The 72,089-nt window shown below is 39.2% G+C and overlaps 1 protein-coding gene across 1 annotated transcript; it reads left to right on the top strand.

Moving 5' to 3' along the window:
- Nucleotides 1-18,929: 18,929 nt before the first annotated feature.
- YTHDF3 (YTH N6-methyladenosine RNA binding protein F3) lies at nucleotides 18,930-42,839 on the top strand. Its single transcript, XM_034074400.1, has 5 exons — nucleotides 18,930-19,333; nucleotides 21,358-21,382; nucleotides 26,445-26,530; nucleotides 27,956-29,548; nucleotides 40,181-42,839. Exons 1-5 carry the CDS (start codon nucleotides 19,310-19,312, stop codon nucleotides 40,202-40,204), a joined length of 1,752 nt encoding a protein of 583 aa, XP_033930291.1. The 5' UTR covers nucleotides 18,930-19,309; the 3' UTR covers nucleotides 40,205-42,839.
- Nucleotides 42,840-72,089: the final 29,250 nt, after the last annotated feature.

Raw genomic sequence — 72,089 nt, 5'->3', positions numbered from 1 at the left:
TAAAATTACAACATCAGATGCCTTATTCACATAGATTGTCTTAATGGTAAAACATCATCAGGAAAACAAAAGCCTTAGATTGATACAAAACGGTCAACATTGAAGCAATATTCTTACAAGCTTTTACATTGATCCAGGAAAAAATATAAAAATGGTATCTCCCACTTTCTACGGCCAGTTAAGACATATACATGTTAGAGAAGAAGACCAGTGAAATATTGAAAAGACACAATCAAGGCAAGTCTTCATTTGGCTTACATTACTTCTACACGTGGGGTGTGTAGCAAAAAGCCATATGCCATGGTTGATAAGGCATACTGATGCTGTCTAGATCTGTGAGCGAATTCTTGCTAATAATTATTTGCAAGGAGTATTGTAGAGGAAAGTGGGCAGAGTGACTGCAGGTATAGATGTGTGCCCTAGTCAAATGGAAAGCAGATTCCATTGGTGGAATCCATCAATATTTTTTTTACTGGGTAAAGTTGCTTTTTAAGAAGACAACTAATTAAATTGTTATTAAAAAAACCCCAAAACCGAGAACAAGAGCTTTTTTTATATGTTTTTCAGATAACCAATTTAAGCTAGGGATGTAAATAAATCTGTCCAGAGACAACCATCCATTTACTGCATTTCAAGATTACAAAATTTGCTTTTATTTTATACTGTAAAACCCAAAACCTGTGAGAACATACCATGTCAAAATATTTGGATTTGGATTTAAAATGTCAGGTGTATATTTAGATATTGCTCTTGCAGTGATTAGACAGTCAACATGGGATATTCAGGAAAAAAAGCAATCCAAATTGGTAGATTTCTGTGAAAGCTTTGAGTTTAAATAAGGACTATCTTCCACGAAGAAATGGTTCTGAGTAGTTTTACTGAAAAACCTAAATGAATGGCTCGATTTTCAAAAGTGCTTAAGCTGGCACAATACCAAAGGAGGATAAAGGACTTCTGAAAATTATGTTTATTGAGAAGCTTATCACTAGGAACTTACAAAGTTGGGCAAAGACTAAGCGGTGCAAATATTTTGACACATTTAAATTCTAAACATTATGGCATTATTTGCCCATCTCCCTGACAGTAAAACCAAAGCTAATAAATAACCACATTGCATCATCATTCCTTGCTACCTTCAGGGAAATCCTGTTTACTTAGACCTCTGCCTTCCAAGTGAAACAATATTTGAGTTCTTGAATGACATATAAACTTTAATCCATGTTGGCAATCACTGGATACTCACTGACTCAGCTGAGTTAATAAATTAATTAGGTATTTTTATTCTGGATTTTCTTGACTACTTTTTAAAGTGAATTCAATTAAAAAGAATTATGATGGTGTCAATATTGCCTATACTAATCCTATACTACTCACATTTGGAGTTTCTATAACAGCACCCTGGAAGGAAGGATACTAGAGCCGTTTCTATCTTCTGTCAATGTTTTCCTTTGATTTAGTGCATGAAGGTGAAGCAGGGGACAGAGCCATCCTTAGACAATTAAATAGTCCTTCCCTGCAACCTCCTTTCAGCTCTCCAGGCAAGTGAACTTGTTACTGTATCAGTGAAATTAAATGAAAGTCATGAGCACAGAAGGACTGAGAAGATAGTTTTCATGTGTGGTTAACCCCAAAAGATGTCCATGATTTCTTAAAAAAATTAAATAGTATAATGTATGCATTGATGGTATTAGTGCTATGGTTGATGTTACTTCATTACCCTATTCTCTTAGGGTCTCTGCAGACACAGATCAAGGTGGTCCCTGGCCTCAGGCAGCCTGCATCTACATATAAAAAAAGACACAAAAAGGCAAGAGTTAGATGATAAAAGAACAGTGACACCATACTGGTCAAAACAACAAGCCTAACTTATTGCCTGTCTGCAACCTGGGTCTTGTGAAGCCTGTAAATGTCCCACACAAGAGCTTCAGTGAGGGACTGGAAGGAGAAGACTCCTTTTGTGGAGCTTTTCCTGCCAGTGAGGGCAAAAGGGGGCCTGCACCTAACTCAGCTCACTGCTAAAGAAAAGCTGGTGTCATAGGTTAGATGGCAACAATAAAAAGGGCTTTGATTTCAGGATAAGCATTGAAGGTTTGATGTGACAAGAGAAATGGGAGTATAAGGATGCATGCAGAAAGCTAATCTTTTCAGGTATGCATAAAAAGTCATATTTATAGCAGCCTCATGGGTAGGTGTGAGCAAGGCAAGACTGAATTTGACAAGACCAGAGAAAGGGCTCAATGGGAGAACCATAAACAGGAATGAGAACTTCAGTTTTGTGAGTAGACAAAGAGAATTCTATCCTTGACACATTATGCAGAGGGAATTAGTAAAAAAAAGAGGTCTGAACTTGGGATGAAGATAGAGAGGGGCCTGATAGATGGCCAGGTATAGCCAAAATGACAGGCAGAGAGATGACACCTGCCACAGCACTAAAGAGGAGGCAAAGAAAGGTTGGGCTGTGAGGGGGGAGACCTTTGGCTAATCATCAATGAGAGGAAGCCAGTAAGACATACTAATATTTTAGTTGCCAGTGATAAACGTTTTGGAGGTTAGAAGTGGATGTGACAATGCTGAAAGAGTATGACCAATTGCATAGAAATAAATGGTATTTGATATGTATCTGAGAAGAAAATATAACCACAAAGCAGACCACATACTGTATCTCAGAATAGTTGTTAGTCAACTCTGTCTTGCTGCAAAGGGCTAAGGTATCTCATCTTTGATTTCTAAGAGTTATTTCTATCTCATATTAGCCTATTTTTAGACTAAGTGGGGAAAAGGTTTTGCTTCCAAACAAAAATAATGTGTTCTTAAAACAGATCCCTGGGATGGCCTGTTACTAACCTCCTCCTATTTGGAGAAACAGACATTCTCTCCAGCTTTTTGTTTTCTTGTTTGTTTGTTTTCTTACATATTCAATGTTTAATTCATAGCCAACTCTGTGATTATTCACCCTCTTTAATCATCTTCATTCTGTGAGAAGACCTATTGAGAAACTTCAGAAAGTAAACTTTTAGCACATCTTCACCTTTTTAAAAGCTATTTCACTAGCACAGTGAAAAGCACAGTGCTTTTCTTGCCTTTTGCAAAGGCTGTGTCAGCCTGGCTTTCAGTCAAGGTGTATTTCTGCAGTTCTGTCCTCAGACTAACTTTTCTCTAAACTTTCCTTTTTCTGTTTTACATATCGACCCAGAAAATGCTTCTAAAACACTGACATCGCTCAGTTGTGTGGGGTTACACGAAGAATGAATTTGCCCTGAATAAAACCAATAGCAATTTCAGAACATGTCAAGGAAAAAAATACTTAACCTAAGCATTTTTCTAATTAGCTTGCACTGGAAAATTTACAAATTAACTGAAGAAAACATCACTTGTCCTACCTTAGCATTAAATAGTTAAAAAGATGTATTTTCTTCTTTTGAGCCTGAAACTTAATTACTGCTTTTAGTTCTTTTTACAAGTAATTATGACTAACTAAACCACTTGTTTAAACAAGTGAAAATTTACATAACCTTAAGCTGGTGAAATAGAAATTAACTCTTTCCTTTTCCTATCTTGGGTCCTACCAAGGGAAGCAAGATCTATTTGGTGCTTTCTTAGCTCTTGAACCTGAATCTCTCTCTTCAAATTACATTATAGCTGGTAACACTGTGATGTTAAAGCACAGAGATCAGAGTATGTTCATTCTGCATCTGGATCTGCTCTGTCCTGAGCCTGTACAAGGAGCAGCTCTCTGCCTTACTCCGAGGACTCAGGATGCCAAGGGCTTCTTTCTTGGCTCTCTGCTGAGATGACCACCTACAGTTCTAGCCCTGCCTATGCTGCAGACTCACGTTGCCATGAACAAAGATTTCATCAGTCTCCTCTGATGAAAATGAAACAGAAATGGTAGAATAAGAATCAGGTTGTTAAAAACCTCTGCAAACTTAAAAAATAATGTGCCAATTAAACAATAAAAGCAAGTAACCTGATCAATCCAAATGTAACTGTGGTTTAGAATAATTTAATTTTTGGCAGGATACATACTGAAAAATGAAGATACTTGCATACAGAACTAAAACTGATGTTAAACTTTACCAGCAACAACAAACTGAAGAAAATATTATATATATAAATCTTGTGAATCTATTTCAGAACTACAATAAAAAAGAAAAAGCAAAGGAGAAAGCCTCTGAACTATTAATTTCATATTAAATAAAGGTTGCACTAGCATTTTCTAATCTGCATATTTCAGATTACTGGTAACAGTATTACTCCAAGATGCATTGCAGATAATTAAGCTTATTTTGTCCTGTCCTATAAATCCTCTTTGTACAAAATGCTGAGTTTCTGATTAATTTCTTCTCTATAGCTTTCCAGTGACACAAATCCTTCTTTCATTCTGTGAGATCAATATCCATAAGCTGTTTCTTCACAGACTACATTTTAAACATGAAAAATACCCAACCTGTTGTAGGCATACTAAAGGTGAAGGATTAGCTTCTCATGTACATCACCTTAGTGTATATACTTTATGCTGCTTCCCATCCTTGTGGTGAAAAGAGCCTTTGTGCTTTGGCCATGATCAAAACAGACTTTTCATTATGTCTAAATGAGAGATTACATTGATGGTAGTGAATTCATCAATAACTAGGTTTGAATTCTTTGGGTTCACATACACACCTTTTAGAGACTTTTATAACAGACTAATTATCTAGAGTCTCTTCCACTGGCAATTCACATATGCTTTTCTTATATATCCTGCCTCAACAGTAATTTTAAACATTTTTTTCTATGAATAACAGAAGCCTATCTCACTCTAAATTTGTCTTGTGTCTCTTAAACTGTTCCAGCTGTGGTTACTTTCAATTTCCTAATCCACAATAGCTGCTAGTGTAGCACCTCTGATACCTGCCCAGCCCTCAGTATTACCTTGTATTATTACCCAGGACTACCCTTATTCTCAGGCAAGACTTGCATGGGCTGTGTGTTAGCACTGCACCAGCACAGCCCAGGCAGCTGTCCTCAGCCACCTCCCTGCTGTGGTAAGCAAGCAAACAGGATAGGAACAACTTCGTTATGTTTTCTCCTTCCCTTCCATCTATCCCCTGCTCGCCGTATGTGGTCGAGGATTTCGTTCTCCTCAGGTCTGCAAAGAACAGAGAAATGCCTTTTAAGGGGCACTTTCCTTAAAGCCACATGCTGAGTAAAGCCAGGATGAGCAGAATTTCACCTTCAAGACAAGAACACAGAGAGGAAATTGGAGTGGCTCAAGGACTGAAAGGGTCACAGCTTCTCCTGGCACCAGAGGGGCTCTGGAGCTCCTAACCAGGGTGCTGGGCAGGTGTTTGGCAGGACACGCATCCTCTTTGACAGAGAAGCAATGTTAAGTACAAGTAGTTACGCCAGAAGCTTTTACCATCAGACTGAAAGGAAGGGCAATTACCAGGCAACTGACTGGTGCATAGCTGATCAAGAAGTCTTATAGTGGCTGTGCTTTTTAAAGCTCTGAAGAAGTTAGTTAACATTAGGAAGAGTGATAGCACAGCAAATGGCTAAAGAGTAACATGAGAAAACAAGCCTCCATGAGGAATTTGGCACAGTGTCCACAATTTATACCTGCGTAAGTGGCCACATGTGCCTTCCTGCCATGTGCAGTAACATCTCAAGTCTTTCTTCATTTCTTACTGGGAGTTCAACTTCTCTCAGGACTGCAGAATCATCCAGATAATGCCAACCTTCATATTTAATATATTTAAAGAATTATGTATCCAAAATACTGTGAGTCTGGACATGCGCTTTTTCTTCAAATACCAAAAATAATAATGGAAAATTATCTATTTTGCGAGTATCAAAGATCAGAAACACTGAAATTTATAATGGAGAGCAATATATCTCCATAATGGTGAACACCTACTTTTGCTTCTGAAACAGAACACTTGATTTTGGAAAAGGAGGAACCCAAGCATTTGGATAGCAATCTTATTCCTGTTGCCAAGAATATTCCTGCTGGAGTTTTGACTATGAATTATGGTTTAATATTTCCAGCCACGATAATTTCCAGTTGTCCCTAGATTTCAGAGATGGGCTTGGAAACCCGGAGCGACTCAGATCGGGGTAGCTTATTTCAAGCACCACCTAGTGGTTCTATTTAAAAGAGACACACACACAAATAAATAAATAATTACCAAATTTTAGCTTTTGGAAGGTAGGAATAGCAGCTGTCAGTGTCTCCTCTTTAGATGTTGCTATTTGATTGCTTGTTAATAGCAAGTCACAACAGGTATGAAAAATGCTTAATTAATTAGGATGAAAAAATACTAGTCTGCCAAGCTGTTCCATGTACAAAATTTGGCTCTTACTAACCCTCAGCACAGAACATTCTCTTCCCAACTGATAAAGTCCAAAACATTAGGAGAGATATGTCCTTTAATTATCAGAATTCCCCAAAGTAGAGAGAAGCTCACTTCTGCTTTTAAATGAAAACCAGTGAAAAACTGAGTTGTCATGTGTTTAATAATAGAATCATAGAACAGTTAGGGTTGGAAAGGACCTCAAGATCATCTAGTTCCAACCCCCCTACCACGAGCAAGGACACCTTATACTAAACCGTATCACCCAAGGCTTCATCCAACCTGGTCTTAAACACTCCCAGGGACAGAGCATTCACAACCTCCCTTGGGCAACCCATTCCAGTACCTCACCACCCTAACAGGAAAGAATTTCTTCTTATATCCAGTCTAAACCTCTGCTGTTTAAGTTTCAACCCGTTACCCCTTGTCCTATCACTACAGTCCCTAATGAATAGTCCCTCCTCAGCATCCCTGTAGGGGCCCTTCAGATACTGGAAGGCTGCTATGAGGTCTCCATGTAGCCTTCTCTTCCCCAGGCTGAACAGCCCCAACTTTCTCAGCCTGTCTTCATATGGGAGGTGCTCCAGTCCCCTGATCATCCTCGTGGCCCTCCTCTGGACTTGTTCCAACAGTTCCATGTCCTTTTTATGTTGAGGACACCAGAACTGCACACAATACTCCAAGTGCTGTCTCCCAAGAGCAGAGTAGAGGGGCAGGATTACCTCCTTCCACCTGCTGGTCACGTTCCTTTTGGTGCAAAACAGGATACAGTTGGCTTTCTGGGCTGCGAGCGCACACTGAACCCGGCTCATGTTAAGTTTCTCATCGACCAACACCCCCAAGTTCTCCTCTGCAGGGCTGCTCTGAATCTCTTCTCTGCCCAACCTGTAGCTGTTCCTGGGATTGCACTGACCCAGGTGTAGGACCTTGCACTTGGCATGGTTAAACTTCATGAGGTTGGCATCAGCCCACCTCACAAGTGTGCTTAAGTCCCTTTGAATGGCATTCCTTCCCTCCAGCATATCAACCGAACCACACAGCTTGGTGTCATCAGCAAACTTGCTGAGGGTGCACTCAATCCCACTGTCCATGTCACTGACAAAGATGTTGAACAAGACTGGTCCCAACACCAATCCCTGAGGGACACCACTCGTTACTGGTCTCCAGCTGGACACTGAGCCACTGACCACAACTCTTTGAGTGCGACCATCCAGCCAGTTCTTTATCCACCAAGTAGTCCACCTATCAAATTGATGTCTCTCCAATTTAGAGACAAGGATGTCGTGTGGGACAGTGTCGAATGCTTTGCACAAGTCCAGGTAGATGACATCAGCTGCTCTACCACTGTCCATCAGTTCTGTAGCCCCATCATAGAAGGCCATCAGACTTGTCAGGCAGGATTTCCCCTTAGTGAAGCCATGCTGGCTGTCACCAAGCACCTTGTTGTTTTTCATGTGCCTTAGCATGCCTTCCAGGAGAATCTGCTCCCAGATTTTACCAGACACAGAGGTGAGACTGACTGGTCTGTAATTCCCTGGGTCATCCATTTTCCCCTTCTTGAAAATGGGGGTTATATTTTCCTTTTTCCAGTCGTTGGGAGCTTCACCTGACTGCCATGATTTTTCAAATATGAAGGCCAGTGGCTTTGCAACTTCATTCGCCAGCTCCTTCAGGACCCGCAGATGGATTTCATCAGGTCCCACAGACTTGTGTACGTTCAGGTTCTTAGGATGGTCTCTAACCAGATCCTCTCCTACAGTGGGACCAAGGTCTTCATTCTCACAGTCCCTGCATCTGCCTTTCAAGCCTTGGATGGTCTGGTCAGAGCATTTGCATGTGAAGACTGAGGCAAAAAAGTCATTAAGAACCTCAGCCTTCTCCAAATCCAGGGTAGCCAGTTCTGATAGCTTCCGGAGAGGGCCTATGTTATCCCTAGTCTGTCTTTTATTCACAGCATACCTCTAGAATCCCTTCCTGTTATCTTTTACATCCCTAGCCAAGTTTAATTCTAACTGGGCCTTAGCTTTCCTAACCTGGTCCCTAGCTTCCCAGATGACATCTCTGTATTCTTCCTAGGCCCCCTGTCCTTGCTTCCACCTTTTATAAGCCTCTTTTTTCCTTTGAAGTTCCCTCAGCAATTCCTTATCCATCCATAGAGGTCTCCTGGCCCTCCTACTGCACTTCCTTCTAGTTGGGACACAACACTCCTGAGCTTATAGCAGGTGATCTTTGACCAACAGTCTTGGGCCCCCCTGCCCTCTAGGGCTATATCCCATGGGACCTGACTAATCAGGTTCCTGAAGAAGCCAAAGTCTGCTCTCTTGAAGTCCAGGGCAGTGAGCTTACTGCACGCTCTTTTCACTGTCCTGAGAACCTTGGATTTGACCATCTCATGATCACTGCATCCAAGACTTCCCTGAGCATCACATTTCCAATGAGCCCTTCTCTGTTGGTGAGCACGAGGTCAAGCATGGCATCTCTCCGGGTCAGCTCCCCTATTACTTGCAGAAGGAAGTTGTCTTCCGCAGAATCAAGAAACCTCCTGGATTGCTTGTGCCGGGGAGTACCATCCCTCCAACAAATATCAGGGTGGTTGAAGTCCCCCATGAGAACAAGGGCCTGCGAGCGTGAGGCTGCTCCTATCTGTCTATAGAGTGCTCCATGCACAGAGACCTCTTGATCAGGCGGTCTGTAACAGATCCCCACAGTAATGTCTCCAATCGCTGTTCTCCCTTAGACCCTAACCCACAAACTTTCTGTTGACTGATCATCTGTCCTCGGACAGAGTTCCATACTCTCCAGCCTATCATTGACATAAATAACAACTCCCCCTCCCTGTCTGCTAGGCCTGTCTTTTCTAAAGAGCCTGCAAACTTCCAGTCCAACACTCCAGTCACAGGGGCCATCCCACCATGTTTCTGTGATAATAAGAGAAAATAACCAATGAAAGGAGGTACTTCTAATCCTGTTCACTGGTTAGTAAAACATGGCTATGTAATTATGTGTTATTTTTAAAATGTAGTATATTACACTTAGAGACACTTTATAGGCCTACTATCTGGGTTATAGGTTCCATCATGTAGTTAGGTAAAACTTTTATCCTGGGGATATTGAGTGGCTGTGCTGACAGAGTAGATTTAGGGCCTATGTATTTCAAAGAAAACAAAACAATTTCCTTCTTTGGATTTGCATTGGATATTTTAAAGTGATGCAAGTACAAAATATCAGATGTTCTGGTTTATAGTCTCCTTCTCCCACATACTGTGGTTAGGGGAATAATCAAACAGAGAAATTAACTAAATTCTACCAGTCTTTGGTGATTATTATCATAAAAGGCTGGATTTTGTTCCTGAAAAGGTAAATTATAATGGTTTAGCAATGCAGAATTAATACATAAGACAAATCATTAAGCTGCCTTCTACATCTTTGCTATTTTTGAGGGTCAAATTCAGCCTTTTGTCAGTGGACATGATTTCCCTGACATTGTACACTAATACTAGGGTTGAATTTATCCTGTTGCATTGCTCAGACAGAATGGATATACATCTTCTCTTTTTGGTCAGTGAGAGACCATGGCACTTTCTCTGACAGTACACAGAAAAGCAAGAGGTCAGTCAGAATTATGCTTCCAAGGACTCAGAAACTCTGGTTTGTATCCAGATCAGGATTTATTAACAGCATCACAGCAGGTAGATAGTTTTAAGAAAATATGTGAAGTATGGGACTCTTCACCAAGGACTGTAGCAATAGGACAAGGGGTAATGGGTTCAAACTTAAACAGGGGAAGTTCAGGTTAGATGTAAGGAAATTCTTTCCTGTAAGGGTGGTGAGGCACTGGAACAGGTTGCCCAAAGAAGTCTTAAACGCTCCATCCCTAGCAGTGTTCTAAGGCCAGGTTGGACAGAACCTTGGATGAAATGGCAGGCTGTTGGACTTAGATGATCTTAAGGTCCTTTCCAACCATATTACCATTCTATGATTCTACTATGGTTCATCCAAACTATGTCTATGATTCATCCAAAGACAAAGTAAAGTTACTATAGCTAATCGTAAAAATGTTACCTAAAAAGGTAATTCTGAACATTAAAATATTTCTTAAACAAAGATGCCAATATAATCATGCATGATGTGATGATATAAAGTGATATATATAAAATTAGTATGTACCTTTGATAGCAGAGGAACATGATACAGATAAAAAATTGTAGATATTTTTAAGGCAAACGTCCTTCAAGAATACAGTTCTTCACTTACTGCATTACTGCACCCTTACTTGGTGGGGGTTTATTCGACTTCTTGGGAAAAAGAACTGTAGAGAAATAATCCAAAATATGAAAGTATGGCCTGAAAAACACTGCTTTTGACAGGAAACATTACCATACTGACTTAAATGTCTGTAACTTTTATGAAGCACAACAGAGATTTAGGTGGGTCTTGTAGTTATTAAACACTTCCATAAATTATTAATTCTGACAATATCCTATAATTATATAAATGGTTTAGGAATCCTAATAGAGGACTTACCTTGCATAGATGTATCTATAGATAGCAGGGTCAAGACATAGGTACGTGGTTTAGGGAGAGGGATTACTTTAACTTTCTCATGGTCTGTCAGAGCAATCTAACTTGGAACTAGCCCTGGAGATCTCCTTCCAGTTCTTCTGGTGAGCAGCTAACATCTACATCTTCATGCTATATGACTTTTGAATCTAACCACTAACAAAGTACATAGCAAAAGTATGTAAGAAAAAAAAGGCAGCATCACTAACACTAGAATTTTAGAAAGTTTAGTAAGATTATAAAAATGATAAAAACTTTAGAAATCGATTAATGGAATGGGATGTGGAATGGATGCTGGGAGCAGCGTCCAAACCCTCATTCCACCAAAGAAGAAACTTGCAGATCTTCTTGAATGAGAATGAAAAACACAGAATCTTTTGAAAAAGAGCTTCTCCCATTAAAAAGAAAATATAGTAAAAGTTTTAGAGGGAAAAACCAAAATAAGACACTCCTGTGACATGACATGAGGCATTAAAAATATTTATCTAATGAAATAATCAATAAGCATAAGAGTCAAAATGCTGCAGTCACAAGCAGAACATGAATTCAGAAAGATTTACAGGTATTTTCCACCAAGCTGAACAGAAAATATTAATAAGGTGGTAGAATCATGTATCCTTTCCATATCTATTTAATTCTTTTTTCCAGAATAAGTGTCAAAGCAAATTTATGGAATAGGTGATTTTCTCAGCAAATGCACATCATGTCTCTTTGATACACTGTGTAGAAGAGGCCCTCAGCGACATGGGTTAGTGTGGTGGCCTTGGCAGTGCTGGGGTAACAGTTGGACTTGATGATCTTAAGGGTCTTTTCTAACATTGTTGATTCTATGATTCTATATAGTAAACTTCATTTTAACTACAAAGATACTATTAAATCTGATGTCAAGTGGTAATTACATAGTTTGTCTTCAAAATAATTACAGAATCCACTTCATGATAATTTTTCTTAATCAGCAAAATTATAAACTTAAAGAATAGCATGTAGTGCATATTCTCAGGCAAGCAGGTTACTATGTGAGACTTAGCACCCTAAATGCTAGCTTTCTGTGTGTTTACCTACAGCTCATCAAAGCCATATCTTGAAACAGAAATGAAACACGTAAACAGGTCTGCTAGAGTACAAGTCTCATAAGCTACACCTAAGAATATCTGGACAAACAGTATGGTATCAGCACTGTCTGTACAAAAGTTCCATGTTTTGTCTGGTCTGGCATATGAAGTAGCTTGAAATGGACTGGGAACAGGCCAGTGTTTTCTACAGCGTACTGTAAGAAAAGAGGGCTGCTACCTGAAGGAATGTGTGTGCTCTAAAGCTGCATGCAGAAATTGCTGCTTTTTTTTAAATTAGAAACTTGTTTGTTTTCCTATATGTTATATAGTTGGCTGATGAACTGTAAAAAATATGCTCTTAAAAGTACTATGATGTGGGCATGAAGTACCCCAGCTATATGAACTACGGCCAGTGGGAGTCTTGTCTAGCACAGCATTTGGGTGTTACCCTACCCTCCAGGCTGCAGCCAAAATGACAGCAGAGCTGAGTTTCAAACAGCAGGTACGACAAGCAACACTGCTCCATTTGATTAGGAGGAAAGACAGCAGAGACATTCATTTTACACAAAATAAGAGTAAAATTCAGATTTAAAAAATAGGCTCATGGACAAAGATGGTTTCACACAGCTAGTGCAAGAAATAAAGGTGGGGTTTGCTTTTTTAAGACCGCCTTTCACAAGAACTAATGAGAGAAGACCTATCGCTAATCACTGTTGTGGACCCAGCCTTCTGTGTGATATGTGACTACATGCTCCTTTAAGCCAAATACTTAGCACACACTGTTATCAAATAGACTAATACTTCACGTTAGTACATATCTGGAGAAGAGTTTGTCAGTGTGGAAAGCTTCTGTCTTACCTCATGCTCCCAGATAATGGAGCCCACCAAAAATAACACACTGGATAATAAAGGAAATAAAATCAAAGTATCTGGGAGATGAAATCATGATTCACAATCTTTTTTAAAGACAGCATACACTAATTTAGCTGCTTAACTGTCACACTGTTAGCTAGGAGCTAGTACATCCTATTTAATTGTTCAACAATTATAGTTTTATTCTATGATTATTTACAGTTTTTCATGCAAGTCTGCAGTCCTTTCATATAATATTTTACTCCAAACTCTTTCATAAGTGTAGGCCGGTGTTTCTTCATTCCCAAGAAGTGCATCAACAACATTAACATATCATACAACTTTATCACTCTTCTACGGTCAGTGTATTTTTCCAGAATGCCTGTTGTATAGTTTTGATTTCCTTGCTCCACAGCTGTTCAAACCTTGGAAAACAATGCTTGCTGGAATCTGGAACCTGCCCTGGCCTTCAGCATAGGACTGAATTTCACACAGGGTAAGCGTGTAGGTGTTCTGTTACCACTGAGGCAATTTTTTATTTATCTGCAGTTGAGCTCTGGTTTTCACTTGTTTCTAGCCATGTTATGAGGACTTTGGTAATCCTTCATGCCAGATTAAATTGGGTGTCCCAGTCACTTGACTCCTGAGCCAGGGAGCACAGCACAATGCCAAGGTGTAGTGGGAGGTGTGCTCTGGAATCATAGAATGGACTCTGTTGGAAGGGACCTTAAAGACCATCCAGTTCCAACCCCCCTGCCATAGGCAGGGACACCTTCCACTAGATAAGTTGCTCAAAGCCTCATCCAACCTAGCCTTGAACACTTATAGGAATGGGGCAGCCACAACTTCTTTAGGCAACTTGTTCCAGTGCCTCACCACCCTTACACATTCCTCAGCAGTGACCTACACTTGAGTTTTGAATTTGTCTCATGAACCATTTACAGACTTCCTCAATCACAGATAATCACAAAAATGTTTGTTAATGGGGTTATCTGAAAGCCACCTAGTTCACCTTACTGCCTAGAGAAGGTCTATCACCAATCCCAGGTCATATATATGGGTTTTTCTGAGGCAGCAGAAACAGGAGAACACTAGTAGTGCGTATTTTCTACTACTTTAACAAGTATTGTTGTAATCTTTTTGAGCTGTTAGGCTACACTGAGAAACACAGGCATCATGCTATTTACAGTTAGTCTGTTGTCTAGTATTAGTTTTAATGGCTAAGGAAAGGATCTTCACAACATTTTCTGAGCACATAAGAATTTGTGTCTCAAAAATGCAACAATTTTCATAGACATTTTTATCCTAAAGCTTTCCTAATTTTAAAAATACATATGTTCTTCTGGTTTTGTCCAGAGAAGCTGAAAGGAAAAATGTGTCTCCAAAGAGTAAATGCAGCAATCCTTTTTTCCTTTAACTCTGCAGTTAAGTTGGCATAATCAGTATTCAAAACTAGTAAGAGAAAAACCCAAGAAGTTTTGTTGCATTTAACAGGCAAGACTTTGATAAGGACCTACTGATTTCATGGTTAAATGAAGAGAATTGTCCCCCTCTTCAGCTCTGTTGAGTCTAGAAGGGCCCCAAGACTTTTTCAGGGTCATGAGCACACATCCTGCTGGTATGCATTTCAAATGACCATGAGGAATTGGAGACCAGAAGAGAACATTACTGCTGGTTGGCATTCCCTGATCAGTTAAGTCCATTCAGAAAACTGCTGGCACAGTGGCTTAGAGACAGCTCCACCTGCACCAGCTCTGTAAGTCATCCATGTAGATGATGAAAATCTTCAACATGATAATCCAGTGGCAGAGGGTGGCAGAATCTATCATAGTTTGAAACACAAATGTCATTCTGTCGTTAACTATTATATGATGGAAAACTGGGGGGGGCGGGGGGAGAGAAAGGAGACACAAAAGCATTTTGAAAAATGAGCCGTACATATTTCCAAAGTCTCTAGAGCCGTATAAGGCCAGAACTTGAACTATAATATTACAGAACTAATTGCCACAAAGCATTCCAGCAAGTCCTCAGAGGCTTGCATTATTTCCCATCAAAAAGGTTCATTTGAGCCTAAGCTTGCAATGCAGACTGGAATCCTGCTGAACTTGCACTTCTTTTAAAGATAATTTTCACTCTACCACATTCCTACTGGTATAGATAAGGAGGAAAAATGTAACTCACTTCCCAGCACAGACACCAACATTATAAAAAACTGGAAGTACTTGTAGCACATTGGATTTTTGTCATACAAATGACTGCAATCACTATAAATTGAATTCAAAATTCCTATTGCTTTTCTTTACTCCCCTATTACATTGCATATTTAATGAATAGAGGCTATTACGTCACTAGGGGCCAGCACTTTCTCAAAGCAGCTGTATAAAAGGAGCAATGTCAAAACCCAAACATTCAAAACCAGTTGTCAGCTTCAAACAACTAAGGGCACTGGGGCAAAACCAATTTCCTAGGTCTCAGGATAAAATACTGAGAACTGGCAAGTTACCATGAACTAGATGGGTTAAAGCCTATTGGTTCATTGGCCAAAATTCTCTAATGGACGTTTGTCAGATTCTTATCAAGGGTTCCTGATGTCAATTTTAGGGCTCCAAGATCCAACTGGAATTTTCAATGCCATATTCAGTACATAACTTTGTGGGACTTACCCATGGCCAGTAGTCTCTGTGACCAAAGATAAGCTGAGATCTTAATTCTCTCCTTAGTGAGATTAAAACCCACATTTCTCACTGCAGTATTCTTATCACCACACCAATATGTATTCCAGGGTTGAAGTTATTTCATTCTGGTTAATCAAGCATAGAAGATGTAAGCAAAACAAAGGTAGAAATGAATGTCTACCTTACTCGTAAAGAAACTACTGTGGGCACTCTTTCTACCGAAGTGCCTGTGCTCTGTTTGACTCACTTTTACTATTCTTCTGCCTACTCAAACTTTATTTTTTGTATGTAAACTAGAACCATTTCATTAAGAAGTGAGAATCCCCTCATGCCACAGCTGCCTGTGGAGTAGGAAAATAGAAAAAAGGAAAAACTGTATGATATTAAAGACTGAATCTAAGGATCGCACCTCCTTTATAACTGTGGTCCTACAAAGGTGAGGATGCAGTCTTGCTTCCTTTGATAATGTTTTAAAGGAGTTGTATCCAACGTTAAGTTTGCAAATTTACTAAGACTCAACTAGTTTATCCTGGTCTCATAAGGGAAGATCAATTTTAACCATGGCACCTACAGTTTAAAACCATAAATTTTCATCCTGTTTGCATAAAAATATTTTAGGACTTTCTTCTTCATACTAGCCCTTACTCTTCTCCTTCCAGTCTAACCATGGACAATTTTTAACATCTTTTCCTTTAGAATCTTTTTTCTGGATCCTCTATTGTTTGTTCCCTCTAGACTCTAGCATGTTTCTTGATGGATGGTTATCAAAATTACAGACTACCCTACAACAGGTAAATGAGCAGCCTGCAAGCTGACCTACAACAGTTTTGGGTATCTCCCAGTATAATGTTTACTTTTTTATGACAGTAAGAAATTATTTTCTGCTATAACCTGACTCTCCATCTAGAACTGTTACTTACCTGGTTCTTTCCCAAGATCACTGTCGTGGTTTAAACCAATCCGCACAGCTCACGCACTCACTGCCCCCCCCCCCCCCCTTGCTCCCCCAACTCCCAGAGAGTTAGCAAGGCGAATCCAAAGAACGTAGCTCCCATGGGCTGAGATAAGAACAGTTTAATAGCTAAGGCATAACACAAATCAGTACTACTACTACCACTACAAACAATGATGATAAAGGAAATAACATACCTCCTCCATCTCCCCAGAGTCCCAGCCCTTCCAGGTAACTCTCTGTTACATCCTGGGTATGACATGCTATGGTATAAAATACCTCTTTGGCTAGCCTGGGTCAGGTGTCCTGTCTCTGCTTCCTCCTGGCCTCCCCTCCTCCCTGGTAGAGCATGAGCTCAGAAAGTCCTTGGACAAACCAAACATTTGAGCAGTAACTCAAAACATACATGCTATCAGCAATGTTCCCAGCCCGAAAGTCAAAACACAGCACTGCACCAGCTACCAAGAAGGAGAAAAAATGATTGCTACTGCTCAAACCAGGACAATCACTTTGTGCAATTGCCAACCCCATCCCAAACAAACTCCCCCCAAAAAACCCACCCCCTAAAAAACCAAAACAAACAAACAAACAAACAAAAACCACCACAAAAACCAACCAAAACTTTCAACTCCAAACCATCTTTTACTTTGTGAAGAAAAACAAGCACAGTAAGTTTTAAAAACGACTTCGACTTTATGTTTTGGGGGATGTACCTTCCATTACACTGACAGGTGTTTACACATGCAGTACTGGATTTACAGCATACTGTCCTCAAAACTCGTAGCAGCATATTCACTGTAATGCTGACTTTTCAGATTCAAGTTTATAAATGCTTAACTCTCCCTGTAGTATTGCTGAAGTGGCACTATCTTTTATTGATGGCTGCTACAGGAAGCCCCTATATAATTGCTTAACTTCTGTTTTGTAGAATCATACAATCAACTAGGTTGGAGAAGACCTTTAAGCTTATCATAGAATCATAGAATAGTTAGGGTTGGAAAGGACCTTAAGATCATCTAGTTCCAACCCCCCTGCCATGGGCAGGGTCACCTCACACTAAACCATATCCACCCAAGGATTCATCCAGCCTGGTCTTGAACACTGCCAGGGATAGAGCATTCACTACCTCCCTGGACAACCCATTCCAGTACCTCCTCACCCTAACAGTAAAGAATTTCTTCCTTAGATCTAGTCTAAACCTCTGCTGTTTAAGTTTCAACCTGCTACCCCTTGTCCTGTCACTACAGTCCCTAATGAATAGTCCCTCTCCAGCATCCCTGTAGGGGCCCTTCAGATACTGGAAGGCTGCTATGAGGTCTCCACGCAGCCTTCTCTTCTCCAGGCTGAACAGCCCTAACTTTCTCAGTTATCAAGTCCAACCTTTATCCCAGGACTGCCAAGTCCACCACTGAACCATATCACTAAGGGCCTCCAATATACGTTGTTTGAACACCTCAGGTGTGGTGATTCCACCACTTCCCTAGGAAGCTTGTCTTTTGCTGAAGAAAGTTTTCATAATATCCAATCTAAGCCTCCCCTGGCACAGCGTGAGGCTGCTACCTCTTGTTACCTGGGAGACCAGCCACATCTGCTAGGCTCCTTTCAGGTAGTTGCAGAGAGCAATAAGGTCTCCCCTGAGCCTTTTCCTCTCCAGACTAACCAATCCCATTTCCCACAGCTGTTTCTTGTAGGAGTTGTGCTCCAGACACTTCCTCAGCTTTGTTGCCCTCCTCTGGACCTTTTTCCCCAAGCAGCTTTTTCCCCAAGCCTATAGCATTACATGGAGTTGTTGTGGGCCAAGTGCAAGATCCAGCACTGAGCCTTGTTGTACCTCGTACCATTGGTCTTTGCCCATCAATATAGTCTATCCAAATCCCTCTGCAAAACCTTCCTACCCTCCAGCAGCTCAACACTTCCACCCAATTTGGTGTTGCCTGCAAGTTTATCGAGGATGCACTGATTAAGGCCTGTATCCTTTGTTAATGATGGAAATGAAAGCAGCTATACAAAAAATAAAATGTGAAGCATACGACAACCGCTTGCTCCCACCAAACCTGTAGCAAAGCACAGACTTCCCACGACAAAAAGCCGAGCAACAGAACTCAGTGGACGAGGCTGCACGATAAACGTTACAGCAGGTAATCCCAGCATCCAGGAGCTCTCCCGGCCAGACACCGCACCGCCGCGTACAACCGGAGCACAGGACGCGGCGGCGGATGCCAAGAAGACGTCCGGCAAAGGCAGAAGGACAGCCCGGGCTCAAAACAGACTGTAACGGCCGCTAACAGGAGCTGGGCTGGAACACCTCACAGCACCGCCAGCCTAACCACCCTTCTCCGAACTGCTCCCGCAGCTCAAGCGTAGCGTAGCAGCAGTAACTAACATAGATCACCACCTCACCGAGCCCTCCTCAGCAGTGGGAGGGGCAACAGCTCCTTCCGCACCCGCCCCACCCCGCGCACGCGCACTCCCACAGGCGGCGGGAGCCCGCGGGGCTCCGCTTCCCCCCCCACGTGACATGGAGGCGGAGACGGAAAGGGAAAGGTCAGTGTCGACGCCGGCGGAGGGGGAGCGGAAGGTCAGGGTGCCGCGGAGCGGAAGTGGGAGCCTGAGCTCGTCCGCCATTGTGGGGAAGCGGAGCCCAGAGCAGGGGGGGAAGTGGTGCTGCGTCCGGCCGGTCGGCTCCTTCCAGCGGGAACCCGATCGGCGGCGGCAGCGAGCCTAGGCGGCGGCGGCGACGACAATCAGGGGGAGGCGGCGGCGGCGGGGAGGCGGCGGCGGCTGCGGTGAGCGGAGCGGCGAGCGAGCGAGCAAGCGGCCCCGGCGTGCGGAATCACTCGAGGCCCAGGCGAAGCGGAGCGAGGGGATCGCGGTTCCCCGTGAAGAATGTCAGCCACCAGTGTCGACCAGGTACCTGCCGCGGACAGGGGGGGCGGTCGCCCGCTCCCTGCCCTTTTTCTCATCTGGTTAGCACCGGCGGGGGGGGCGGCAGCTAGGCGGCCACCTGCACCTTCCCTCGCCGTTGGGGCGGTGCGGTTCGCGGCCTCCTCCTTCCCCTTCTCCCGCCCTCCCTCTTTCCCTCGCCGCCGCCATAGGGAGCAGCGATCAATCGGAGCCGGCGGCGCCAGGGATGGCAGACCCCTTTCCCAGGCCCTATTTATAACCGCTGATCCGCGCCAGAGCCGCTCCGCCTCCCCGCCCGCAGGGCCCGCCGGCGCTCAGCCCCGCGTCTCCCGGCCCGCCGCCTGCTCGGCTCTCCCCGCCTGGCCGGCCCTTTGGTGTGTTCGACACCCTCCCGGCCCAGCCCCTCCGAGCTCCCGTTTCGTCTTCTCGGCTCCAGGAATGCCTGGGTGCCGGCTCCCCGCGGCTCTCAACTCCTTCTTCTCCATCATCGAGCACCCCTCATTTCTCAGGCTCCTCCTTACCGCATCCTTTCTCTTCCGTCACCCATCTCTTGTCCCTTAGGGCTCCTGGTTTTTCGTCCTTCCCTGCGGCCTCCGCTTTTCCTAGCTGTTCTCCCTGCGTGCGCTTTGCTGCACTTTTTTAGATGCTTCTTTATGGAGCTTAGAGTTTGTTATTTTGTATGTTTGCTAGAGCTCCACTGGCGTTTCTTTCCTGCTGGAATCTGTTCTGGCTTGGTCTTTGCTTCTTCATGGGCTTCTGCCACTCCCTGAAAGTTTTGGCCCTGCAGTCTGCTGCCCCCTTTTATTTTGTCTGCCTTTAATGCTTTATTTCTTAAGTCCCTATGCATGCTCCCAAGTTTCCTTTTAAGCACTTCTTTCTATCTGAATGATCTCTTAGTTTTTCAGTGCTCAGTCTTCCACGAAGGCTTCTTCGCAACTTTTCTATTTCCATGTCTCTTGTTGGTCTCTGCATGCCTTGGTGTCTGGATCAGAGTCATCCCAAATGATGAGGTGTTTGAGGGTTTTAAGTTTACAGAGATTTTTCTCTGGTTTTGGGAGATGGAGGTGACTAACCAGTGCAGCCTTAGATAGAGCAGTGTTAAGCACTGTTGTGATAACTCTGAGGCAGATGCACATGAAAGCAAGATGGAGGTGTTTGCCTTCTAAACTTTCAAACCTCTGAATACTGAATTTTTAAGGACTAAAAATCGTTAGAGAATAATGGAGCCTTGGAAACCCTTCCATGTTTAGTTGTATGTTGGAGCAATTATGAACTAGATTTTCATGGGCTGAGTTGTTTTTTTCTAAGCTATTTTATTTTGCTATGAAGTAATTAAGGATACTGCAACTGGTACTGTTACAGTGATTCTTACTGCATGACAGACTAAGAGTGTTTTGTAATGACTAATCCTGGAAAAAAAAAGTCCTCCTTAAGGTATTAGTTCCTTTTGTGAAAGCTTCATACAGAGTGCATAATTTTTTTCAGTGTAATTGCTTAGATGAGAAATGTACAACTTGAAGTTAAGCTTACACTATCACTCTGTATTCCTTTGTGTATCTAAACAACAAGGCACTGTACGTTACTGCCTGATAAGAGCTCATCAGTCAAAAGATGACATATAAGTTCTCATGAAGTTCTAGTACTGGTAGTTACCTTAAGCTACTAACTTTCATTGTTCTTTTACTCTGCTTTGTTTATTGTTTATATTTTGGGGAGCCTATGACACAATCAAAATCCATTTGTTCAGGTTTTCAATGCCATTTGTACTTTACAAGCTGTAAAAGACTAGGTTATTTCAATGTGTTGGTGAAATTACCTCTGTTTTTAAGTTTTGTTTATGGTAATATTTTACATTATTTTATATAACAGCAGTTTTTACAATAGCATGTTTTTAATAACCTTTTAAACTGATACGAAAGTTGAAAAGAGCAGGTTGGCAAATAAATGGAATTATCCTGAAGTAAACATTAGAAGATTCTAACTGTATTTGTTTTGCCTTTCCTCCCCACCCCCCACTTTTCTACATACAGAGACCTAAAGGACAGGGAAATAAAGGTGAGTCCTTGTATTTCATCACTAATATTGCTGCTTATGGAGGTTAATGTGTCTTCAGAAAACCGTGGGAAGAGAACATAGCCTTAGAATGTCTTTTATTTCAGAGCAAGATGACAGGAAATTCTGTGCCAAAATGTTGTTTCCCAGCATTTTTACTGCAGCATGGCAGTACATCAACTTAAAATGGTTTATTTTGCAAATGAAGATTAGTATCAGAAGTCAGATGATAACCTAGCAATTTCTTTTTAGTTGACTTTGTGATATGCTTGTGTAATCTCTTTAACAGTACACCTTGGGCCTTTTTGTGCAGAGAATAGAATCAGTCTACTAGAATCATCAGGAAGAATCTGTTGAACAGCTTCCTTAGCTTGTGAGACAACAGCCACGTGACTATTTAGTTACTCATATCTGTGAGCAGAACACATCACCTTCCCTATTCTCAGAATCTTTATGGGCTTTTTATTTTAGTGTCAGTGTAGAATATTCCCTTAGTGTTAGTAGGCCTTCTGCTTTTCTACTTTTTTTTCATATTTCTGCAACACCTTAATTTTTGAATGCCATATTCAGTGGGGTTTCTTCTCTCCCACAAAAATAAGGAATGAACTACTTTATATTCTTCTCTCTAAAATTCTTGGCAAGTCTGTTGTAAACAGCATCTCAGATTCTATCTTGCAGTTTCTTTCTGGTTGGCAATTTCTTTTCTTTGACATAAAGACTAGTACTCTGGGAATTCTTTCTGCCTAATCTGTACACTTGTGTCCATTTAATTTTTAGGTATAGAATAACATGTGCACAGTTACCTTCTTGTGTTAATATCCTTATTGTTTGTTTATGCAGATAAACTTTTTTGAGCTCATGTAGTTTTTGCCTCTCATTGTTCATTATCTGAACTAGTCTAATTGTTCTCTGTGAATCGTCATTCAGTGTTAACTGCAGCATACTTTTTCTATGTGCATATTACCTGCTGCTTGTTACAAATATCACTTATGATGATGTTTGGTGAGTGGCACATGATTCTTGAATCTTGCGGAATTTTGCTTGTTTCTTTTCATTTCTCTGCATTCAGAGTAAAATGAACTTGTGTTTACATCCTCAGACGTCCTCAGTTTCATCACTCTTGAGTACTTGTTGTCTCGTATTCTAATACTTCTATCTTTCCTGCCGTTCCTCTCCCCCCCCCCAAAAAAGGAGTTTTTAACTATTTCTTTGTATCTTTGAAATAGTTTTTATTTATATATTCCATATTGCCCTAAAATGAGAAGTGAGAATCATTTTAGCAAGTAGTTTGGGGCTTTGTGTTCTTTGAATTACCACATCTCTGTTTTAGTAAGGTTATTGAGATGCATCTTTTAGAGAATCATACAAGTAGTTTTTTAACTGTACTCCATTTATATGAATAGGAGTGGGAATATTAAGCATTTCTAATTGTGTTATGGTGCAGTTTAACAGTGAAAATGTAAAAGTCAACTTTAACTTATTTATGTTAGCATATTTTTGTGTGCTGTTTTTTGTAAATACCACAGAATGTTTGCATCAAAACACATCTCTTAGTTTGCTATGGATGAAAGGAATTCTTGTACTTCTGTACTTGGATTTTTTTGGAATGCATCCTTTAAAATATTGTATACTTACTATATATTTTCTTGGTAGGAATATGACCTAAATGAAAACTGTACTGAAGCAAAGCAAAATCACCTCCATTCTGTGAAATTATTTGGTTTAATGTCTATTTATTGACACTAAGTTACGATTCAGCATTAGATTAAAGGGCTAGGAAACTGGAGATGGTAGCACAGCAGAGCATGAGTAGTTGCTTTGGTTTAGAGACTTTTTTGAGAGGATAAGTTAAGTCAGTATCAACAATCCTTACTTACAACATATTAGCAGACAGTAATCTTTTCAGGTGCCATGTTAGGCCCCAGGTTAAGGGAGCCTCAAGGGGAGATGTGATACTGAGTTTATAGACTAACCAGAGGTTGGTTCTGTGCATAAGAATGACAACGTTAGAGGATGCTAAAACGGTTACTGTCTGTGTGTTTGGCAGAGCATATGAGAGAATGTGAGTGAGCAGTATAAAGGGTGTATGCATGGAAATAAGACAATTTTTCATATTGAAACAAAAAATCCTAGACCTGCAAATGATAGGAGGAGGTAGCTGATTTGTATTGTTTAGTAAAATGCTTAGTGTGCTTTATTTTAGTTAATTATAAATTGGTGTATTGTGCTGTTTCCCTTGACCAGAATTTGTGGGATTGAAATTCTAGTAGAACTGTACTATCTATCTGTTGTGTTGGACATCAATGTTAGTATTTCAGAGACTTGAGTGAGTAAATTATCCTGTCTTCAAAGTTTTCTTTTGATTGTCAGCTACTGTACAGTTGACAAAACATCAGAGCTGACATCAGTCAAATGATGTTTTTTTTTTCCTTTTGTTTGTTGTGCCAGTGTATCACACCTGTTGTAGGGAAGTGCTGACTTGTGTTTATGTATGTGTGTGTATATTCTTTGGTTTTGTAGAAGGTTGAAATGTAAGCATTAGGTTTAAAACAAGAATGAAATGTTCTTTCTTTTTGTATTTATTGTTCACATTAATCAGGATGTAATAACGTCTAATGAAAAATTTATTCTTATGCCTTTGGCCATCGTTTGTGCATTTTGCAAGTAGTTATTCAAAGGACGGTAGTGGTTAAAAGAATATAAGCTTTAAGTTCCTTTACTTGATGAGTTGTTTCTTCTCAATATCTGATTACATTGTAAGTTTTTACAGTATTTGAAAAAGTATATGGTATTTTTAGAATTGGATTGATACAGATATTTTTAGTAACTATAGATTAGTTTCAATTAGTATTCTTCATTACTGTCCTGTTCAGTTGGAACTTAATGTGAAATTTTGGCAATGGGCATGCACCTTAATCTGTTTGCTCTTGTTAAATGTGTGTGTGGGCTACATTCTTCATTATTAACACAATATGTAAAGTTAGAATGAAAAACCAGAGGAACATGCTTCCAGTGATGCTGTTTCACTGAAAAATGTGTATGTTTACTAGGAAGGATGTCAGTGTAGAACTGTTTTGTGTCACTGACTTAAGATTTCAGTACAGAATGAATAAGAAATAATATTCTTATAAATGCATTTTCTATGTTACTTGTAATGGCAGACCAAAAATAATTTTGTCTTAAGTGACCTTTAGATACCTCTGAAATAATAAGCACAGCAGATGCATGTTTTCTGAAGATTAGCTGTCAGTATGAGGAGATTAATTTTTATAGGATTCTGGTCTTGACATACAGCTGTTTATTCCTTTGTTTGTGGTTGCATGCTGTTAAGAAACTTGTATGCTGCCATCTATGTTTTTCATTATAACAGAATTCTGTGTGAGAATTGTGCTCTCCTACTATTTGATTAAGTCTAAGCAATGGACATAGCATCGACAAAAGATTTTGAGGACCATCCCTCTTGTGACTGGGCCAAATATAAAGAGAAATATAATCCTCCAGTTCATTGATATGTTATTATTGTATTTAAATTTAGGATGATTAATGACCTTAACTGAAACTCTTTAGGGGAAAGAAAAAACCTTAACACCAGCAATAAATTTTTAAATCTTCAAGAAGATATTTAAAACACAAATTGCTTTCTTCTTTTCTAAATACTTGCTTTGAAAAAAAATCTTATGTTGTTCTGTGTTAAATTATGCATTTTTAGCTATTTACTACTGTCTGAAGTAAAATTTTCTCAGAATTTTGGTTATTCCTGCTGATTTTGTCTATTCTTCTGTATTTTTTTTTAATTTCCAGTTAGTTTCATTCCTTGAAGGCACTTTGTTTCAGAGATGTTAAAGTCAAATGTGGGGAAAGAAAAATAATAAAATGAAGTGTCTTGGTCCAGGCACCGCTTAGTTAGCAACATGAACTTTGGATGGCAAAGCCTCCTTCTAATAAATGAGAAAAAACACCGCTCTTAAACACTAATTCCAACAAAGTTGAAAATTTTGTTAGATGGTTTTGTATACTTTTCAGAAGCTAAAGCAGGGAAACCACTGAGTCTGTTTCTGATTTGTCATCTCAGGTTGTCAGAAAATCAGCTGTTGTAACTTCTCCTGTCACAGTTTCTCAGTGCACCTTACTGATCACTATAAAACCTTGAGAAATAACAAAAAATGCATTCAGAAAAGCAGTTATTTATTTTTGAGAAGAGGTCTTAATCTTCAAACTGTAATTGCAAACTGCTGGTTTAAGTCCGTGTTCTGCTTTGCACCACGGGAAGCAGTGGAACGTAGTAGAAATTTGTGCAATTTGACTTTGTTTGAATAGTAGCCTAGGGGAGGGTAGAGAGACACTTCAAGTAATTGGGGCAGCTGGAAAATTTCAGGTAGGTGTAATGCCTTAGATGAAATTAAAGGTAATAGGAGGCCAAGTAGAGCCGGTAGGAAGAGATTCCAATGTATAGGGCATATATGCTAGGAAAGGATTTGTAATCACCACTGGGGACTTCAGCTCTTGTTTCTCTCTTGCTTTGTCCCCTCAGCGCTTCAGAGATGCCACTAACGCAGAACACTATAATAGCTACGTAGGAAATACAGAATAAATAGCTGAATAATGGTGTCCTTCATGGTTGTCTTGGTGGGTAACTGCCTCTCCTCCTGGCAGGAGAATGTTGTATGTTGCAACTTTCCCTGAACCTATTGAGTATGTCTGATCTGGTTGGTCGGTCTGCACATTTGCACTTGGTCTGGTACTTCTGGAAACGCTGGATTTACTGCCTGTGCAAATAAGGTGTGCCTATAGTTTTTTCTTTGTCTTTGGAGCTCAGGAAGGAGTAGTCAGGAATAGTCTTCTCTGGTTTCCATCTTTCCAGACCTCTCTTGAAATTTGATCAGGATCATAAGTAGAATGAGCTATTTTCTTTGACTTTAGAAAGCAGTGCTTAGGATAGTATGTCCAGTCTTAACAAAGCACAAGTAGAAGCATTTCAGTGTACAAGTGATTAAGAAGTATTATCTAGATTAAAAGTGCAACATAGATCTTCCAGAGAGCATACCTAATACAGATTTACTTTTAGTTTCAGTACAAAACGGTTCGATTCATCAAAAGGATGCAGTAAATGATGATGATTTTGAGCCATATCTAAGTAGTCAGACAAATCAGGTAAGTGAGCATTGTTTACTATATTGAAGTTAATTTTGGAGTTCAGCTGACTTCTAGACTTAATTTTTGGATGATATTTTTTAGTATTACTTGCTTGAATATTCATTGAAATTTATTTATTTGTTTTTTTATCCTTATCATACAGTATCTTAGACAGGTAGAATCTTCTTAATCATTCTGGAAGAGATTCAATTTAAAAGCATGCTCTGATGTGTTCTGCTTTTGTGCTTGTGCTCTGACTTCAGAAAAATAAAGTTACAAGAAGCTTGAGGAAAACAAAGAAACCCAAAGACCAAAACGCAAACCCTAAATCAAAACCCCATGCCTTAAACTTGCAATGAGATCATCATTTATTGGATACAGTACAAAACAACAATTTAATTGGCTCTGAGAAACTATTAACTGTTTGGACATGATTTCCTTTGAAGTTGGTAGAGGTAGCTCACAGTTGATGGCAAAATAGATTGAAGCTTAATATTACTACAGCTTAGTTACAGCTCTTCTGCCAGGAAGTTAATGAGCAGTGAATTGTCTCTGTAGTCAAGAGTTAATACTCGTTAAGTTTGTAAACTGTAGCAGTCTTGAAAGAGGGAGAAAGTACAAATTATTAAAAGGCTTTGAGAATATTGCTTGCATTCCCAGGTTTTTTTTGTTTTTTTTTTTTTTAGCTAATGCAACATGAAGGAAGCATCAGCTAGAAGATGATAATTTTACATTTGTTTCCCCAAAACAACATCAGAAATGATATGGGGGTAGTCCTTCAAGTGTCTTTGAACTTTATCTTCTCAAGAAGTAAATGCTGTGGTTTTCCATGAGTCTTGGGAGTATGATTTGAATTTAGCTAGAAAACTTTGTTCTGGTAGATAGTACTTAATGCCCATTCTCAATAGTGTAGAAATGTTATGACTTGATTGTTGTTCCTCCTGAAAGACAGGTATTCTTGTATCCTTTTCACTCTAATATTCTGTCAGGAAGCGAGAAACAGCTAAAAGTGAGAAATTTGACAAAGTAACTAAGAATACCAAAACTTTAGATCATAATTGTAGCTACTTTTCTGTGTTTATGGAATAACAGTTGCTAAGACTTTCTTTCTTTTCTTTTTTTTTTTTTTTTTCTTTTCGTAGCTTGTTATTTTCTTCATACTGTTGACATGGAGGCATTTTAAGCTTAGCTTAGTTACTAAAAATAAAGATAATCTATTACAAAAATGGAGCTCCTTAGTGCTTTGAAAAGGTCTCTTGAGGAAAAAATGACCATATCTAATGGATACCTTGTGCATCTTTTACATTAGGAGGCATGGTGGAAGTTACAAACGCATTCATGTAATCTTTAAAACTGTTTTGGACTGCAATACAGTTTATTGGGTCTTTTTCCCTGAACATAATTGTCTATATTGCTAATTTTTGGTCTTATTTTCTTTTTCAGAGTAACAGCTATCCACCAATGTCAGACCCATATATGCCTAGTTATTATGCTCCATCGATTGGATTTCCATACTCTTTAGGCGAAGCAGCATGGTCAACTGCAGGTGACCCTCCAATGCCATACTTGACAACTTATGGACAGATGAGTAATGGTGAACATCATTACATACCCGACGGTGTATTTAGTCAACCTGGGGCATTAGGAAATACCCCTCCATTTCTCGGGCAGCATGGATTTAATTTTTTTCCTGGGAATGCAGACTTCTCTACATGGGGGACAAGTGGATCTCAGGGACAATCAACGCAAAGCTCTGCTTACAGCAGCAGCTATGGCTATCCGCCTAGTTCTCTTGGGAGAGCCATAGCAGATGGACAGGCTGGATTTGGCAGTGATACTCTGAGCAAGGTGCCTGGGATTAGCAGCATTGAGCAAGGCATGACTGGACTGAAAATTGGTGGAGATATGACGGCTGCTGTGACAAAAACTGTAGGATCAGCTCTTAGCAGTACAGGTATGACAAGCATTGCAGCAAACAGCGTGCCCCCAGTTAGCAGTTCAGCACCTAAACCAACCTCATGGGCTGCCATTGCAAGGAAGCCTGCTAAACCTCAGCCGAAGCTGAAGCCTAAAGGTAATGTGGGCATTGGGGGCCCTGCTGTACCGCCACCACCTATAAAACACAACATGAATATTGGAACTTGGGATGACAAAGGGTCAGTAGTAAAAGCACCCCCAGCCCAACCAGTACTGCCTCCTCAGACTATAATCCAGCAGCCTCAGCCATTAATTCAACCACCACCACTGGTGCAAAGCCAACTGCCTCAACAGCAGCCTCAGCCACAGCAACCACAGCAGCAACAAGGACCTCAGCAGCAGGCCCAGCCTCACCAGTTGCAGCAGCAACAGCTGCAAAACCGCTGGGTAGCTCCTCGTAATAGGGGTGTTGGCTTCAGCCAGAATAATGGAGCTGGTAGTGAGAACTTTGGTTTAGGTGTTGTATCCGTCAGTTCCTCACCTTCTGGTGTGGAAGTGCACCCAGTGCTGGAGAAACTAAAGGCCATAAACAACTACAATCCCAAAGACTTCGATTGGAATCTGAAGAATGGACGTGTGTTTATAATCAAAAGTTATTCAGAGGACGATATTCATCGCTCCATTAAGTACTCTATCTGGTGTAGTACTGAGCATGGTAATAAGCGCTTGGATGCTGCTTACCGTTCCCTGAATGGAAAAGGCCCACTGTATTTACTCTTCAGTGTGAATGGCAGTGGACACTTTTGTGGGGTGGCTGAGATGAAGTCTGTTGTGGACTACAATGCATATGCTGGTGTCTGGTCTCAGGATAAGTGGAAGGGGAAGTTTGATGTCAAATGGATCTTTGTCAAGGACGTTCCCAATAACCAACTGCGGCATATTCGCTTGGAAAACAATGACAACAAACCAGTTACCAATTCGAGGGACACTCAAGAGGTACCCCTAGAAAAAGCCAAGCAAGTGCTTAAAATAATTGCTACTTTCAAGCATACCACCTCAATCTTTGATGACTTTGCACATTATGAGAAGCGTCAAGAGGAGGAGGAAGCCATGCGTAGGGTAAGAAATCAGTGTCATTATAGTTGCTCTTATGTTTTTTCTGGTTTTGGAAACCTTGTTTTTCATACAACTGGAACTTAAGTGACTGAGTGTTGAATCAGAAAGTGGTGCTTTCTACACAGGGTGTCTGTACTTGATATAACTGGCTTTTAATGAAAAAGCTGCAGTTCCTGTAACTTGTTTTGTTATCACAGGTATGTGTTTAACCACAATACTAACATAGGCCTTCGCAAGTGGACTTGTAACATGTTTCACCCTTCAAAGTAAACAAAACCTGAATTGAGTGTATTATCCATAACTCAGGTATTTTAGTTTAAATTGACATTTCTGATGGTTAATTTCCTAAAAAAAAAAAAAATGAAAGAGTAATACATAGTTAGTGCCTGCAAAGAAGAGTATACATACAATAAATCTATACAGAAACTTTTTTGTATTGGAGAAACTTCAGGTAACCAGACGAGCAAAAAAGGCATTTAATTTAGGCTGTTCTGTAGTACTTTGTCTTGTGTGTACTTTCCCTACTTGTGTTCATAATTGTCCACAATATTTACTTTTACTATATTTATTTTCCCTCCAGGCTTGCTAGTAACTAAATGATATGATTTGTGTTATGGTTAGAAACATTTCAGGAACTATTGTACCTGTTAGATGATGTGCAAGTATGCAGAAATGGGAGTTTGCATCAGTGCACTTGGGTGGTAGTGCTCCCTGTTCATCCTGTCACACCACCTACATAACCACCTCCCAGCCCCCAAAATCTAGAGTTTATACTAGTTAGGGGCCTTGTGGGATGTGAAGTCTTGAAGTTCATTTATTGAAGCTGCCACAGTTTTGGCTGTGCAGGAAGTTCACCTGCTTCACAGTTTCCTTCTGTTAGGTTTCTAGTACTGCAGTGGTTCCACTCTTCTTGTATGCTCCTAATCCTTCAACACAAGTTGCATCTTATAAACCAGTCGTGCATGCATAAAATCAATTTTGTAGTTTTATTGCACAGCTCTGCTATAAATTGTCACATTGAAAGTTTTTATTGTTCGGAGACAAGATGAATATCCCAGTTGGGTGTGTAATGCCTTTTGAACTTTTTTCTAGAAAGAAAACTCAATATGCCGTAAATCAGTATTGTTACTTCCATGCTATTTTGATGGTGGAAGAATGGCCAATATTCTAAACTATATATTCAATGTAAGGGGAAACTTTGAGGTTTTAGTACAGCATCATTGTGATTTTGGTAATGTTTCAGGACTAAGACTATCATCTTTCTCTGTGTCATTCATGTTTCAGTATTTTCTTAATTTTTGATGGTAGGAGGCACTCCACAAATGACTGGTTTGCTTCAAAAGTATGTACTTTTGTGAAAAAACTTTCCAAAGGAGTTATAATTCAGACATGCCCTAGTAACTGAGGAAGGTATGTTCCATTTGTGGTTTTGTTTCCTCAGTGGTAGAAGAAGAAGCCACAAAATGTAACAAAGAGGGGGAACACAGTGTTTCTGTATATCTTAACTAAAAATGCAGAGTACAAAATTCAGCATTTAGTAGGTCTCTAATTAGATGACTGATTATGCATATTTGTGTAATAAATAACATTGCTGTTTCTTTTAATACCCTCAGAGAACCATACAGTACCTGTATGACTCAAATACTGAACTCTGCATTTGTCTGTTAAGTTACCTTTGCCAATACTAATGAGAGAAAGCATACTGGTCAAGGATACTAGGCATTGATTCTTCTGCGGCATCATACAAACTGATTTTGTGACAAATGCAAAAAAATTACTTTAGAGCTGGATATCTGGTTGTAAGGTTTTGTCTTTTTAGATGGATTTGAGATTTACCTTAAGCAAAGGAATATTTAAAATTTAGGAAGTCAAAATTAAGCTACAGTTACTAAGAGTTCATATTTATCATTCTCTTATTATTATTGATGTTAAACCTCTAGGTTTCTTCTGTATCACACAGTATACATCTTTAAAATGTAAACATACAGTTGTTAACTCTTCTATGATTCAAGTATAGTTTGGAAATGCAACAATTACTATTGTAAGCCCTGGTTTACCCTTAATTGAGTAATCCATTATTACCTAGTGCCAGCTAGGCTTTTATGGAGCTGTATTTAAATTTGTGTACTTTCTACTGCCAGTAGAACAGTGTAAATTAAGTTCATGCCCATTTTCTGTGGCAGCTGGGGCAGGCAGTTTACAGTGTTTCGGTCATGAAAAATATGTTTACTGCTTTTAATAAAATATTAAATATATCAGGCAGTAGTAGTCATTTACATGTTCCTTGAAGGTTCAGTTAATGTTTTGTTGTTGCATAGGTGGTAGCAAACTTTCATACAACCAGTGATCTAAACATAGTAAACAGTATGTGATTTATGGATTTAATTTACTTTATGACTGTTCATCATTCTAGCTAACTTATTTTAAAATAATTGGTTGTAAAAGTTTAATCTTAACAACTCAGGGGGATCAATAATTAATTTCCAATATGACCCAGCAGTATGTTTTATTAAAATATGGCAGCATAGTTATAAAAGTGCAATGAATAATATGTGACTAACATGAAACTTCAGTCACTTTGCCATTTGATAAAGGTTACTTGTAAATGACTAGGAATAGTCTCTTTAAGTGTAAATATTAGAACTCTGGTGTCTGCCACTATTTGATGTGATCCTGGTGTCAGGAAGGTACCTACAGTTGGCATTGGAACCAAATTGTGCAGTAACTATTCACACTTTTCTTATGGCTTAGGTTTCAGTGTTCTGTTTTAAACATACAAGTGCTATGATCTTTCACCAAAGGAGCTAAGAAATCTGTGAAGTTCTTCATGAGTTCTCTCAGGAAGATATTGAAATGATCTGAAATTGCATTAGTCCTTAGTTTGTCCTGTTGCTTTGTGGTGTAACTGTGAGTATTTGGGGAAAAAATAAAGTTTGTATTAGTAGTTATGCACCTGATCTTCAGTAAATATATGGATCAAAAATAAATGTCTCTTATTAAAAATGCAGCTGTTGGAAGATTATAGCTTACTTACCTTCAGAAGGTGGCTTGTTAACCTGCAGTTACCTCTTGTCCAGGGTCAACTTTTGTTGCTTTTTGGTGCAGTTCTACTTTTGTAGCATATCATAGCAAAAAAGATCATGGCTCCGTGTAACTGTAAAACACTTTAGATGTTTTTCTTAGTGAGATAGTTCAGAAAAACAATATAATTTTCATCCATGGGGAAGACAGAGGAATTCAATATGTGTTTATCTAATTTGCATTTAGAATTTTTACTTTTCAGAAAGCCTTTGAGTGGCAGATAAATAGCATTTAAAATACTGGCTTTCTCCTGCTGTACTATATATCTTGTAATAGGAATGCAGATACAGCTGAAACTTTCCGACTGTCGAAATGAGTATTTCCTCCACCCCACTTCTGATACTCATGTAATTGGTTGTTAATCTGACTGCAGTGTTAAGCAGTGTAACTCCTTTCCATTCCAGGTCATTGCTGACCTTATGCTTGATTTGATATTTCTTAAAAATATATTGAAGGAAGGAAGGGAGAGAACATCCATCAAGTGTAGACACTTCTTCCTCTCCCAGCCATCAACTATTAGGTTATAATGTCAAAGTCAGATATAGGTACATCCACAGTCCTTGTACAAGCCAAGAAAAACGGGTAGTTGAGCAACATTTTTAATGTAGTTAAATGATAGTTGTACCAGATGACTTTATAAAGTTTGTGTATTTGCATCTAAGAGAGATTCAAAATGGTAAATGAAACAGGTTGCGTAATACCTGCTGAGAAACTTGTGCATTTCCTGTGTGCTTTTGATGATGTGTCAGGAACTATTATTTTTCAGTTTCCTTGAACTGATGCTTATCTACAGTTTCATCTTCATAAATGAAAGTGGTATTGCAGGTCTCATGTCTGTTTTAAGAAGAAAGTACAAAGAGAAGATATGTTTTTGTTCTGTTGATAATGATGAGTATGTACTCCTTGTCTTGGGAGTAAAGAATTATTTGGCTAGTGTAATTTTAGACATACTGTTCCAGAATTTTCATCCCACGGTGATGTGCTTATTTACCATGTCTTCATTTGCTTTTGTATCTTTAGTCTTTTGGAAACGCTTAAAAATTACCTGCAAATTCTCATGTTAAAGACACAGGGATTTCAAATGTGCCTGGTTTTGATACATTTGGTGGAGTCAGTATTTTCTGTTAAGAGGTAGGGTTTAGAATTTGTTACAGGATGTGGATAGTATGGAGAGGTATCCATGTTAAAATATGGTGTTAGAGTGACTATGTAAGAATTTGAGCAGTGATGTGCCCTGCCCTTCTGCAGTATGGGAACAGATAGTGCAAGGGGAAAAGTGCAGTATTGGACTGTTGAAAGAAGGAGATGCAATGTAATTAAACTTATAGTGACACTTGCACTGATCTTGTCACGTTTTTTCCTTATAGTTTAAAATTCCTACCTACGAAGTTGAGCCTAAGGAGTACTTTTGCAGGGTGGATTTAAATTCTCTGACCCTGGGACTTGAAAGACCAGTTTCTCCTGTAAAATAGGGACCCCTATTGGAAAAGCTAGGAATAACAACCAAATGGTTTAATGCTCAAGAGACCAGTTGGTTTTGGAATCTAACTCTTTAGTGTCCTTAAATATGAAGGTAGCTGCCAAAGATGGGACTACAAACTTGAGCTGAGCTAGAACTGTGACAGTTTACCTTTTCTAAATGCTGTGCCTTTATGTTGTTTTTAAAGCAGAGAAATAATTTTAATCTCTTCTTCTAGAGCAAAAGCAGAACCTTGAGTATATGTGAATAGTTGTTAGAATTCATGCAGCAGTGTTCTGCTTCCTGCTGTTTCTCCTCAGATTGCAGTGCTTTGTGAAGAGCAAACTGACTAGAACACTGGCGATTTTTCTGCAGTTTGCAGGGAAGAAATATGCCTGCATATCGCAAGGAAGTCACAACCTGTGTGACTCTCTACATAGTACTTCAGCCTTGCTTCATTGATTCATATCACAGATGGGCTGGTTAGCAAAAACTCAAGTGAAGTTGCTGAGGGTGCTTTGTTAGGAAAAATAGAACTGTAAAACCATGCAGATCTTGCATTGCTAGTAAAACTGTTTCTGTAGTTTCAGTTGAATTAGGATTTTTTATATCAAAGTTGATTGGCTTTAACCTTCAGATTCATCTAGTTGAAATGATACATTGCAAGAGTTCATATGAGATAAGTAGTTTGAGCTCAGTTCTTTGTGAGCACCTTTTCAGAGGTTTGGTAGTGTACTTAATATTGACAGGTAATTATAATTTTTGTTTTGTTTCTGTACGTAGTGATTGTAGTCAGTTATGAAAAAGTAAACACAACATTGCATGTTCATTGAACTTTCAAATAGAATATAATGAGAAACCAAGATATATAATAAGTTAGTGTTTATTTATGGCAGACTGGAATTTGCATTACATGTGTGCAAAGAGCATGAGTGGTGAGGCTCAAAGAAAAATTGTCTGAGAAATTCTACCACAGTGTATTTTGTAGGCCCTGCAGTGGATGTCATTTCCCTTCCAAGGCTATGGTAGAATCCTTAGCAGAGTAATTAAATAAGATCATCTTGTTGTTGCCCTTGGGCATCTGAGAAAAATTAATGAAGGTGTTAGTCATTCTTTTCCTTCTTTTGCTGGGACAGTGTTCATCACTGAGTGCAATTTCCATAGATGTAGCTAGAAGCTACCTGTTGTCAGACTTCAGAAGCTGATGCTATACTCTGAGTATTGGTAACAAACAATAATGAGGATCTAGAAGCTTGATTTTTAACTTTTTAATAAACTTGCTGAAATGGCTGTCTTGTAGCTAATTAAAGTCTGATATTTCAATGTGATGTACAGCCCTGAAAAGGACTTGCTGCTTGTAGTTAGAATTGACCAATCCATCACTGAAAGTATCCACTGGTGCAAACAAAAGTGTTTTTGTTTTCACAGGTTTTTCTTGTGCATGGAGTTCAAGCTTGGTTTCTGTAGAGCCTTTCCTTGTAGTGCTGTCATATGGTATCTTTAAAATAGATATGTTTCTTTCCTCACCTCTGCCTTCTGAATGTTTGTATCCTGTTATTTATGTACTGTGGAATTTCAGATGTGGATTAAGTTCTTATTACCTTTATCATTTACCATAGTAAAATAATATGTGCTGTCCATGTTCCATTAACAATGCATGTGTCTGCTCAAATGTAAACTTACTTACATTTTACTGTAATTTGTTCATGCTATTATCACAAAGTATATTTCAGAGAGTGAAAACAGTAAAATGCCATCAAAACTAATAGGAAGATAAATAAATTAGAAGTCTAGGTCTTGCAGCTTTTTAGACTTTCTTAATATTTATATGCTTTAAAGCCTTGTTTACTGTCTGGAGTTCAAATGATCTGCAACAGCAGGGTCTTGGATGAGTATTAATTCATAAGGCTTACTGGGAGAAGGAACTGCTCTGGAGTTGTAAAACCTCATTTGTGTTGAAGTTGATTTTTAGTTTGTGGGTAGTAGTTTTCACATTGGGATAAGGAATAGAAGCCATCTCTACAGGAGATAATTTCTAGGTCCATGTAAGGCTTCTATAAATCCTTCCCATCTGATTCTCCCTTCCCATCTTCCCAGAATTCCCAAAAGTGCTTCTTACAAAAATTTATTTTAATATTTATAACTAGTTTTGAGGTAATACCTGTATTTAGATTTGCCCTCTCTAGTTTGGAATTCAGGAGTGAGAAGTTTAAAACTATGTAAAATAAAGGTTCTTTTTTAAGTTTCAGTAATGTAATTTATGTTAACAGCTAATGAGATCCTTGTCCTAAATGAAGTAAACGTGTTCCAGCATTTTTCAGTTTTCTCAGTGATCTGTTTATCATTGTGGTTCTCAAGCACTAAGGTCAACATTTATGCTGTCATAGCTGTAATGGTACACTGGGGTGCAATAGGCTGCAGATTATGGCTGATGCCATTAGTAAATGAGATTTCATGAACTCTGCTGCGGCTTCTCACCACCTCTGCAGCTGTCTGTTCTGCCTCTGCCAGGTGTTTGTGCCCACGCAGCAGAGCTGGCAATGGAGATGTGTGCCTGCGCCTCACTTCACAGAATGCAGTCTGACATGTTAGCTTACAGCACAGATGAACAGGGCTTTTAAGTTGAAGATTATATCTCAGTTTGCAGTGAAGCAACTAAGATGTGCTACACGTTCTCTTCTGCAGCTGCTGTGAGAAGGCTGCCTCTTGGCAGAGGGGCAAAGCAGACAGCTTCAGGCATGAACGTTTTAAACACTGAGTAAGATGCAAAAGTAAGATGCAAAAGTTTGACAAAATACAAGGGTATTTTTGCAGGTAGAGCTGATGCAGGAGGTGACTGTGTGTGAGCTCTGCACTGTGAGTTTGCAATCCTGGATGGCTTTCAAAAATGCACACTGTGAAATGCTTGCACTTGCAACTGCTATAAAAAAAGCAAAGGTCCTTTCAGGTCTGCTTTCCCTCACCTTGAGCTTTAGTTTGTGGGATCTTGGTGAAAAAACAAAAATACAGGTGAGGACTCTAGTAGGTCGTCGTTGTTGTTAGGGTACCATTTACATGTTTGCTACTTAAAGTGAGGCTTTTTGATTTATCTTTTTTGTGACAAAAAAAGTTCTAGGGGTCAATGTTGTATGTTTCTTGGTATTTTTGTGGGGTTTTTTTAAAAATTGGGTCAGGAAACATTTTTGTTGCTTTGAATTTTGAAATTTTGTAAGCATAGAGATTTTGTTAAGCCGGAGGATAAATTACATTGCATCTACTTTCCAGCATGGGATCATTTGATTAATGCGCTGAATTCAGAAGACTGAAATTTAGAACTAAGTCAGCCAGCCTTGCAGTTCAGAGAGAGTGAATTCCAGATTTTTGTTTGCACTAGATCAATGCCTGTTTCCCAGGTCCAATCATTTTTAGGTGCACTTTCACTTGGTTAGTTTGTTTAGAAAGTTATAGGCATGTGTGAAATCTGCTCACCGTATGGTATGCAGCTGGCAGGTACCTTTAACCAGTTGATACATTCCCACATTGTTCTCACTCAAATGGTATTTAAATTCCAAGTCCCACTCAGAAACTCCCCCTAAAGATGGGTAACCTCACCCTGGAAAGTTCTGAAGTGAAGTTGGCCTTTGGCAGGGAACTTAAATTGGAGAATCTTTATCTGAGAGTGTCAGAAGAGATGTGGCTCATCTGAATGTAAGAAATGAGATGTGTGAAAGGGAAATTCAGTCATTTATGCTGGAAACTTCCTCTGCTTCTGTGGTGGAAACCTGCTGGGGATAGTCTACTAGTTTGCCCATAATCATTGTTTATATAAAACCTATCAAACAAAAGCCACCCCCCAAAAACAGAAGAATACTGCTTTTTGAGACAGGAAAAGGCAGTGGTAGCAAGTGTCATCAGACTTGGAAGCAGGGGGTGTGTGTGTTGTGTGTGTGTTAGTTCACTTTTGAGTGTAATACCACTACCTGTGTTTTAAATAAATCAAGTTTTCTCTGTTTTGCTGTCCAGAATACCCAGATATCATTGATACCAGTATCTGAAAAAAGTAATGTTGACCTGCATTGAAAAATGTCAAGTTTGTATGTCTGCATTAAGTAAACATAGTAAAATAGAACTTTTGAGGCTACAGGAAAGGTAGGGTGTTAGGGGTGTTTTGAAGCCTTTTTTCCTCACAGAATTCAGAATGGACTTGAAATTTGTAACAGCATGTAGTCAGGATATCATTGAGATGTTATGAGCTTAAAAGCATTTTGATTTCAGGGGCTATGGAAAGCAAAAGCTTGGTCAGTGTACTGTGCAGTGCAGAGAGGAGGCTTTATAGACAGCTTGACTTAGTGGTCATATATGTAATACGTGCACATGAGCTGGAACTGATGCTTAATTTACATATAGGTAGTATTGAAAATTGTTAAAAGATTAAAAACTCATTCATTAACGCTGCAGTTTCACCGGCTCCTACTTAATACCACAGTAGTGTTTTTCAGCATGGTACATTGAACTCTGCTAATTGTAGAAGAATAATCCGAGATGTGCATGAGCAGGCTATTTTTGCATGCCTTACATGCATAGTGAGGCATGAGGCCAGTGATCATCTTTTTTCAGCCTAGATAATGCCCTGTTAACATATCAGTTTGATAGTATCAGTCATTAATGCCGTCTCACATTTTAAAAACAGTACTTCTCTATGAAAATATTAGTCATGTCTCTTTGAATTGGGAATAAAATGATACCTAGCGGAACAGTGCAATTATTGCTCTCATTCTAAAAAACACTGAAGTTCTGCCCTAGAGAATGTCCAATCTTAGAAATATATTTCCTGGAACCATGAGCTGCTTATTGTGACCAAGACCTCTGTGAATTCTACTTCTTTGGTGTTCATCTTGAAATAACTTGGAGGTCTGTCTTGGAGAGGACTAGATCATCACCCGGACTCTTAACTAGTATAAATGTTATGCATACTCTTATTTCATAATGGTGTCTTTTTGGCACCATGTGTTTGGATTCATACACTAATTGCACTTTTCCTAAACAGTTTCTAACATAATAAAGTTTCAGTATGGTATTAGAGTGGTTTTGAAATGCCTTCTGGTTTATTTTCGTTTTCCCTGCTATATTTATGTTCCATTTATAACATGCTGTGTAATGCAATAATAATAAAAATACTGGAAATGAGGTTTCTGTTTTCTTTTAAATGGAGGAGGGAACCTTCCACAAAGGTATTTTAAAACAATTATATGACATGCTCAATTGTACATGTTAAGAAAAACAATGCAGTTGGAGGTAAATTTTTAGCTTCTTAGAGTCAAACTACAGTGTCTTTTTACAGTCTAGAAGATGTAATGAAGGCAGTGAGATACAGTTTATTGATCTTTTTTTTTTTCCTAGCAGTAGTCATAAAGCCTGTTTGTCTCAAAGGAAAGGAAATGGAGGGTAATGATAAAGCACTCAATGTTTAGTAACTTGTAGACTTGTAACAAAGCATAAGAATTTGTTAGTCCCTGATAAAGTGCAATTAGTATTTTAGCTCTTAATCATAGAAAGTTATTATATCATTGTCTGTATTGCATAGATGACATTGCATGTTTTGTTCCTTTACACCAAATGCAGCATCTTGCAGTGCTGTGAAGGTGTTGTATATGAATATGGCCTTGGCTGCAACTCAGGTTTGCATTCAAATGGGTTTTTTTCCCAGTCATTCCGACCTCTCTGGTTTTGCATTTTGTTACTAAAAAAAAAAAAAGTGTGGATGGCTTATTTTTATTGTTTTTCTTGCTAGTTGAGAAATATGTTTGTATGGAGGAGAAGGTAATGGGCCAACTTGTTCTTTTACCTTTTGACCACACACTGTGACATTTTATTATAAGGGGCTTTGAATGAGATACTTGGGAATGGGATCTTTACTTTTCCAGGGATAATAATGGATGGAGAGTAGAATGTTTAAATATTTATACAGGGCATTTCTTGACAAGTGAAGCTTTTTCCTTGAAAGCTTGTTGCCTGAATTAGAAATGGCAAGCAGTGCAACTGTTCTAATGAGAAGCAAGCAGATAATGTTTAACTGTATGTATTAACATGATTTTCTTTGTTTCTGTTTTTTTCAGGAGAGAAATAGAAACAAACAATAACTATATGGAGATGTCCTGCTAGAATTACAACACTAATGATGTAGACTCTGGAAATGCCTAATATGTCTAAGAAGACGTTATTAAAGCTTTTTTCTGCTTAAGGTGACATCTTTGAACACTTTAACACAAAATTGACTCTTCTTGTAATGGTTCTCATCAGTGCATCTGCCCTTATACTCTCTCACCAAACACACTTGAGAACTGTACCTTCGTCAAGCACTTTCTGTCCTGAAGCTTTTACCAGTATCTGCTGTCTTTTGTATTTATGCATCCTAGCTAAGGCACAGGAGACGGAACGAATGCAAGGATTCATTAATTCTTTGAATTTGTTAAATACTAACATTTAACCATTAGAAGTGGTTCAATGATGTGAGATTCACATTGCTTCAACTTAATTTTTTCTTTGTTGTAGTTTTTTTAATTGTCAGTTTTTAGCTATTCAACAGATTAAAAGCAAATCATGCCATATTTAGTCCTGGAGTAAAACTCAAGTCTAAATGTTCATGTGAAAATTATTGTAGTAATCTTTTAATATGGCAAAGCAACTTTAAGCTGCAGTTTAGCCAAATGAAACGTAACATGAAATTATACTAGAATGACATTTCCCTTGTTTCAAACTGTTTGGTGTAAGAGAATATTAATATGCAGCTTGGTGGACACCACCAGTTAATGCACATTTCTTTATTTTTTTTTTTCTGTAACATGTATACTGAAAAAAGTGCATTTGTCTGAGGAACTGTTTGTTTGCTACCACTCAATGAATCTCAGTTTTGAGTAAATGTACCTCAGTCTAAATCAGACTTTTTATGACCTTTATAACTACATTTAAAATAATCTTTAATTCCTATTTCTGGGTGTTTGCAAGCCTGACAGATTGCTATCATGAAAGTGAAAATTTACTCCTCTAGGTGATTCACTAGCTAAATAAACATAATTCTTGTTTAGCAAGCATATACTGTTTCTCAAATTTTTTTCTTTCATTGCCCCAGTATCCAGGTGGGTTTTTTTTCCCTATTAAAAAATATTTTGAGAAAAAGACTGTAATCCATGGGGATGACATATTCATAGCCATGTTAATGTGGGTTTTTGGTTAGAACCATGATCAAGAATTTTAGGATACGTAATTCTGTGTAAGCTTCTAACTTCTAAAAACGCTCTCTTTTCTTTCAGTTTGTGTAGCAACACATTCTGTCTGCTGGAAGAGAATATTAAAAAAATGTTAAGCGGGTGTATTGACTGTACAAAATACTGAACAGCCTGTACCAAACTCCAGGGATAGCTTTCTCTTTTTAGAATGGCAGTGTAGAAGTCAGATATGTTATAGCTTAAAATAGCAATACCACATATTATTTGAACATGTTTCACATCTTACTGCCCAACACAGATGTTTATATTGTGTTTCAAGTCCTTCAGTTACACATTCTGGCAAACAAAGTTCTGGAGTTTAAGTAGGAAAGGTTCATTTTGAATACAGACTATTTTGCTATATTTTATTTCTTCTCTTCCAAAGCGCGTTGCACTCTTCTAACCTTGCAAATACAAAGTTCAATATGCACTTATTTCTTGCTCATTATTTAAAATGTTGTTTGGGACTGTGGAGTAGCAGATGGGAATCTTAGTTCTTACTGCCAGTTTTCTGGAAACTCAAAAGAGAAGTCAGTCCCGTATTTTGGAGAAAAGAAGCAACCTCACTTAAATGCATATGTGTAACAAATAGAAAGTGGGTAAGGGAGGGATAAGCAAAGTCTATATTGTAAGAGGAGACTAGGAGATAAAGATTTCAAGCCCAAACCCTATGAAATTTGGCTTAAGCCCCAAAATTGCCACTTCCATATGTATCTGTTTCTTGGTAACACATTTTAAAGCTATTTGTTTCCCTCTGTTGGCTGATTTATGGTTTACTGCCTATTATTCTAACTGTCATTGATCAGTTGAAGTGGCAAAGGTCAGTGTTGTGAGTCCAAAGAGTGTAGATCCCTCAGAGGATCAGCATGCTTCTGTTTCTTTGTTACAAAAATATCTAATAAAAATTCACAAAAGTTTTCAGTTAAAAGACAGCTACTGTTAGAGTCAGGCATTCAGGAACTGATTGCATGTGCAACCTTAATTTGCTTCCACTGCAGTATACATATTTTTGCAGGCTTTGTTAGTATTTCCTGCTTTACCCCTTGCCTCTTTTATTCTAATAGCATGAGCATTGCTCTTGGGTTGAATCAGGTTTAGTATAAAATGGGTTCATCATGCTGTTGCAGCCTTTGAAAGCTTGGAAAATGAGACAGGATTGTGAGAGAAGGAGGTGATCACATTTAGAGAGCTGTGACAGTTCTTACACTGTTCCAGGATTGTTAGCAAATCTACAAATAGAAGAGTTTAATTGCTGATGGTGTTAGTCATGTTGCGACCAATTTGCTGACTGCTGAGGGTTTAGTATGTGCAGCTGAAATTAAAGGAATTTTGTGTGCATATAAAGTACTGTAAAAATAGTATATAACATTGTAAAATCAGCTATGGAGTGCTGTACTAATTAATGGACATGTGAAACTTTTAGCCTTCAGCTTCCTTATGCACAAGGTCTTTTCCTCTAGAAAGAAAAGGAATGGTGCTTAATATCTCAAATAAATGTAGAAATACTTTTTTTTTTTGGTCTGATTTTTCAATACAATGAAATTGATGTAATGACTGCTTGCTAATGGAGGAGTCAATGGAACCCCTTTTCTGTTCCTGATGGATGCCTTCTTTCTGTCAGAGTTTGTTTTCCTGCGGTCCATACTGAGCCAACTGAAGTTGTTTTCTACTGATTGAATGGTCTGGGCAGTTCTCTGTAAGGTTGGATGTTTGGAAGGGAGATGGTGGGAGGGGAATGAAGGACATGCTTCCTTTCAGAAGCAGATACCCACTGTTGGATAGGCTTAGCTGCACTATAGCTACACGCTTGTGGGTTGGTCAGCCAGAGGTGCAGCAGGATGTTTAAAACTGGGAAAGGCTCCCCAAGAAAAGCAAAAGATCAATTCTGTTTTCAGTGTAAGATTTCAGTAGTTACAAGGTGAAACATGGTATCACACACATTTAGTCAATACCAGCAGGAGAGGAGAACTGCTGGCTATTTTCCATTTTGACCACTTTTTTCACTTTGGAAGAGACTTGTGAATTCATTACAGAAAAGTTATAGCTGAATGGCTTGTCCTAACAGCACAAGTGGGACACATTAAAGTTGTACGAGTTTTGCTAACCTTTGAGTGTCTCTTGACTTTGTAACATCAGCATCTTCAGCATACTTTTTTGGTATTTGTCTTTGACAAGAAGTAATTTCTGTCAGTTGAATGTTGCAGCCTTAAGAAGGATGTGGACACTAACCTGAGGGACTTGGATTGGGAAAAACTCAACATTTACAAGCAGACAAATTTCACTACTTCATATATTTTGTACTTCTGGGTTTAATTTATGAAATACTTGCTTCTATACATTCTCTTGCTCTGTTCTCTCTTTTGGAGACTCTGTCAATTTCATAATGCACTGTCTACAAAATTTAGATGCAAAACACCCAAAACCCTGCCGAAATTATTCTTGTCCCAGACAAATCTGTGACACCAAAAAAAAAAAAAGTTGAACTCTTGGTCAAGTGTAAATATTCTAATATGTAGGAAGAAGCATCTTATAACTTGTCACTGTTCACTCAAAGTTGTATTTTGAAGGTGCTTTCTATTTCATAGGAGAATTTACGTACTTGCAATAATATCCCTTACAAAGGAAGTTTCAAACTAAAAAAGTTTAAAGTGGTTTGATATACAAGCATCACTGCATCTTTCCTAGCTGAAACTGAGCTGAAGCAACAGTACCAGTGTTTTTAATTCTGTGCATAGCAGTTACCTTAATTCTTCAAAATGGTTGGTGACTCTTCCACCAGAAGGATATTTACATACTTCAGCTGATTCTAGTTCAGTGAAAATCCAGCATGGACAGTCTTTGAATTTTCTGCAGCACTGATTTTTAGATGAATAATTCTAGGCATTCAAAAACAAGTCGCCCTTGAGGAATGGATTTTATATGCTTTTCAAAACCATTTGAATGCATTTTCCCCTACCATTTTGTTAATGAAATACACACAGATTTTTCAATGTCATGTTTATTCTTTTGCCAAGTGAAGATCTGTGTAATTTATTGATAAACTTAAGAGAGATTGAGAGCAGTTCTTTCTCCATCCAGTTGTAGCAAGCCCTTGGTTTAAATTTTGCGGGATTTTTTTTGCATGTGTGCATTAGAGTATGGTAACTTAGATTAGAATACATTGGCATGAGAATTGACCATTTGATCTTATTTAATCAGCTTGAAAGTTTCCCCCAGACTAACGTCCTTTTCGTGTCTTTGTTTAGTTTATTTTTCAGCCTGACCCATCCACCACAGTTTATCATGGGAGAGGAAAGAATTCCCTATGTATTATAGGAATTTTAAGTGAATGAGTTTGGCATCATATAAAATAAAAATATTAGTGTACAGCTGGCATGCTTTCCTCAAAAAATCTGTTCTATACTGTCTGCTCTACTTCATATATTTTAATAGACTGCATTTTAACATAAATATTGGCCTTTCCATTCACAAAGTTAAAAGCCTGGCCTGGATACAAATTTGACAGCATTTCTCTTACAATAATAATCCTGAAGCATTCTTTGTAGTGGTACTTTCAGTATCCAAGGATCTCTAAGCCAAATGTCAATAAAAAAACCTTACTGTTTGTTAATGTAAAGGGATGCATAATGTTTGTGTTATCTGCTCTCTTCTGACATTGTCCTTTCTCCACAAGTGGAAGTCTGGCAAACAGGAGTTGGACCTCTCCTTCAATCAATTTCCCTACATGTTTTGCAAGCAACCGTCTTGTCACACTGCAAGCATAGTGCAAATGGGCGGGTCTTCAACTCTTCCTCCAGAAGTCTTTTAGTCAGACATTCAAGAGGCAGTGAATTTCTTACTCCAAGTAAGAATTCCTTCCCCTTCCTATCCTTTCTGGGAAGACTCTCTTGTCATGCTTTTTGTCTGCTGCTTCATTTGGGTGCCCATGAGGGAAGCCTGGCATTGGATGTTGTTTTCACAATCTACCGAAAAATGTCTGACTTTACTCTCTCGAAAGAGGAAATCTCCTGAGTTTGACTTGACTCAGTCTGTTTGGCACAATGTAAATAGAGAAATACTGCTTTAATAACTGAGTGAATTCATGTGGAGTATGGCATTTTTCTTTAACTGCAGCATTTTCATTCAGAAAGTGGAAAGAAACATGATTTCATTGGGATTTTAAAGCTCATACAGTTGTTCAAATACAAGGCTCCACTCAGAGCTTGCTTCTGAATTTTAGTGGTGGCAATAACCTGTGTGTTAACAGTGAGAGTTTATAAGCTGTTTGCATACCCGGTGTGCATTTGCACTTGCCATCTTAATACTGAATTAACTTCCTTTGCTTGTAAAATCAGTTTGTAACACTTGAGAAACTTCAGTGTTTTTTTCTTGTTTTGAATTTCGTACACTCATAGATACTACAACATTTCATCTGCCTGCACAAGTTTACGTGCATCTTGAGAATGAAGTAGATGTTTGTGTAAAATGAAACAAGATACTCTAGGTTGGTGACTGTATTTTAAGTTGAGCTCATGGGCTTTCAGATGAACAAGCTGTCTTGATTTATGCCCTTGTATTGAAGCATTACACATGAATCTTGAACTGTGAATTTATGTATCCTTTCTTTCCTGTTCTGTAAACATCTGAAAGAACCTCAGATGTTAAAAAGTCCTCGCTTTATGCTTATTCTAGGAATAAAAATTTCCAAACTAAGAATTTGAGCAAGCTAGATGAAGGTTTAGCTTTAAGTTTGAGCTAAGCTATTACATTTCAGCAAAAGGATGATATAAAGGGTTGTGGTTTTTTCATTATGTACTGTAATTGTATATCTGCTAAAAAAAAAATATTTTGCAAGCGTTAATATATGCAGCTGGTGTTCCGTATTACTCAAGAATCTTGCAAGTATTTGCATCAGTTCAGATTAACAGCTATGTAAAACAAAGGATGAGAGGATTGAGAGCTCTCTTTTTCAGGAATGCAGAACTATTAAACTGGTTGAAATTCAGATGTTTGTGCTATGTGACCGCAATACATCGGATATGAAATCTCTCCCTCTTCTGCTGGTTCTCTGGAAAACATTGCTACTAAATTCTTATGGTTTTTTGTTTGTTTTGTTTTGGTTTGGTTTTTTTTTTTTTACCTAAATTGGCTGCCAGTTTGTTTTCAGGTGCTTAACTTTTTTGCAGCTTAGTTCTCATGAGATGCTTCACTGGGTCTTGTGAGTGTGGTGCTTCATCAAAAAATGCATGAAACTGTGTTTTTTCTTTAGGCTAATGTAACTTAATGGCTATTAACTTGAGCTGTATTCCATTCAACTTCATATTTCATGGTAATGCTTGGTCTTTCAGTTGTATTGATCTTCTTTAATTTCAAGAATACCACATGCAGAATAATTCAGAGGAGTTTTTAGTTCCTGAAATTTATGCTTATTTTGTTTTAAATATTAATAAATAGCTATTGTATCTGCTTTTTGGGTTGCTAGTGAGTATTGGCGATTTTTTGGAAAACTAAAAGTAAAAGGTGGAGACAGGAATACTTGTCCTGGGAAGTAGATGAAGTACTGGAACACCGAACAGAACTAACAGGTGCATGAGACAAAGAATGTTAAACAGCAAAGAAAGGTTGATTCTTCAGTGCAGCTTTTCAGATGCCAAAAGAATCTTTTGAGCAAAGAATTAAAATTAAGTATATTTATATAGTCCAGTTGAATTCCTAATTTGGTCTGCTTGTTTTGTGGGTTTTTTTTTTTGGTGTAATTTCTTTCTTCCTTCCCCCATTTATCTCTTGTATGTTTCTTACTCTTTTAACATGATTCTGCTTTTGGCCTTACATTAGTTTAGAGTCTTAAGAGTTAACTTGCACTTCAGTATTAAGTTCCCTACTTCACATTTTCTTTAAATAAGCCATATGTTATCCAAGGCTCTGAAGGTTAGTTGTGTTCAGTGTATACGCCATTCCCTTGCCGGAGGTTCTTTACTTTGTTCTTTACTAGACTTCCCCAGCTGATTTCATGGTCAGTGATTTTTCTAGTCTTGCTTAATTTTAAGTTCCTTATCTGAAGAAGGTACTCAGTTACTAGTTTATTTTTTTGAATAATTGTTCAACTTTGGAGATGGCTATACTGATAAGTTGCATCATTTATTTTTTTAATCCTCATACTGAGTAAATGACAAGATAATGAAATATGATTAAGTTCTATATTCTATTACAAAAATACTGAAGGTTTCCCACACAAACTGTGTTCTGAACACTTTCACTGCTTAACTCTCTTACAAGTTCTAGTTAGTTTTCTCTGTGCCAAATGTGTCTTAATGGTGTTAAAGGCTTTTTAGGTAGACTGAAAAAGTGTTTAAACACGGATTTTCTGCAAGATTACACCATGATGGAGTTCCTTGTTTAGTGTCTCTCTTTAGATCTAAGAGTAAGATTGTGGCTGTTGAGAAACCAAGCCTACCTGCTTGCTCTGCAATGGAAAATTCACTTGAAAGGACACTTTGACTTTCTACCTTCTTTTGATGTTTTCCTCCTGTTCCTTGCAATTCAATTAATCATACCTATCACATGTAAAAGAACAATGAGCTGTTGGTTTATTCAGTTGGAACAAGTGGGGAGGGATAATGGGAAATCTTTCAAGAAAATGAGAAACAGATGGAATTGTGAGATATACCCACCTGCAGGGAGCAAACACACCAACAAAGCCTAAGGTAAAAGGAAATTGAGGAAATGCTGTCCAGATGTATGCTGTTTCTCTATGCATTTATATGTTGGTTCAGAAGTTTATGTTGTTACAGGTTTTTTTTCTTTTTAATTGAAGGAGTTTGCTGTTCTTAAGTCTACAGTTCTAATGACTGCAAAGAATAAAACTTTTTTTTCTGTTGGGAGAAACTGTAATTTTTCATTTGTTTTAGTTTATTGATTATAAATTTGGAAGGTACTTCTCAGTCCTTTACTACTCTTCCAAGTTTCCCAGAAAGCTCTACAAGTGATGCGGGGAAAGGTTTCTATAACACAGACTTTTCAACAAATAAGTCTTGGAAGTTTGGGAGCTTAGAGGCAAGCTGCCAGCCCATGGAGGAGTGTGCAGAGAGAAGCATCAGCCTGGGGTGATGCTACCTGAGTGATCCTGGATGATAATGCAGGTGACTTTTCAAGATGAGAGTGTAAAAAGAGACCTGAAATAAGGTATGCCTAGAAGTTAAGGTACCACTAAGGCAGAAGCTTACCGGAGACCCCAAATGAGACCATCCCTGCTGCAGTGTCTTTCAAATGATGCATAAGCAACACAGAAGAAAAGCACCCTGGGTACAGATTGGGAATTCATGATTTAATAAAGCACTGGGATAATAGTGTGATGAGGTGTACAGAACAGAGTAACTACTTAACTGTGCTGTACTTTTAAGTCACTCAATGTGATAAGGTTTATTTAAATAAGCCAGCTAGCTTTCCTGAAATCCTGGTATCAAAAATCTGCTGGAAAAAAGAAATTGTTACTCATTTGGCAGTCAAAGGTAATCTTGAGTGTGATGTTCAAAATGTTTACTTCTGCAAACATCAGTTTGCTCAAATTTCTCCTCTTAGGGAAACACGTTTAAGTAAAATGCACAAGAGTAATGCAGTAATTTTTCCATTTATACCTAGTCAACCATCAGCGGGCATCAACTCGTCTATATTTAACTGATAGTGTAATAATCCTATTGTAATAAATCACATTTTCTGCAGGAGAGTTGAAGGACACTGCACAAGTAGATGTCTCTGGACTTTAATTAAGACAGACTGAGGAAATGGGGATAGTTAAGGAAGAACATACTGGCAGCAAATATATTACCTTTTTTTATTGGTTCATTTTGGTTATCTTTTATGTGGAATGGGAAAAATAGTGGGATACATGGAAACTATGGAAAAGATGTTGAAGGTAGAAAAGTAATAGGTAGGGGCTGAGAATATTTTAGTGATAAAGGTACAGGATGAACCATGAATACAGAAGATGTGGAAATGGATGTAAAGGGATCTTGAAATAAATTTGTTGGTAGTAATTGGGGATTTTTCAGTCTTAAGACTGGTTGAATTGAGAAGGAAGAACTGTAGCACAGGTATTTCATTACACAGGTAGGAGGAAAGTGTTGAAAGTATGGGTGCCTGCTGGCAGGATGGCTGCAGTTCTCTGGTGGTTGCAGCTTCCTGCACAAAGGTAAGAGCTTGACCTTGAGTCACATCTGCCTGAGGAGGGAAGTCAAGAGGAAAACATTCAGGTTGGTAAGTACTTTACCCACTAATCTGCCAGCAAAATTTAGAGGGATGAGCCCTGTGCAGCTTTTCAAGACAAGAACAGCTCGAAATCTTAAAGGAGACTACACCTCTGACCATGATAGCTTGCAGGAGACACATAACATGATTTAGTCTTCCCCTGTCATCCAGCTTTCATCACTAACAAGTTCACTGCTGCTTGATTTGGATTGGATTTTGTTGATCTTTCTTTCTTCATGGGATGCTGTGATACTGCAGAAAGTTTTAGAGCCATGTTCTTTTTAAGCACAAAGCTTCACAGACTTAAGGCTAACGCAAAGTCCTTGGTCAGAAATATCACCAAGGCTAACACCCACTACAGATCAAATCTGTAATATAAAGAAACAAGCAAAAAACCTAGGAGTTTCCTACCCCACTAACTAGGGAAACGAACCGAAATGGGGGATGTATAAAAAAATACATTTGAATTTCATTTTATTGCCTGAACTGAGATCCAGAAAATATGGAAAAAATAAACAGAAATCCAAAATTTTAACAAGTTCAAGAAGTTTGTTGCAAAACAAATATTTTGAAATTTCAACCCTTTCTGCAGATGTTTGACAATCAAAATCTCCCCACAGATGGCATTGTGTAAGAATGGATATGCAGTTAGGCCAAAGATCTGGCTAATCTGATATTCTCCTTCTGATCACAGCTAACTGAAGGAAGAGCATAAGAGCCAGGAAAGCAGAAGCTGTCTGGTTCACTTCTCTACTCCCAAACTAGCTAGAACTTTCTAAATCAGGACCCTTTCTGGATTTTTGCTTCAGTGAGTAAAATAATATTAACATATCTGCAGCAGAAACATGACTCATTTGACAGCAAAGAACAAGAAAATCCATTGAGAACTTTCTCAAAAGGACTAAGTTAAGCATTGATATTATCTGTTAAAGAGAAACTTTAACCAAATAAGAAAAATGATCAAGATATTGCATAGAATACCATTTTACAGGCAAAATGGCATTTACTTTGCAAAATTAAATCTGTACTGCGCATGACAGAAATGCAGCTGGAAAGTGTCAGTTGCTAGGTGTAGCTGAAGTTCTATACGCAGACTTCTCACATTCTTGTTTTCCCCTAGAAAAATACCTTTGAGCTCCAGCAATTAGTTACCTTTGGAGAGCATTTGGTCGAAGTTTCCGTCTTTAAATGTATTTGGTATTCCAGAGGAAGCATACTAAAGCAACCTACAGAAGAGCTAAATATAGGAGCTGGATGGGGGCAGGTGCTGCACTCCCACTACCTCAAGTGTTCTGTCCCTGCACAAAGACAAAATGTGCTTGATGTTGGGTTTGTTACTGGCTTGGGTTCACTCTTTCCTGTTGATTTCTTCCCTCATGCTCATGTCAGGGCCTGCAGGAATTAGCATAGGAAAACATGCTCCCTGGTGAAAACTGGGTCCTTTGCTTTTAGCTGAAGTGTAATTGCAGGAGGAAATAGCTTTCTGAAATAAAGAGATATTGCTTAGGAATCCAGGTTTTCCTTCCGGGAACTTCTGTTCCGAGAACAGTGGTGAGATGCTGTTGGATATTACTTCTTATATTCTACATATTTTAACCTGAGTATTCAGCTTTCTTTACAGATGTAGAACCCTTTTGTAAAAGATTAAATTTCAAGCATACTGCAATTTGCACAGAGCTCAGATTATTCTAAAGCTGGTATAAAGATGTCGTTACCCAAGTTAGTTGTTTTATTTTGGGAGAGTAAGAGCTAGGATGGGAAAAGTCCTTTTTATAAGTTTGTGATCATAGTTGTCATCTGTGCAAGTGCTGATCTATTTGTCAACTTTGTTATATAGCTCTGTTGCCTGTGTGCTCACTTCTGCAGTGCAGTGTTGGCAGCATGGTTCTGGGCCGGAGCAATGAGCTTTCCTGTTTGGATTGCTCTCAATTTACCAGACTTAGCAGCTCAGCAGCACCCTTGGCCTGCTGCAGTCTTCTGTCTCATAGCTGGATCATTTGTGAAGAGTTTAGAGCAGGGTCAGTTCAAATGTGCTGGTCTATCTGCACTGGGTGAGCAAACAACACATCTGACAGTGTAGTGAAATGAAAAGGATTTGGTATCCACAACGTTCTGGCTTAATTCACTGATTAACAGTACTGATTAACAATTCTGGTGTCCTCAACATAAGGACATGGAGCTGTTGGAGCAAGTCCAGAGAAGGCCACGAGTATGATCAGAGGCTGGAGCACCTTCCCATATGAAGACAGGCTGAGAAAGTTGGGGCTGTTCAGCCTGGAGAAGAGAAGGCTGTGTGGAGACCTCATAGCAGCCTTCCAGTATCTGAAGGGGGCTATAGGGATGCTGGTGAGGGACTATTCATTATGGACTGTAGTGATAGGACAAGGGGTGATGGGTTAAAACTTAAACAGGGGAAGATATCAGGTAGATAATCAGGCTAGATATAAGGAAAAGTTCTTTAAGGGTGGTGAGGCACTGGAATGGGTTGCCCAAGGAAATTGTGAATGCTCCATCCCTGGCAGTGTTCAAGGCCAGGTTGGACAAAGCCTTGGGTGACATGGTTCAGTGTGAGGTGTCCCTGCCCATGGCAGGGGGGTTGGAACTAGGTGATCTTAAGGTCCTTTCCAACACTGACTATTCTATGATTATAGAAAAGGAGGGGACAGGGTTGGAATTTTTTCATTTTTCTGTTTCGGTGCCTCAAACTTTCTGTGGAACAGGAATCATCCTTTACTCTTCATGCCTTGGTTTCATGTCAGTAACATGACACCTCTTCACCTACCAGACATTAGGAAAAAAATTAGTATGCAAATACAGTAAAGGTAAGTTTCATTAACTTCTTTTCTTTCAGACTTTGACACTTAGTTGATCCCAAGTCAGGCTAATTATTCCAGCTCTGTAGGCAGAGTTTGGAATAGGTGCAAGAGGAGCCTTGGGAGGCTGTGTTCTCTCTCCTGTCTAAAAAATCACAGTGGATGGGCTTGCTAGCTACTTGCATTAACTATTTGCATTCCTCTTCTATCCCTTGCTTTCCAGCTTAAGATATCTTTAAAGGGCAGGTGTAAATGTGCCTAAAGTTTTTTTGGCTTTCTAGTATAAGCAATTACTGTATGAAAATTGCTCTTTCTAAGCCTGCCAGTCAGGAAAATAATACCACTGAACCATACAGCAGTTGGACTGAAGTCTAGGAAATAAAGATGCAACTTCTTACAAATATGTCAAAAGATTTAATCTGTGCAGTAAGTGAATGTGCAGATCACTCTGTTGTATCTTCATGCTTGATAGCACTACAAAGTTCCTTATGAGGAAACACACTTTAACTTTTTTGGACATTCCAATTAGCTTATATAGTATCTACCTCCAAGAAGCTGATCAAGTAATTTGTATTTGCAATTAATGTAAATAAGACCAGACTTCAGTTCACTGGGTATGGGCTTTTACAGCAAAGGACCATGACTGTAAGCTGAAGGCATTTGGGAGATTTTAAATAATCAGCTATCTTAATATTATTCGGATGCACTTCGCTTGATATGTTTCAAAAGCTCTTTCAGATTTTTTCTTATCAGATTTGTATGGTCCACCTTCAGATTAAAGGGTTGTTTTGTTCTGCCAAGGATGTGGGAAGAGTGGAAACATGCTGTCTTCTAGCATGTTTTCTGGAGAAAGGTATTTGGATAGATGCAGCTGGGTCTAATCTTAAGACAAAATTAAGCTGTTAGTGCTGTCTCAGCAATTTGAAGAGAGAGAGATGGACTGTTTTCCGCCAGTTTAAGTGCATACCAAATGAAAAGTGGAGTAAGTGGAAAAGCCTGGAACATCAGCAATCTAAATTTCACTGCCAGATGAGTGAGATGACTGCTGGCTATTTAAGAATGTACATCTGAGTATAGTTTAGACAGGGCACCACAAATGCACTAAGAAGTCTGAAGTGAAGACCCAGTAGAGAAGGGTTAAGGCTGGTCCTGGGCATGACAGAAGCTGCTTAATTTAGAACTATGAGAGCATCAAACATTGCAGTGTGTGAGTAGTAAATATAGCTCCTGGTTTGGGAGGTATCGGGTTCGGAGTGGAAAGAGGATGGAAACAATTGAGGCAAATTCTGTGATGGGCATGGAAATATTCACTGCAGTCATTCCATTAACCCCAGGCACCAAATATACTTTAGTGAAGCATTAACGGAATGTGTTGCTTGGCCAAGGCCAAGGTGGAGGGAACCCTGCTGTGGGGAAGTCCCTCCCTGACTGTCCCTCCTTATCTGCCTCTCACTGAATGGGGGGGTAGGTTTCACACTCTCCAGAAAGTGAAGTGCTCAGGTATTTTGTTTTCTTCTTAAACTCACACTTCTGTGTTTTGACCCAGTGCTGCAGAAAACTGTTGATATTTATTGCCCTCCCTGTTTGTGCATTGCTGGGAATAAATGACATCCTTCAGAGTGCTTTGGTCTTAATTGTGGGAGGGCAGATTTTGTGGTCCCCCAAACAAGCCAGACCCAGACCTGTTGCCTCTGTGGTTTGGAGCTAGGTCCCCAGTGGAGTATTTATTGCTAAGCTTCCTACCATGATGCTGAGCGGCAGACAAGTCCTTCTCAGCTGTGTGGCAAGACACCCTGATATTGCTTCTTTGCTGCTCACGTGGGGCTGGTAACTTCACTCATCTGTCTCCTGGGCTGGCAAGGAGTGAGGCAGAATGGTTGCCAAAGGCACTACAGCTATCCAGGTTGATTGGTTGTGGACTATTTTTTGTTTTAGGAGAAACATGTTCTGTCTCTAGGATAGTTTCCAAAGCTCTGAAATTTTTGTTACTCCTCAATACAGTTGCTTCATATGAAGTGATCTAGCCTTGTTAGAGACAAAATCTGTGTCTGTGCCTGCAGTTAAATCCAGCTCAACCCCAAAGCTGATGGTGAAGATGGTGAACTATTCATAAACATTTTTTTTTTCCTGGTACTGTGTGTATCTGCCACACAAACATAAAGGGATGCGACTGTTCCAGCCTGGATAAGCAAGTATTGAATTGCCCTTTGAGGAATATACTTTCAGATGAAGGTCTCTTTGAATCTCCAAAGCTGGAACATCGTATGAAGTGTGAAAATACCAGTTAAAATCCCCCAACAAACCAAAACAAAACCCAAAGCCAAATGTAATGAAACTTCTAAGACATGACAGCAGAGGGAGCCATTGAGTTGCGGTTTGCTTGATGCTTTAAAAGGAAAAAAAAAACCCATCGATTTCGAGTTGTAGAGCACTTTTTCCTTTCACATTTAACTGACTCAACAGATGAGAATTTGGGGAAAAAATAAAATCCATATTAGGTCAATACATTTTACACTAGTGTCACTTGTGGTATTGAGATGCTCCAGATACTTGATTATATCAGCATTCGGGGCAGCCTCCTAAATAAATTCTGAGAACATAGCTTTGTGCAGTGAGCAATGACATTAATTTGTCACACGCACACAGTCTCTACTAGAATGTACAATATTGTTTATTAAAATCTGTACTATAAACTGTGTTATTTTTAACCTGTATTTGTTACTGGCCTCATTTCTCTATGTAGTGATATTTGTGATACTTGTTTCTACTGTTTTGTATTTACTTTAGTCTATATATTCCCATATGTTTGCAGAGTGCCTGGAGCTGTGTGGGCTTTGCAAGAATGTTAACAGAAGTTTCCAAAAGTGAGCTATGAGTGCACAAAATGTGTTTCCATGTTTTAAAAAAAAATAACAGACTGTGGCAAATGGGTGAGAAAAGAGTTTAAATTCTTATTCTTGAGTCTTCTTATTACCTGCTAGAAACCACAACAAAAAAATGCCATCTCATAGTGCTATGTGTCATCTCCACAAACACATTGAGGGATGTGGTCCCTGAGTCCAACAGTGCGACATAAACTGTGGTGTGGGAAGAGAAAGCAGAGGTGGGAAGATTAAGTTAGCTGCCTAGAGTAGATCAATGCCAGATGAGATCTGATTCCAGGCATCTTAGTTCCTGTAACATAGAGCTAAATGATAGTGTTTGCATTAAAAGCAGTGTTTAGTATGCTTACTATATTTTGTTTGCATCAGGGCTCTGCTATTACGCAGTACCTGTTCTCTAGTTTTGAATAGCAGGAGTAAGAGGATCACGTACACTCTTCATGATGATTTCTGTTAAGTTACATCCTGAGTGCACACCAGTCTCACAAAGCAGCTATTCTTCAGTTCACAGGTATTTTTTTCTTGTGGAAACATCTAAGATACAATGCTGATTCAATGTTTGAGCACTCCTTGTGTCTTTGTAAGGGGAGGTTTTAATTTCATGCATTTCTTGCCATCCCATCTTCATGATTGTTCTTGTGCACCTTCACAGCTCACCTAGTCTAACCATGCAATGAGTGTCTTCAACTAGGTCAGGTTTCCCAGAACCACGTCCAGCCTGGCCTTGAATGTCTCCAGGGTTGGAGCATTCACCAACTCTCTGGGAAGCCTGTGCCAGTGTTTTACCACCCTCATTGTAAAAACTTCCTCACGTCCAACCTGAATCTCTCCTCTTTTAATTTAAAACCATCATCCCTTGTTCTGTTGGAACAGGCCCTGCTAAAAAGTCTCTCCCCACCTTTCCTATAGGCCCCTTTCAATTACTAAAAGGTCTTCCTGAAGTCTACTGTACCCCAACTTTCTCAGCCATTCCTCATAGCAGAGGTGCTCCAGCCCTCTGAACATTTGTGTGGCTCTAATGAAATCAGTCCAGAGCTCAGTGCAAATTATTAAATATTTCTTTAATGATCAAAAATATAACTGAAGATCATCAGGTGTCAGTGGAAAAAGATTTAACTGAAGAGGAAAGTATGCTCAAGACCAAAGCCTAAAATTGTATTTTTAGTTTTAAGTCAGTGAGAGTACATATAGACTCAAAGAATCATAGAATTGTTAGGGTTGGAAAGGACCTTAAGATTGCCTACTTCCAAACCCCCTGCCATGGGCAGGGACACTTCCCAATAAACCATGTCACCCAAGGCTCTGTCCAACCTAGCCTTGAACACTGACAGGGATGGAGCATTCACAACTTCCCTAGGCAACCCATTCCAGTGCCTCACCACCCTTACAGTAAAGAACTTCCTCCTTATATCCAGTCTAAACTTCCCCTGTTTAAGTTTTAACCCATTACCCCTTGTCCTATCTCTACAGTCCCTCCCCAGCATCCTTGTAAGCCCCCTTCAGATACTGGAAGGCTGCTATGAGGTCTCCACGCAGCCTTCCCCAGGTTAAACAGCCCCGACTTTCTCAGCCTATCTCCATACAGGAGGTGCTCCCATCCCCTGGTCATCCTCGTGGCCCTCCTCTGGTCTTGTTCCAACAGTTCCATGTCCTTTTTATGTTGAGGACACCAGAACTGCACACAATACTCCAGGTGAGGTCTCCCGAGAGCAGAGTAGAGGGGCAGGATCAGATCCTTCCACCTGATGGTTGTGCTTCTTTTGATGCAGCCCAATGTTATTAAAGTGAGGCCTGCAAATGGAGAGAACTGCTTTTCTTTAATCTTATTTTAATGTATATTTATGGCATGAGAGAGTGCTTTTAACTAAAGCAACGTTCACACCATCTCTATGGTTTGTTTTCACTCTTGCTCCCACTCATTCAAGTTACCCATTTGCTGGTGGATGGTTGGCCATGTTACCATCTTCCTCTTAAAAGTATTATGACCGTCATTCGTTTCTTACAGCTGACTTGAAACAGCTCCTGAGTTGAAAATGCAAAAATCTAATAACCTGTCCTGGGTTCAGCAGTAGCAGTCATTTTTTCTCCTTCTTGGTAGCTGGTGCAGTGCTGTGTTTTGACTTTCAGGCTGAGAACGGTTGCTGATAGCACGTATGTTTTGAGTTACTGCTCAAATGCTTGGTTTGTCCAAGGCCTTTTCTGAGCTCATGCTCTGCCAGGGAGGAGGGGAGGATGGGAGGAAGGAGAGACAGGACACCTGACCCAGGCTAGCCAAAGAGGTATTCCATACCATAGCACGTCATGCCCAGGATGTAACGGAGAGCTACCCAGAAGGGCTAGTGCCCGGGGGGGGGGGGTTTTGGGTTAAATCAAGTCCACACACAACTCGTTTACTCACTCCCCGCCTCGCTCCCCCAACTCCCAGAGAGTTAGGAAGGAGAATCCAAAGAATGTAGCCCCCACGGGTTGAGATAAGAACGGTTTAATTGCTAAGGTATAACATAAATCACTACTGCTACTACTACTACAGATAATAATGATAAAGGAAATAACAAGTGAAGAGAATACAACATCTCACCAGCCACCGACCCATAACTCACCCCACCCTGCCTGACCGAGCAACGACCGATACCTCCTCCATCCCCCCAGAGCTCCAGCCCCTTCCGGGTCTCTCCCGGTTACATCCTGGGTATGACGTGCTATAGTATGGAATACCTCTTTGGCTAGCCTGGGTCAGGTGTCCTGTCTCTCCTTCCTCCCAGCCTCCCCTCCTCCCTGGCAGAGCATGAGGCTCAGAAAAAGGCCTTGAACAAACCGAACACCCGAGCAGTAACTCAAAACATGCTTGCTATCAGCAACCGTTCCCAGCCCAAAAGTCAAAACCACAGCACTGCACCAGCTACCAAGAAGGAGAAAAATGACTGCTACTGCTAAAACCAGGACAGAGGTATTGGTCGGTGCTCGGTCAAACAGAGTGGGGTGAGTTATCAGTCGGCAGGTGGTGAGGTGTCGTATTCTCTTCCCTTGTTATTTCCTTTATCATTATTATTATTATTGGTAGTAGCAGTAGTGATTTGTGTTATACCTTAGTTATTAAACTGTTCTTATCTCAACCCGTGGGAGCTGCATTCTTTTAATTCTCCTTCCCACCTCTCTGGGAGTTGGGGGAGGAAGGGGGAGGGTGGGTGAGAGAGAGACTGTGGTTGGTTTTAAACCACGACAAACCTGAAGTTCCAAGAACTTGTATTTAATTTAAAGCATACAGATATATAAAAATCATGAAGAAATTGCAAATGAGAAGAAAAGAAGGCTGAAGAATTTTAATTACTTTTTCAAACAATAGTTGGGTTAAGACATAAATTTCCAGTATACAACAGAAGAATTAACCTTTCTTTTTACTTCAGTAGTTTTGTTGATATCTTTTCTTCCTGCAAACTAATCATGCCATTCTTAATTCCTAGGGAGAACATCAAATAAAAGCTGGGGCACTCTGGCATGTCTGTCCATTGTAATTACTTGAAGATTATTTTTTTTTGGTGACAAGTTGACCTTGTTAGGTTCCAGCTGTCATGTACTAATATACACGACAACATAGTATTATACACTACAGCGACCTTCATCTTCCCATATGTACTTGTCCTTCCTTGTTCCCATTCACATGTCTAGATAGTTTCCAGTTATAGCTGCTAAAATTATGAAGTTGATGCTGAAACTCTGTCACTTCTTGCAAATGTAATGTCTGACCTTCATAGCTGTAGTCTGCCATTGGGGCTCAGAGATAAACAACTCATCTTGTTGGCACTTTTATTCCTGTGGGCAGATGTACACTCATGAGATCATCAGGTTGGAAGTCATTCTATGACCTTTGACAAGTTAGCTACTTATTAGCAAAGCACTAAAAAGAAAAACAAGCCCAAAGTACTGAACAAACCAACTTGCAGCTATATTCTGAATAATATTGATTGGTGTTGTGCATGAAAAGTGTCAGCCCACTATGGAGACTGGTTCCTCACGGAAATAGTCTGTGGTCCATAGACTGTGGTCTGTTATTGTAGATACTGAGCTGTAGTTTGCTGTTAGCTCTTTGAGTCAGATCTTCATGTCTGAAATACAATATTGCTCTGATGCCTGAAGACCTGTGTTGCTCCTCAGAAAGGCTATGATCTCACCTATGCCAATTGCATCAAAAAGTGCTGATGCCTACTACTAGATTTGTCAGAGGCTATGGCTCAGGCCATGTAATCTTTCATACTCATCATAAAGAAGGCTGAATGCTACCTCAGTTGCAGATATGGTTGCGTGAAATTTGGATCTGTTTACTTCTCCCAGAGGCTGCCACTACTTTGGTATTGAAATATTTGGTTGCGGTCGAGGTTTGTTTAGTTTGATTCATTCTATCTTCAAGGAATTCTGAGCTTTTTTGGAACAGGATAATTTTATGACCATTTGTAGATGTAAAACAGTGAGTAGGAATGAAGTCGTCTAAGTTAGATTTTCCATTGGCTAAGCACAGTATGAGACTTTTTGCCTTCAGAAATTTGTTTACTTTCTCTGACTGACTACAAATAATAGGTCTAAACCAGTTGCTATTAAGGAGTTTATCATGCATCTGATGTTACTTATTGCTTTTATACTTGTTGCAGTAGATGGCTCATGTAACTTACTTGAAAAAGGATACTGATGATGCAGTCAGGCTGGTTGCTTTCTAAATATTTGATCCGGGGAACATTTATAGAACAATAGAGCATGTTTTTCTGAAAAGTGGGATGGAAGAGCTGCAGTGAATTGCATTGCATTATATGTCAGGTTATATAGTCCAGTGGACAGAGAAGATGCTGAAGTGTCATGAGATGCAGTTTCTACATTAGATTTATTGTCACATTATTAACTTAAATGTTTAGGCCTTAGATGAGCTGCTTTCTGAATGGGAATGGCAATTGCCTCACAGTTAGTAGTGAGCTAATCCCTCTGAATGAACAATATTAGAGACAAGTAATCAAGCAAAAATCCATGCTTGCTCTGACACTGATAAAGGAATTGGGAAAAAAAAATAGACTTAAACAAGGGAAGGATTTGTAGCATATATTATGCTTTCAAAATACAGGTTTTGTACTTGTTTTACTGTTTGGTATAGACCTTAGGGACACGAGTGCTCTATAAACAAGATACAATATACAAAACAGTCTCCCAAGTTGTAAGAAGAAAATAAAACTGCACAAAGGAGGGGGACAAAAAGAAGCGTTCCAATGTTTTCAAATTTATAATATTTGGAATATGGAAGATTATTTCTGAGTTCCAAAGCATGTTATTTACCACACTGAAACTGAAGCTCATGGGAACTTCAGAGGATGCACTGCTTAAAATATTATTCAAAAGAAAGTATAGCAAAAAAAAAATTTAAAGATTAAAAGTTATTCACAAATTATCAAAAATCCAAGGCTTTCCCCCAAAGCATCATATCTTTAAATAATTAACTACATTCACATTTGATCTTGACACTTAATTCAAATTCCGGAAAGACTCCAGACCCAAACTGAAAGAAAATACTGGTATTTTTCCTCCCTCATTTGCAAGATGTCTGCTCAATGTCATATTGCTTGTTTACTTCTTTATAATGCTCCATTTATCTAGTTATGTTCCATAACACACATGCTTTAATATTTGATCATGGAAGCTGAGCTCCTGGGCAAAGAGAAGGCTTGATCTCTTGAGACTGTCTAGATCATAGGCCAAATATCTGAGGCACAGATAACACTTTTCTCTGACTTGAATGGGAATTAATACTTCAGCTTTAATTTTGTCACCAAGTGCCTACTCTCTGTTAACTGCATACTTTCTTTCACTTACATTTTAATTTGATCTACAGTTGTTTCAAACTTCTGTCAAGAGATCATTCACCTAGCTTACTCTTTAGCAAACTGTGTCCTCTGTCTCTGCTGCTTCATTCCCTCTTTCCAGCCATCACAACATATCCTCTAGCACTGCTTATCAGATATATCTCCTTTGCTTGCTCTCTGACTGTTGATTTATCAGTGTTGGCTTCAGTTCTTGTTTTTTTCCTCTCACTTTTGCTTCTTCAAGATCAGTAGAAGTCCTCCTGCTATCATTTTTGCTTTTCTTTTCCAATTCTAGAAATTTGTGCTAGGTCATTTCCTATTCTGCTTCTTTCCCTTGTATTCCTCATAAGCAACAATCACAAGCTCCTGATGATTTCTTTCTAGTTCTTAGCAGTGATAATGCTTTGACTATATCTGGTTTTAGCTTTTATTCCTCCGTTCCCTCTCTTTCTTTTTAAAATGAATGGTGTCTTATTTGAGCTATATTTGTCAGAAATTGCTTGTATTTTTGCACTTGCAGACTTTCTGTTGTCAAACTACCTTCTACTCCCCACTCACCCCCCCTTCCAACTTTGTGATATCATGAATGTCCAGTCATTAGTGAAGTTGCTAAAGGGTCTATATATATTAAATAGCCTTTATATTTGAATGAATGCAAGTATGTTTTATACATGCACACATGCATACATATAAAGCATACATATATAAAAAGAAGACAAATTTTCCTTTCTGCTATATAGTCACACATCCACATCCCATATTTATCTCTGAAGGCAAGTTTGCTTTCTTACTTCATTCAAGCCTATAAAGGAAGGCATATTTTTGGGTACCATCTTTGCTTCTGTGGCATGTTACAGCCAATTGTTGCAGATTTTTCAGGGGTTTCCAATAGGGACAGCCTTTTTAGTCCCATTACACAGGTAAAATTTTCCTAGTTTTCTGTGTCAGTTATTATAATATCCATTATGGCATGGGAATTGCAGCCACTCTATGCAAATGTGCAGGACACAGCTGAAAAGATTTTTTTAGGCCGTTTCTTAGACTTTATCACTTCTTTAGCACATCACACACAAGCTTCATTTCACAGCTCCTTCTCAGCCTACCCACTTTCTTTCTTCCACTGTGAATATGCCAACTTTTTACTCTGAAATAGCCTAACATGTCAATTTCTTTCTATCTTTTAATTTTTGATATACATACCATCAATCTTTTCCATCCTACCAACTTATCACTGTACCCTCCTTCAAAACCTTAATCTTCTCTGCTTTTTAGAAAGGATTGTTAGGTGTTTTGATCAGAAAGGCTGATGCTGACTAGCAGCATCTCACCTCCTTGTGCTTCCCCTGACATGAGGTGAGCTTCAGATGGCTTTTATACAGCTGCCTAGATTCAGTTAATCATCTGTAAGTAGTGTCTACTGTCCATGGCAAGACATGAGGATGACTCGCTGTGTTCTGTGATGTGAACCCAAGGCACCTCAGGGAAACATTTTTACATTGCAACAATAATTCACTGGCCAGCTGATGGATGGAATCTGCCTTTTGTGACTTCACTGTTTTAACTCTGTCACCTTACAAACCCTGCATGGTAAGGCAAGGATATCTGGGTTTTGGGGGCTTTTGTTTTGTCTGTGCTGTCTGTTCCCATGTGTCCCACTCCCTCTTCCGACCCTGTAGGTCTCTATGTTGTCCTGCTGCTAAAAGCAGTCCCATTCCATGACCAAGTCTCTTCGATCCTGTCATAATAAGAATAATGTAGATATGTCAAATGATAGGTGAAACCTTTGGGGCTGTTATTTGTATCCTAATGATCTTGTTCTATTGAAAAATCCTGATGAGTTATTAAATCACAAAATCTACATTATTATTGTTTGCTAATAGAAATAATTATTATTTTTCTATCCTAGCTAAAAAATTTTTGTTTGTTTGTTTTTTATCTGAAACATTTGAGCCAGTTCCAGAGCTGCGAAGGCTGCTTTATTTTTGGAGGCTGATAACTGGGGTTTGAGAACTGAATGTTTTTTTTTCTTGTAAAAAAAATACATAGTAAAGTTCATTCCCGTTGTTTCAATCTCTATTGATCAGCTGACCCACCCTTTGGCCAGGGCAAATTATAAAGCACTTGCACTGTAAGTGTTTTGTGTAAATTATGTAGCACTTTGGCACTCAAAAAGCTACCAGGAAAATCTTTGAAGGTCTCTGTCATGTATTGCTTTGCCTGTCACCAGAGGAGGCTCTTTGCATTTCATGGAAAACCTAAAGTGACTAGCAAGTGGAAGAAAATATTGTGACATATTGACTTTTCATTGTCATATTTCTCAGTGCTGCTGATGCAGCTGGTGGAAGGTGAAGAGCTTTCCAAACTTGGAGTATCTCCAGTGGTGTGGTGAAGGCAGCTTGTTGCCACCCTGCACCTTTGCAAGTGCCTTACTTTCAGCTATGGTTCTTTTTCGAGCCTTACAACTTCATAGTTAAACATTACTAATTTTTTTTTTTTTTTAAGTGAAACTTGTATTTTCTGTTTGCCAGCAGATGGCAGTGGTGTAGGGGCGTTGAATACAGCCATCGACGAAAAAGGGCTTTGCTACTACAGCTCTTTGCAGGCTGCTGTGTACTAGGTCTCTTCCAGTTGCAATGGGATTATGAACATATTCCTCCTTGATCTGCATAAGTTGGTCCACCCCATCAGAACTTTCTGATCAATTTATAGCATTGTTTTAGCAATTAATTTTCAGTATGTGAAATGATACTATCTTGGGTATTAATGAACATGGATGCTAGTGTAATAGACAGAACTACTTTTTGCACAGCCTTTCCCTAGTGACATAGGAGCATTAAACATCTTCAAGTGTTATTCCTTTTCAAAATGGCCATGTTAACAACTTTTCTGATTTTTAAATTTAAAAGTCTTTTTTAAAACCTGTTTGTACCATGATGCAGTATTTGAAATTAACTTTTTTGGTAGCTTTTTATTTCTAAGGATTCATCTCTCTGCATTTATCTTGAGTGTCTTTATTGGAGGGCAATATAATGAGCTGTTAAGCCCTTGTTTGTTCGAGTTGATATGGGTCTTGCTTACATCTCCTGTGGCGTGGTCCTGACTCGCCAGCCTCTTCCTACTCAGGTCAGAACTGGCATCAGTTACCTGCTTCCACAATGTGCTCTGCTCATTAGTCATGCCCATCAACATACAAATGCCAGAAAGCACATATTTTGGCCTCACAGTGAACCTCCCTACTCAACTGCTCTCGAAATCCAAATACACCTGCATGAATATATCTCTAGAAGTTTACTGATTTTTGGGTGTTAATTAAAAATCATAAAATTGTATTCAGTGCAAGGTCAGATTAATTTGAATTTTGCAAGTTCCAGCCATCCCAGTATCTTATCTGTGCTTGAGCCTTTTCAGGATTCAGAAAATTGAGTGTTTCTCCACTTACGTCCCTGACACAGTAGATGAGATGTGAGACTGACTAGCATAGCCTGACAGACTAGGGTGCCTCATAACTTCAGTAGTTGCTTCTCCTCTTCTTTTTAATGCATCTGAAGCCTGATATCCTGATGACTCTTTTTTGTATAACAACTTTTTTCTGAAGTGCACCAAGCATTTCTCAAAAGCTCTTGAAGTCCTCAGCTCAGCTTCATCACACCTGTGTCAGGAGCTTGCTTCCTAGTTGAAAGAGGAAAAGAGGCAGGTTGTCTCCAGTCATGACTCACGTCTTAAGAGTATGGAAACAACTCCCAGAAGCTCTTTCATTTGAGTTGTATGAAGAAGTTTAAAACTGCTAGTCTCTGCTGCATCTAGACTTTCAGTGTAAGCTTTTTGGTCAGCTGGCTAAACTCAGGTGATGTTAATCTCTACCACAGCTAACATTCTGAGTGAAGAAAACCAGCACACATATTCTTCATAGTCCTGGAGCTAATTTGGAAAAAATCCCATTTGAGAAGGAATTCAAGAGACAGGCAGTTGTATAAGTAAATGATTCAAGTGGAAGATTTTGTACAGAATTATCAGTAAGGATGAAAACACGTAAAAAGCAGATAAATTGATAACTGTAGATCAACTTTTGAATTTATCATACTGAGAGCAGAAGGAGGCATAAGAAAATCAAAGAATAAAGCAGAAGGAGAGAGAAAAGTAGGGAAGATGCTTAAATGAGGGGACAAGAAGTTCAGCAGAAGGTTGGTGAGGGAAAGACTGAATGAGTGTAATCAAAATATTTGCAAGAAGATTTTAGGAACTGGAAAATTGATGGGCTATATAGGGAAAGAAGCAGTGAATGATGTTATCAAGGAAGTCAAGTAAGAGAGGGCTGAGACGATTACTGTTTTTTTTCCCTTCTGTAGAAGATGACATAGGTGATATGCTCTTCCTTCACATGCCAAAAAAAGGTACTTTGACTCTATCTGCAATGAAAAGGTGCTTGAAAATTTTGTGCCACACATTGTAAATGCACATTTCTCTGTAATAAATGCTAGTCTAATCCCATTTTCTGACTGAATTGTAGTGAGTACAGAAATATAATTTACTGTTAGGTGTAATTAAATATGACACAAAATACTTCTGAGAGACTCAACAGTAGACATGAGTGCCTTCATTTTACTTAATTTTACTGTCTTTTCTTTGGGTTTGCTGGGTTTGCTTCTTATTGCAATACAAATTATGGTCCTGATGTGTGGAGAAAAGTTTTAAACTGAGGGCACCCACAGAAGGGTTATATTGAATCATTGGTCTTACTACTTACTAGCATCTGAAAGCTCTGGTTACTTCTATTGTTGCCTTTGAACCTCTATCATGTTTGGAGAGGCAGTGATAAGTATCAGCTGCTGCAGAAAAATGCTTTGGTCTTAAATTCAGGATCTTTTGGAAGAAAACATTTTTCCATTATATTTTCACTCGTTTTCCTGGAGAGCAAGAGGTGTAAACAGTCTTGTTGCCACGTATCTCTGTCCAAAGCCAAGCATGTAATTGCTTATGTATTGTGAAAGCTGTATAGGTTACTGGCCTTTCTGAAATATGCAGTAGTTAGACTCTTCAACTTACTTCAATGATTTACAGAGGAGCTATGTAGAGGAATGCTGACTTCCTCTTGGTAGCCTGCAGGTCATTTTGTGCTTTGAAATAATTGCAAATATATAGAAAAACAAGGAGCTGTCAAAGATTAAATCAGTTTTAAAGGAAGAAAAAAAAAAGAAACTCATGCTCAAATGCAGATCATGATTTGGTAGTTGTAAGCACTGAGCACACCAGGGTTCTGGGTTCAGGATACAGAATATTATTGCAATACAAATAAAGACTGCTCACGCTTTAATGACTGAACATAGTGCTTGTGGGGCCAGTGAACTGTACCAGTCAGTGCTTTCTGTAAATATTGAAAACTGCTCATGTGAACTATGAGCAGTTTTGTGTAGCTCCAATATTGTTTGCTTTGTACTATACCTTTTAATTTTTGATGGCACTGCCATTTTGAGACAGAATTTATGTAGTTTATTATAGAGAAGGAGGTATGTTGTACTTAAGGTGAAAATGGGTTCACTGCACCTAAAGTGAAATAAAGAATTTTGGCATCGTTTCTCTATTCATCACTAAAACCTATTTGTGAATGAAAAAGGAGGTACAAGTTTGGCCATAGAACCATATGTGTGTCTCACAAATATGCAGGTGCACCTAGCCCCCACTCCAATTAGCAGAATAATGACGGAGGTGGTGAGGAGCATACTTGGTAAACCTTGTTGGGTGGAAATGACATGCAAGCTTAAAATCTAAAGGAAAGAGGGGTAGCGGGTAGATGAGGAAGAGATTGAGAGGAGTAACGAGCTGTCTGTCTGGTTTTGTGGTTACTTCATCTCCCGCCTGTGAGGATTGGTGAGGTCTCACGCCATCCAACAGGGTGAAGGGACTTTCAGGGCTGGAGAGGGCTGGTGCTGGGTGAGTAGAGGGGCTGAGACAGGGAAGTAGGGGTGGGAGAAAGATCTTTGCATCTGATGGAAGCATTAGCAGCCAGCCTGCTGAAAGCACTGTGAAAAGAAATGAGTGACATTGCAAATGAAGACAGATGTGTTGCAACGGCAAGCAACCACACTTCAGTGACAAGAAATGCTCTTACACCAGCAAGCTAGGGGTAACACTGTCTGTGATCCACACAGGGACAGGGCAATGTTCAGTGATCATTAGAAAGAATGCCAATTTCCCTTTCAGGTGCTGTGGAAATATACAGTATTTGTAGGTACCTGTTGACATTGTGTGCTTGCAATTCTGTTACAGTTGCATCAGTCACCTACCCTTTAGATCATGATTTGTGAAGGAGAGGGAAATTAAGCAGACAAGTAATGTTGTTGTACTTTGTCTCCTGTTAATGGAAACCAGGTTTTTATGAATCCAACGATGTTTTGGAATGCAGTAAACTCTACTTGAATATGCTTTTTATGATTATCAGAAATGCCATAACATTTCAAGGTACTAGCTTCTGAGAATAGATTTATATGATTGAAAAATCTTTGAGGAGAACAGATGTGAGCACTGGAACCAAATGAGATCATGTATTTCTCACATCTGTCCCTTTAATTTTCTGCATCACTCTGTCTGGAATCACAGAATGCTATATCTGTCATATGCCAACAGATGGCAACATTATAAGTCCATTTTTAAAGCTGGTTAGAAATAACCAACCTCTCATCTGCTCCAAATTTAGTCAGAAGGAAAAATGAGGAAAATTAATTGCATTTTTCCTCAGATGTAAAATGATTTTGTGTGCCAGTTAAAAAAAACCCAACAAACTACACCCAAAAATCTCACCTAAAACCTCACAATCACAGGTGCAGTTATTTGTTCCTTCTCTTCTAATAATTCTTACAACAACTCCTGTATTTCTTTCTTTTACATACTTCACATTAAATTTAGTATTCAGTGTTGTTTGACCTGGATTTATTACGTTACCCTTTCATGAGCATGTATGAAACAATGTTCAGTGATGTTTCCTAAGCCTTTTGAGATCCCAGAAGTAATAAAACTTTAACGTAGATAGACATCTCAGGTGTTTTCTATTGGTTTCCTTAATATGTTTGCATAATATTTTATCAGAAGCAGCAACACAGAAGTCACAGGGTGAATTCCCATTGTTTCATATTTTACAGAAATCAGATGAGATGAGCCATTGATCCAGCTGGCTTAAACTACAGTGCTTTATAATACTGAATGAAATTCAGACCGAGCCTTTACAATTTGTGAATAAAGCAATTTGCTTGGCTTGCTGCAGCCAGCTCACTTGTACCACTGGGCCATGCGCTGTGCATTGATGGGTTATGAGGCTTGAGACAGCTTCTCCAGCCTGCTCAGCAATGCAGCAAGTGACTCCAGGGGGTAGCACAGCAGTGCAAAATCTTTAGGGGATCATCACCTCGCTTGAAATTGTGTCTCTGCTTCAGAACTGATTGACTTTTTTCCCCCTGCATGCAAATAGTTTTAAAATGTATGTGGTACCCCAAACAGATCTGCTTTTTTAATGTAAATAACATCCTAATTTAGATACAATGTAAGTATCCTCACTGAAAAAATAATATTTGTCACGCATACAGCCTTCACCTGTTTTCTAAAAACACTATTCTCTGGAAGTAAATTTGTAAGCAATCAGTCTTTAGGGATAACCTGCACAAAATCCAGTGTGAGAGGATTCAGAGATGGGGTTGGTACTGGGACCCCAGATAAGCAGTTGTGAAGGTAGGGTCATTGCTGGTGGATAGGCAGCCTCCAGGCTAAACTTTATATATTGGCCTAGGTGATATCTGTTTGTGTTCAGGTGGGTAGATGCTCAGGAGAGGCTTGTTTGTTTGAAGACACTTTTTTTTTACAAAGAGATTTTGAACATTTCAAGGTGAAAAATCCTTTACAAATATGGGATGATTATTGCTATCATTGTGCTGCTGTTACAATGTGTGTGTGTCAGCACCTACTTGGAGTCCTGCAGCATGGTATCATTGAACTGAAATGTTCAGAGAATAGAATCCAGGCAGGACTCTTGATTTTGTTACAAAGCAGAGACTAATGACACCACTGTAGTTTGGCTTTAGGCCAAAACCTGTTGCTTTTCATAATTAATTGGCTTGTTAGCTTGCAAATAAGAATGTGCTTAGGTTGTACTAAACGGTGTCAAGTCAGTCTTAGAAGCAGGCAGCACAGTGTTCCTCAAGGGTCTGCTCTTGAACTTTTTCTTCATCACTAGCAGGCATGTTAGTGAAAAAAGCACTGGGTATTTTGATGGTTAGGGCATCTGTGACAGCAGCTGCTTTTCTTCCTGCTGAATCTTAAATCCAGTTTGCTTTGAATATGAACTGCTGACAGAGATACTGTCCAAACTGTGCAGCTGGCTTTGTGAACTTACTGCACTTAGCAATTAGCTCTTTCACCTGCAATACTTGAGTAGAAGCTAGGGGAAGAAGCTCTCTGTGGTGTGCACCACACTACTTCTGAGTCTACATTTCTGCATGACTCAGCTATGAAGCCTAAGGTGGTCCTTCTCTGCCTCCTTCCTGAAGTCCAGGTCACTCCCACTGGGGACCAGCTGGGTCACACTGTACTCCAGATAGATTACAGATTCATGCATGGAAGTGAGAAGGGATGGTGCTGCTTCTGGTCTGCTCTGACTCAATGCTTGAGGGCCAAGAAGAAGAGAGTACCCAGGTTCCCCAGCTTTATAGAAATAGTCCTGCAAGTGCTCATTTCTGGACACCGGTTTATGTTTCTGGCAGTTGGAAAAAAGTTGCTGTGTCCCACCACAGAACTTTCTCCTTCTATTGTGTATCTGATGAGCTGTGTCCTGGTTTTTGTTTGAAAGTGTCAAATCAGAAGCCAGCCTATGCTATTACCAAGGCTTAATGCTACTGTGCTCCACATGGGATCTATCTACGGCTATTGAGCATCAACAGGGCAATTCCTGCTGGGCAGCCTGAGAGACGTGAGGCTGCAGCCTGAGGAAACAGCCAGGCCTTTGAAAAACCCTTAGAAGCTATAGTTGCTCATACACATATTAACATCAACCATGTGGAAGCAGTTGTTCAGCTTCATAAAAAGCCTGCTTCTGAATTATTTCAGGAGTAGTGCATGAGTAATTTGGGCTATGAAACCCCCATACAGTGTGGGATTTGGCGTTTTTAGAAATTATCTGGAGCTACTGCTTTCATCTGGGACTGGATCTGAGAAAACTTGCAGTCTGTGAAATGTAATCTAAATGTACTCTTGATCAAGGACTGTAGTGATAGGACAAGGGGTAGTGGCTTTAGACTTCAACAGGGGGATTCAGGTTAGATATAAGGAAGAAATTCTTTGCTGTGAAAGTGGTGAGACACTGGCACAGGTTGCCCAAGGAAGTTGTGAATGCTCCATCCCTGGAAGAGTTCAAGGCCAGGTTGGACAGGATCTTCAGCAACCTGATCTAGTTGAAGGTGTCCCTGCCCATGGCAGCAGGCTTGGAACTAGATAATCCTAAGGTCCTTTTCAACCCAAGCCATTCTATGATTCTATGCATTCTTTTATCTGTGACACCCTTCAAAAGACAGACTCGTTGGGAGACTGGAGAAAGGTTGCCAGGGAGAGAGCAAATTGGGGTGGGAGCTGAGCCTTGTGTCATTTAGTTTAGAAATTCCAGTGCCTAATAATCCACTCTGCTCTGCATGTTAGAAGGTGTTTTACTAATATGTTTTGTCTGGTAGTTTGGGTGCCTTTCTGGGACCAAATACAATGTGAATTGGAAGGCAGAAGAGTGCAGCCATCTGTCTGCTGCTGTGACATGGTACTTTTATGAGGGCCATGCTATGGAGGAGATACTGGTAAATCTGTGTTAAAACTGCACCTGGATGTCTAAGTGGTACCAAAGAAACTTTCAGAGTCTGCATCTGGAAAAGCACAAGTCAATTAAGTTATCTTTGATCAAGGTCCTTTTTCTCATGAGCTTTCTCAGTTGCTACTTCCTAGCATGTCACCACTGACAGAAGGAAAGTGCCTTATTTCATCAAGCTATCCTGATAAAATATATAAATAATACTGAAGTGCACCACTAGTCACGTGAAAAGACCTGTAAGCCATGATAGCAATGTCACCTCAACTTGCAGGGTACAGACTGTAGATTTATGCAAGTATTTAATAGTGGCTTGCCAAGAGAATCGGTACTCTTTTCAAAAGGAATCTTTCTTTGTGTCTTTTGATATTTAAAGAGCTGTAATTACAATGGCAAAGCTTTGAATCTTTTTTTTTTCTGTCCTCTTTTACACATTAATTTATGGACCAATCCAACATTACAGACAAGCTAATGAAAGAACCACACACTCCCTTTATAATTTTTTCTTCTTTTTACAGTTTCACTTGTGTGGATGAATGCAAAGTAGCTAATGCTATAAATAAGTTTAATGATGTATCTCTTCTCTCAATTGCTGGTTGTTGATGCTGTGGTCCTGCATAATAGGAAAAGAAAAGAATTGAATTTAAATCTTTGTCTCTCTATTTCTCATGCTCCAAAAGGTTCCTCCAAATACTAAATACAAGTATTGCTCTCTTAGTTCTATTCCATATATTTAAAGCTCTCAACACGATTCCCTTACCACCTCCCTTCCACTCCCTTTTTTGTATTTTTAGCTTTGTGAAAATATCAAAATTGCATAAGCCAATTTGTTCAGCAAAATTTGGCAACCTCCTATGAAATGATGTATTTTCCAGACGGTCAGGCTTGGTGGTGAACAGCAGCAGGTATAAAGAGGAAGGAAATTCCCGCTGTGAGATTTTTACTACTGCCTCATGCAGCATCCACATGTTGTCAGGTATGTCGTGGAGAAACCTGGGACTTGCACTCTTTAGGTCTGAAAATGACATTCAGTCCTGAACAGCAAATATTGTGCTGTATCCAGATCAAGATGCTTAATAACAATCTGTTTGCAACCTAAACTGGGGAGAATGCCTGGGTTGTCTTTGGGGTTTTTTTCACAGAGATTATTAACCTGGATGCAATCCCCTGCTATCA

This window comes from Melopsittacus undulatus, chromosome 1 (genome assembly GCF_012275295.1).
Source record: "Melopsittacus undulatus isolate bMelUnd1 chromosome 1, bMelUnd1.mat.Z, whole genome shotgun sequence".
In the NCBI taxonomy this organism is placed as follows: domain Eukaryota; kingdom Metazoa; phylum Chordata; class Aves; order Psittaciformes; family Psittaculidae; genus Melopsittacus; species Melopsittacus undulatus.
Note: the sequence above shows the minus strand (reverse complement) of the source record. Positions and strands in the feature narration are given on the sequence as shown.

Coding starts and splice junctions, on each gene's coding strand:
- YTHDF3 (XM_034074400.1), top strand. CDS start 19,310: ATGTCAGCCACCAGTGTCGACCAG. Junction 19,334..21,357: donor CAGCCACCAGTGTCGACCAG/GTACCTGCCGCG, acceptor TTCTACATACAG/AGACCTAAAGGACAGGGAAA. Junction 29,549..40,180: donor AGGAGGAAGCCATGCGTAGG/GTAAGAAATCAG, acceptor TGTTTTTTTCAG/GAGAGAAATAGAAACAAACA.